This window comes from Gossypium arboreum, chromosome 11, assembly GCF_025698485.1.
Source record: "Gossypium arboreum isolate Shixiya-1 chromosome 11, ASM2569848v2, whole genome shotgun sequence".
Lineage (NCBI taxonomy): Eukaryota > Viridiplantae > Streptophyta > Magnoliopsida > Malvales > Malvaceae > Gossypium > Gossypium arboreum.
In genome coordinates, this window is record NC_069080.1 from 91,197,047 (window position 1) to 91,269,135 (window position 72,089).

The 72,089-nt window shown below is 35.5% G+C and overlaps 1 protein-coding gene and 1 pseudogene across 1 annotated transcript; one reads left to right on the forward strand and one right to left on the reverse strand.

The window, feature by feature from the left end:
* The first annotated feature begins 30,129 nt into the window (after positions 1-30,129).
* LOC108473066 (probable disease resistance protein At4g27220) lies at positions 30,130-32,201 on the forward strand (annotated as a pseudogene).
* A 10,178-nt stretch (positions 32,202-42,379) lies between these two features.
* LOC108471684 (uncharacterized) lies at positions 42,380-43,908 on the reverse strand. The gene is made up of 4 exons (XM_017773264.1): positions 43,447-43,908; positions 43,230-43,322; positions 42,944-43,143; positions 42,380-42,887 (listed from the first exon to the last, which is right to left on the reverse strand). Exons 1-4 carry the CDS (start codon positions 43,906-43,908, stop codon positions 42,380-42,382), a joined length of 1,263 nt encoding a protein of 420 aa, XP_017628753.1.
* Positions 43,909-72,089: the final 28,181 nt, after the last annotated feature.

The following is a 72,089-nucleotide window of genomic DNA, read 5'->3' on the forward strand; positions in this document are numbered from 1 at the left end:
AAGTCTTACTGGATGCTAAGGTTTCACATATATATGAATGAGTAGAACCAGGGTCAATCAAAGCAATCACATTTGTATTGAAAAGAGTGAAAGTACCGTAATGACATCCGGAGAGGCAGATCCTCGCGTGCGCGTATGGCATAAGTCCTCGCAGAGCACGAGCCTCGGATCGATGGTAGCATCTCTAGATCCTCTCGACCGCCATGACATTGCCCATATATCTAGGTGGCCTACCTCGAGCAAATGTAGCACCGGGTTTCCACTCGACTCACATTCTGCTCAAGCATCCTCGGGCAATCCTTCATAAAGTGGTCGGCCATTCCACACTTATAACAGAGCGATCACGAAACCAACAGCTCCCGAATGCCATTTGCCACAATGTGGACACTCCGCCTCTCTCGGCGATCATTTCCACCACTGGCGATCGAAGTGACTCGTGTGGTCACAGGGGGTCGATCGCGTCCTCGTCTAGAAAAGCCCGAAACGCCTCTAGACCGGCTCACATCATCTCGAAATCTCTTCGATGCTTGTTGAAGAGACTTTCCCGAGGACCTCTTTCGGAATTCTCCGGTTCCCACATCAACTTTTTGTTTCTCCTTTCTAAGCTCTTCGGCTTTACAAGCTCGCTCAACAAGTACTACGAACTCTCGTATCTCGAGAATGCCAACGAACATCCTTATATCATCATTCAGCCCATCCTCGAAGCGTTTACACATAATAGCTTCGGACGAAATGCATTCTCGCGCGTACCGGCTAAGCCTCACAAACTTTCGTTCGTAGTCGATAATTCGACATAGAACCCTACTTAAGATCAAGAAATTCCCTTCGCTTTTGGTCGATGAATCTCTGACTAATATACTTTTTTCGGAACTCGGTTTGAAAGAATTCCCAAGTCACTTGCTCTCTAGGCACCACAGAAGTCAGAGTACTCCACCAATAGTAGGCGGACTCACGTAGCAAGGAGATGGTACACTTTAAGCACTCATCGGTGTACAGGATAGCTCATCGAGCACCCGGATAGTGTTATCCAACCAAAATTCAGCTCGCTTCGGCATCATCATCATCCGTAGCCTTAAATTCAGTGGCCCCATGTTTTCGAATCCTATCGATTGGGGCTTACTTGACCTTATTTGGTCGGTCACCGAGGTATTGTGGGTGCGGGGTTGCATTTGTCGGGAATGGAGGTTGTGGAACAGCCGTGTTAGTTCGAATGTATTGATTAAACCATTCGCTCATCACACTATAAAAGGCTTGCCTAGCCTCATCATTCGGATTGCTGGCCATAGGTTGAGAGTCCGCCGGCGCTGTCCTTTGCGCGAGCAGCGCCACACTCTCCACACCATCAGCTATCGCTCGGTTGGGATCGGGATCCATTGCTAATAACAAACACAAAGTCAAATTGTCAGAAATCACCACACTATCGATTCATCATTTAATGGCATGTATAGCTAGACCCCAAACACATCACGGTAGTCCTAGAATCGACTAAACCGTGGCTCTGATACCAATAAAATTGTAACACCCCGAACCCGAGACCATCGCCGGTGTCGGACACAAGGGGTTAACAAGCCAAGTTCACATGTTTTGCCCACCAATTTGGCATTTCCAGTCAGGCTGGAAGACAGCGTCACCGTCGCCTTAAAAATCATATCTCGAGTTTCAAAACTCGGAAACTGGTTTCGTAAATTTTCCCTGAATTTAGACTCATATATCCATCCATGGATTTATTTCTAGAATTTTTGGTTGGGCCAATTGGTACAGTTTATTACTTAAAGTCACCCATGTTACAGGGATCGACTGCTCTGACCTTCTCGCGGTATAACTTGAATATCTCTCTGTACAGGGCTTTAATGCTGGTTCCGTTTGTTTATAATGAAACTAGACTCAAAATGGAATCTGTACATATAAGGTATGTCTCCTAATTCTTTCTGGATAATTTATAGTGAATTTTTAAAGTTGCGACAGGGGACCCAGAAACCGTTCTGGCCCTGTTTCACAATAGCTTCAATATCTCTTAACATGTAACTCCTATGATCATTTCGCTTCTTCCATATGAAAATAGACTCATCAAGGTTCATTTAAATAGCTTATTCACTATTTAATACCATTCCTACAATTTTTTGTGATTTTTCACATTCACGTCACTGCAGCTGGCAGCATCTGTTTTAAGGTAGGTCTTATCTATTTTTGTAGTCTCCATTAACCAACTAGTCTTGCCATACATAGGTTCACATATGATCATTTTAACCATACCAATGGCTGATCATGTGACCAACACTCCCATTTCCGATCCATAATCACATCATGACACCATATATATACATTCAAACCATAAATAGTCTAAGTTCATGCTTCCTTTTACGAGCCATTTTCGCATGGCCATATACATATACATCGCCACATTTTTAAACCAACAAGGGGTAGTCCTATACATGCCATTTCAAAGTTCAACCAAAATTTATACCAAAATAGAGGCGTGGATAGTGTGGATGACTTCGACTTTATTGATCCCGAATCCGTTTGCTATCGGCGAAATCTATAAAACAGAGAGCCAAAGCAACGGGTAAGCATTTTATGCTTAGTAAGTCTCAAGGATTATAATCAGCTTTAATTAAAGCAATACATTCACATAACCAAATGCATCATTTCATTAATGCACATTCACATAATCGTACTTACTTCACCATCCCAACACTTATGTTCATACACAAATAACGGCTTCATTAAGGCCGATAACTCGCTCCATCATAGGAGCGGATATTCATACGCTCTTACTCCTAGCGCATAAAGCACACACCGCACTTACCTTGTCATTGGGAAATTTCACAAGTGCATTAGCTGAAATTTTCCAGCAAGCTTATAATTTTCAAATCACATACCTTCGGAGTTTAACCGGACGTCGCTACTCGTTCAATCGCCTTCGGGACATAGCCCGGTTATGGTAACCCGCACCAAGGCCTCACGGACTTAACCCGGATATCACGATTTGCACAAATGCCTTCGTCTTAGCCCGGATTTAACAACTTGCATGAATGCCTTCGGTCTTAGCCCGGATATAGCTACTAGCACAATTGCCTTGGTCTTAACCGGATATAATTTTCAGCATAATTGTCTTCGGGGCTTAGCCCGGATATCATTCAATTTCTCATGCACACATACATCAATAATCATTGGACATACATATTTCATTTTCGTTACTAAGGCTCAAACACAATTATAATCATTAGCATATTCGCCTTGGGACTTAGCCCGGTGGAATTCAAATACTCATACACACATAATCAATAATCATACACATCCATATTTCATCTCACATAATTCAAGTAAGGTCACTTCTTGAGGACTTACCTCGGTTGTTGTCGAACGACTTTTACGGCTATTCGATCACTTTTTCCTTCCCCTTGTCCAATTGTGGACCTCTTAGCTCTTGAGCTAATTCAAACAAATTCAATTTATTAAAACCTCATTGTGCTAGCTTATGGCCAAATATGACAAGGAATTTAAATGGTCATATGGCCACTCTTTAGCTTGAATACACAATGGTCATGCACATTTTATACTGCATCAAGCAATTCAATACAATTTATTTGAGCATCAAGGAAATGCTAAGGCCTTCAATAGGCTACCCAAGGCCAATATTCATGTACATGTTGAGGCCAATTATGCACTTAATACCTCACAAAAACAGCATGCATTTTACTAGTTAATGCTTTGCATATTGTGGCTCAAAACTTATAATATAGCATCAAGCACTTATATGTGTGCTAGGCGAATTGTGCTTGCAATTTCACAATTATTCTTCAACATCTTCTTCTTTAAACAAACTTATTCATCACTTCCTTCATAACCAAAACATCATGTGCAAACATATATATACATATATGAGCATGGCGAATTTCAAGGTGTCCATAGCCATCCAAAACACAAATTTTAACTAACATGCAAGAAGCATGAACCATGCTCATGAATGCATCATGGCGAATATGGCAATCATGCTCCTTTTCAACTTCAATCATGATAAAACAACAAGAAAACTCAAAATCTTACTCAAGAGTAGACAATCCATCATTGCATGCATCATCATCAAGCTTCACACTTAGCATGCAATGGCTTTATCACCATAACAACTTTGGCCAAATACCATTTCCATGGCATAGCAAAGATTTGAGCCATGGCTAACATGCACATCAAGTTAGCAACCAAAACATGCATGAAACTCCCAACACAACCTCATACATACCTTAATCTTGATGCAAATTTAGCCAAATCTCCTTCTTGTTCTCTTCCAAACCAAGCATGAAGCAAAACTCCTATCTCCTCCCTTAGTATTTTCGGCCAAAAGGAAAGAACAAGGATGAACAATTTTTTCTTGTTTTTCTTTCACTTGCACGGCAATGGGGGAGGATGAGCTATTTTCTTGATTTTTTGTTTCTCCTCCAACATCATTAATTATTTTATCATTTAATTCATCATGCATTAACAAAACATGTTTCAACATGTTTTCTTTGCCCATAAACCATGTCATGGCCGGCCACTAGCTTCTTTTGGGGAAATTTGACATGCAAATCCTTTATTTTTGCATGCATGAGCAACTAGTCATCACACATTTCCCCATCATACTTTCAAAGTTCACTACTAGGTCCTTTCTAGTGAAATTCACCTTTATAACACTAAATCAATCATCAAAAAATGTCATACATGGATACACACATATTATAGGCATCGAAATAAATTTTAAATTATTTTTATGCCTCGGTTTTGTGGTCCCGAGACCACCTTCCGACTAGGGTCAATTTTGGGCTGTCACATTGACCGTATTTATGTACCTAATGAATAGGGTATTTCGACCGTATCTGGACAAGTTTTTTGTCGTGTTCATTGACGACATTTTGATTTACTCCAAGGATGAGACAGAGCATACGAAGCAACTGAGAACTGTGTTGCAGACTTTACGGGAAAAATAATTGTATGCTAAGTTTAACAAGAGTGAATTTTGTCTCCAAGAAGTTGGGTTCGTGGGTCATATTGTTTCGGGTGATGGCATCCAAGTTGATTCAAGTAAGATCTCTGCCATCGTTGAACGGAAACCACTAAAAATGTAGCTGAGGTTAGAAGCTTTTTGGGCTTAACCAGTTACTACTGAAGATTTTTGAAAGGATTCTCCATGATAGCGACTCTAATGAGGAGGTTACTACAGAAACACATGAAGTTTGAATGGACAGAAAAGTGTCAGCAGAGTTTCGAGAAGTTGAAGACATTGCTGACTGAAGCTCCAATTTTAATATTGCTTGAGCCGGGAAAAGAGTTTGTGGTCTACAGCGATGCATCCTTAAATGGACTGGGTTGTGTACTTATGCAAGATGGCAAGGTGATAGCCTATGCTTCACGGCAGTTGAAGCCACACTAGAAAAATTATCCGACGCATGACTTAGAGCTTGCCGCAATCGTTTTTGCTAAAAATCTGGAGGCATTACTTATATGGTGAGACTTTCCGTACATTCACAGACCATAAGAGTTTGAAGTATTTGATGAATAAAAAATAATTGAATCTGAGATAGCAGAGATGGTTAGAACTAATTAAAGATTACGAGTTGATCATCGATTATCACTCAGGAAAGGCGAATGTGGTCGCTGACGCGTTAAGCAGAAAATCTTTGTTTGCACTAAGGGCCATGGACACTCGATTGGCATTGTTTAATAATGGTTCGGTTTTGGCAGAGCTAAGGGCTAGGTCAACATTTCTTCAGGAAATTTATGATGCTCAGACTAATGATGACCTGCAAGGTAAAAGAGCTCAATGTGAGTCCGGTAATTAATCAGATTTTCAGATTAGTCTTGATGGATGCTTGATGTTCAGAGACAGAATTTTCCTACCGAGGGACGATGAAATCATTCGAAAAATCTTACAAGAGGCACATGATAGCCGTTTGTATATTCATCCGGGAAGTACCAAGATGTATAATGATTTGAAAAAAATGTACTGGTGGGACGACATGAAAAGAGACATATCCGAATTTGTATCGAAATGCTTGATATGTCAGCAAGTCAAAGCTTAACATCAAGTACCTTCTGGTTTACTACAGCCTGTGATGGTCCCCGAATGGAAATGGGACAGAATCACTATGGACTTCGTGACAGGATTACCATTGACCCTGAAAAATAAAGATGCTATATGGGTTGTGGTTGATAAGTTGACAAAGTCGACTCATTTTATTCCGATAAGGACAGATTATTCGCTTGACAAGTTGGCCGATTTATATATATCTGAAATTGTGAGATTACACGAGGTACCGTTATCAATTATTTCAGACAGAGACCCAAGATTCACTTCGATATTCTAAAAGAAGTTACAAGAAGCCTTGGGTACTAGGTTGAGTTTTAGTATAACTTTTCACCCACAAACTGATGGTCAGTCTGAACGAATGATTCAGATTCTTGAGGATATGTTGCGATGTTGCATCTTTGAATTTTAGGGCAGCTGGGAAAAATACCTGCCATTGGTAGAGTTCGCCTACAACAACAGTTCTCAAATGAGTTTGAAGATGGTGCCTTATGAGGCCTTGCATGGTAGAAAATTTCGAACTCCATTGTATTGGAAAAAAAACAAGGAGAGTCAAATTCACGGAGTTGATCTAATCAAGGAAACTGAAGAAAAGATTAAAGTGATACGCGATTGCTTAAAAGCGGCATCGGATAGAAAAAAGTCATATGCTAACCTGAAAAGAAAAGAGATTGAGTTCCAAGTTAGGGATAAAGTATTCTTGAAAGTATCTTCATGGAAAAAAGTATTGAGATTTGGGCAGAAAGACAAACTGAGTCTGCGATTTATCGGACCATACGAGATCACTGAAAGAGTTAGATCATTAGCCTATCGCTCGGCATTGCCACTAGAACTGGAAAAGATACATGATGTATTCCATGTATCTATATTAAGGTGATATCGATCGGACCCCTCTCATGTGATTTCACCGACGGAGATCGAAATTAGATCGGACATGACCTATGGTGAAAAACTGGTAAAGATTCTAGCTCGTGAAGTTAAACAGTTGAGAAATAAAGATGTGACTTTGGTAAAAGTCTTATGGAAACGGCATGGTATGGAAGAGGCTACACGGGAGCCAGAAGAAACCATGAGAAACTAATATACGAACCTGTTTACTGGTAAGACTTTTGAGGACGAAAGTCCCTAAAGGGGAGGAGAAATGTAACATCCCAAAATAGGGCCTAGTCGCAACAGTAGTTTCGGGACCACAAATTCGATGTTAAAATATTTATTTTATGATTATTATGAGGTCTAGAATATGATTATATGCGTGTGTTAAAGTTTCATGAAGAAATTCTATGAGTAAGGTGTCCAATTGGAAATTAAAGACTAAATTGAATAAAGTGCAAAACTTGGATTCTAGAAGCAATTTGTATGAAATTGCTTTAGACTATTAATTAGAAGTCCTTAAAGAGAAATTTTCCTAATTTCTAAGTTTTTGGACAAAAATGGGCATATATGCATAAAATTTGAAAGAAAGGGCTTAAGGGTATTTTGGTCATTTGGCTAATTAATGGAATAAAATGGGAAAATAAGCCAAAACTCAGCTCATCTTCTTCACCTTGCTGCTGAAAGTTAAAATCCACCATAGCTAGGGTTTCTTCACTTTTCAAGTTCAATAGTAAGTGCTCCCAAGCCCCGTTTTTAATGTTCTTCGTATTTTTGAAATATCGGTAACTTACTTTCTCCATTTCTACCTATATTTTGAGTTAGGTTTTATGTATGTAAAATGAACCATGTGTGACAAGTTTATTCTTTGATGATTTATGGAGGAATATGAAAGTTGGATGTATGTTAAACATCTCCTTTTAGGTGATTTTCATGAAAAACCCCTAAAAGGATCTTTTTGCAAAAGGTGTAAAATATGTGGTAGAAATGTGAAATGATGGAAAAATGTGGGCTTCCATAAGAGGAAAGAACATTCGGCTAGGCTTGGTTAATGTATAAAATTCATGCATTTCATCATACGAGCCTAGGGACTAAATCGTAAATAATGTGAAAGGTTAGGGGAAAAACCATCATTTTGTTCGGGGGTGAAATTTAGACTCGAAAAGAATAATGTGAGGTATTAATGATTCATTTTTATTGTTATAGACCCTGAAGAACAAATTCCAGAGGTCGATCGAGGAAAACGAAAGGTTTCAGAATAACCGAGACGCAAAACCGAAACGGATACCAGGTAAGTTCAAATAGCTTTAAGTAAACTATTAATATGCCTAGTTACATGTGTTATGAATGTATGATAATTGGTTATAATGATGGCATGAAAATCCATGAAGTATGTTAATAATAATGAAATGATAATAAATGTCCCGGTTGAAGTCAAAAAGGGAAATTCGATGGATAAACCATGGCTTACATGACTTGAGATCCTGCATGTGTTGCAGAAAAAGATTTAGCCTGGACGGGTAATCTTTTGATCTCAAATATAGGAAGGATCTAGCCCAGACGGGTATTCCTTGAGTGATCGAGCCTCCCGAAGAATATGTGTGAATTGTGGATTTTACCCGGACAGGTAATCTGACTAGGGTCTGAATTTAGCCTGGACTGGTAATTCAGATCCGAGCTCATTACAGGTGTTTGTCGCCGCAAGGGATTTAGCTTGGGCTGGTAATCCCAACATCACCCTATAAGTTTATATTGCAGGGGATTTAGCCTGGACTGGTAATCCCGCTATATGATGTGAGGTTCGCGAGAGTGCATACTTGAGATGACCGCTCTTATGACTTGACGGTAAATGGATAATTCATCGAGAATTCTGAGAAACTCAATGGGATTAACATGAGATATAAAAATGAAAATGTTAAATGATGAGCTCATCTAAGACAAATTACATGGTGCATTGTTATGAGACTAACTTATTGATTGAGTGCATGTGATAGGGAAACTATTTCATGTTTGTTAGTTTTATTGCCTAATATGGATGTATGCTAACTAATCGGTAAGTTTACTTTCCAGTTATTCAGGCTTACTAAGATGTAAATGCTTATCCCTCTCTTTTTCCTATCTTACAGAGCTCGTGGACTAACGATGATTGGGAGACGGTTGGAGTCGATACACTATTATCTTGTCTAGCTTTGGTATATAGATACTCTTATTTTATTCAATGGCATGTATAGGGCTTTTTTTATTTTGTTATATGTGTCATTTGATTAGCCAATATGAAGGCTTATAAAGGTATACATATTCACTTATATATGTCCATGGAAATTGGCTCAGGCTGGTGTAGGTTATGGCCTACCAAATTGTGCATGTTATGTTCCAATGTTCTTGTGATGATTAAATACGGTGTATTGCAATTAGTTATATGTAGCATGACCAAATCATATGGGATGGTTAGGCCACAATTTTGGCAATGAGTTAAGGTAACGAGCCAATCTTAATTGAGTCACAAATCATGGAAATCCTTAAGATAAAGGGGACAACCTAGCATGTATAAAAACCGAAAAGATGAGGTTGACATGCAATGAGGTATATTAAAGTCATTTAAGAGTATAATTAGACCATGTTAAGTGTTATTGTGAACTATAAGTGTATATGGTTATTAGAGGGTGACCTAAGGCTTGGAAAATAGCCTAACAAGGTCCACACGGGTGTGTGTCTAGGCTGTGTGTGGCACACGAACCGCCCCATAGGCTTGTGAAATGGTCGTGTGTCCTCTGCACCTAAAAATATTAAGTTAGAATGCATAGTAGTAAACACACAGGTAGAGACACGGTTGTGTGTCTCAACCGTGTGGAGGGCACGGCCTAGCACACGGGCGTGTGTCTTAGCCATGTGCCCCTAATGCATGCTGACGTCATAAACAGAATGCTCGAGTTTTTGGACACAGCCGACCACACGGGCTTGTCTAGGCCGTGTGAAGGACACGGGCCAGGGACACAAGCGTGTGCTTGGCCGTGTAAAAACCCCTATAGGTTCGAAATAGAAAATAAATTCAATTAATTCCACACAGGTAGGGGACACGGGCGTGTCCCAAAGCACACGGATGTGTGCATTGCCTCTACGCTGGCGTGTGAGGCTTAACTTAGAAAATTTTTCAAGAACTTTCTCAAGTCCTTGGTTTAGTCTCGGAGCTTTCTCAATGTATGTTTTGGGCCTCGTAGGCCTATAATAGAGACATTAAGATGTTTTTGATTGGGTTCAAATTGGAACAAAATTTTATAACCCGTATTTCCCGAAAATGTTTGAGTACATGTCTGGTAACGCCTCGTACTTGATCCCAGTCTCAAGTACGGGTATGGGGTGCTATAGCTAAAGTCCAAACTACCCTTTACACACAATAATATTTGCAACTCCAAATTCAAACTCAAATTATTACAAACCTTTCTCTCAAATACCTCATTTTACCATCAATGAAACAATCAAAAGAATATCTAAAAGAATGTTACTAAATAACTGCAAGAAAACACAAAAAAGTTATAATACTAGAAAGAACATATGTTTTCTTCCTACTTATTGGTTAATTTGTCCCCATTTAGTTATCTGTATTTTAGTATTTCAGTTTAGTAAATTGAATTTTATAACCCAGTGGATCTTAGCCTATTTATCCTTAATTTTGTCATGTTTTGGCACTGATGTCACTGCATAAGTATTTCCAGATTGAGTTCAGAATTATCGCTACACCTGGCAGCTGTTCGGATAAGAACAAAAATGTGTGAGCTATCCAATCTGGTACAACTAACTTGTACATACAGAGGCAACATGATTCTGATGAAAGGAAACCTGTGCTATTTGGATAATTATTAATATTCACATGAAAAAGAGAAAAATTTTGGGGACTATTATCTTCTTCAATCTATCTTTTAAAGCTTTCGATTATGGGGCCTTAAGCTTCCTACAGGTGAACTGACGTGAAAGGGATGCAAACTAGCTCTTGACGAGGAGCCTTGAGTGCGACATAAGACGGAGTTGAGAGATCAAGTTGAGATTTTCTAGGAATAGTACTCTCCACTTGTTTCTTTTGTATTGCTTTTCTAAATGACGGTGATTACTTTCTATTTCATGTTTGTACGGAAGTATACATGATTTTTGGGTTAGATTTTATTTTATTCAATCTTCCTTCTTTGGGTTTGAATGTTTTTAACATGGAAGTGTTATTGTGATCATTGACACTGAAAAGTGTAGCTACAGTTCAAGCTAACAAGCATGATAACGGAAGTTGCTTGAGAATTAGAGGAATTTAATCCACTTGTTCTTAATAGTGTTCCATTGCCATCATCAGAAGGTGTGGTTAGTGTGCATGTTTAAGTCTTAGATTAAATATAGAAGTTAAACTTGGTAAGCTATTCATTGCAATTTAATGCATCAACAATCACCTTTTCTTTTATATCTTGTGAGCACTTAGTATTCTGTTGAATATTCACGTTGGGGATCCCTGTTTATCATTACCATATTTTATCTTATTGTTTTCAAGTATTGCTTTAACAACAACTCTCATAGTTTCTCTCGCTTCTATCTATTTATTGCACTGACATTGATAGACAAAAGACAACCATTCTCGTGGGATCGATATCCGAAAAACTCGTATCTGTCTACTATACTTGCATCGACAGTGTACGCTTGCACATTATTGCTGTTATGTTAAACAACTGATCACAAAGCTGTCAAAAAAAACACTAAAAAACTGCACTACAACATGCGACACTAATAGCCTATTTGTAGGTTTCTTTAAGTGATCTACTAGTAGTGCTTTTATAAGCTTGAAACACTCATTTAAAAATTGGTTTTATCCTATTAATTATATTGAGTATTTATCACAATGCCTTTATAAAAAAGTTACCCAATAACTTGAAATCAGCTGAAAGATAAAAATAAGTATCTACCAAAGTTTAAACTCCTCTCTTTTCTATTCGAGGCTAACCAAATGGATAATCATATTATGATTTACTAGGAATTTCTTTTATCATTAAATATGCCAACACCAAAAACTTTAATTGCACCAAATAGCTTGTTCTAATTGTTTCACATTTTTGGACAATAAAATATAATCTTATATAACATTAAATGATTAGATGGGATCATGGCTTATGTAGTAGGAAGGGTCTATCTAATAATTTCATCCTACAATTAATTAAAAAATAAATCTTAAAGATTTGTATGATATATTCTTCATAATAAATATATGAAGTCTTAACATATTAATTTTATAAAATTATTAAAAATTTAATATAGAATTTACTAAAAAAATTGTCCACATTTTTACAAAAGAGTAAATACTTTTAACAAAAGAGTAAATGGGCTAAATTTAAAGAATATGTTTTTTTAATTAGGCCTTTAGGTCGTTTTAAACTTTAATTAGGGAAATAGGCCATTTTAGGAGAGACAAAGTGAAAGTGTGTCCAGTTAGGCATGCTTTCTGCATAGATGGCAGGAAAGAAAGCACGCCTAGCTGGACGTGCTTTCTATCAACGGTAAAATGCAATGGCTTTTTGACCGTTGCAGAAACAAACGGTAAAAAAAATAAAAATCCCAACGGTAATATTATTTTTTAACCTATAAATACCCTCCAAATTTCATTTTTTTTCATTAACATCCTTCTCTCAACTCTTTCAAGCTTTTTATTCAATATTTATTTATATTTTAATTTTAAAATATTATATTTTAATTATGACAGCCCTAAAATGACCCTAGTTGGAAAGCGGTTTCGGGACCGCTAAACCGAGTCACCAAATTATTTGAATATGATATTTATTGTCTAAAATATGTGAATATGAATGTGTGAAAGTTTTAAGCTTCGATTTAGTCGATTGCATGTGAATTTAGTAATAGGACTTATGTGCGACACTTTTGAAATGCGATAGGTTAATCTATAAGGACCTATTAATGCATGTTGTATAAAAGAAGGGTTTGCATGTCAAATTAGCCAAAAATCTAGATGGTGGCCGGCCATGCTATGGGGTAAAACATATTATAGACATTTTATGCTAATATGTGTGGGAAGAATAATAAAATATGAGGGGAGTGGGAGGAGAAGCCAAAGTTGTCTCCCCCCCCCTCCATTGCCGTGAATGGAAGAAAGATAACAAAAGAAAAAAATTACATGCTCATCTTTCTTCTTGATTGCCGAATGTGGGAAAGGGAATATTGAATAGGAAAAACCAAGGTAGTCGGCCATGGCTATCCTAGTTTAAGGTATGCATTGTGATTTTCTTTTTAATTGACTATGAGATTAGATTGATAAGTGCATAGCTTATTTAACCCATGGTTTAATTTCATGCATCAATAGACAAATGTCCATTCGGCAAGTGCTAAATTGGTGTCATTTTGATAAGTTTTTTTGAAAGATGTTAATTAATTGTTAAGTGGCTTAAATGATGTTTGAATGAGTAGAGTTCATGGTTGAAAAGTATAAATTGAAAGTTGCCGTATGAGTGTATATACATTTTAGAAAGAAAGATGTTGTTGTTTAGTTGAATTTTCATTTGATAAATGTTCATTAGGTCAAATGGGAGAAGAATGAAATGAATTTAAATGTTGTGGTTTATTATTTTAGTTTCTAAATGAAGAAAAATCGGCTAACAAGGGAGTACTAAGGCCGAATATGATTTTGAATATTAGTGGTGTAGTTGCCAAATTTGAACTATGAAGTTATTGAGTAATATGTGTGTTTTAAGTGATAGAATTGAGTGAATGCTTGGAATGTGATATGTATGAATTATGTGTTATATTAAGGTTTGCTAAGCTAGCTATTAAGATGAAGTGAAAATGTTAGTAATTGATTGCTAGTGTATATATGTGTACTAGCCGAGCTTTGAATTTAAATAATGGTTGGAGCACCATGTGTTGTAATGAGATTATTTGAGTGAAACCATAGATATTTATATGATGAGTTCGATTGTGGATATACATGCTTAAATAAGATGCACACATGAATGAATAGATAGCTTGGCGTTGCATGTCTTCGGTCATAAAGGTGCACATGAGGAAATGTTAGATTAATTGTATTAAATTGCTCAATATGATTAAAAATGCGTATGACCATTTTGTGTTTGAGCTAAAGGTGACCATATGACCTATCAAACTCCTTGTCATATTCGGCCATAAGCTAGCATAATGAGACTTTAATAAGTTAAATTTGTTTGAATTAGCTCAAGAGCTTAGAGGACCAAAGTTGGATAAGGGAAGGGAAAAAGTGATCGAATAGCCGCCGAAATCGTTCGACCACATCCGAGGTAAGTTTTAAGTGATTAAATGTTGAGTAAATTCAATTATAATAGGACATAATAAGTTGATTTAATAAGATATGATGTGGCCATGATATGTCTTAAACTCAAATGGTAAGTTCCTAAGTGTTTGGACTTGGAAATTTAAGAGCAAATTGTAATAATTTGCTCAGGACAGCAGTAGTAACTTGATTTTAGAAAATCACTATAAATGTTTGGTGTGGAATTATAGGCTGAATAAAATATGTAATCAAAGCTTAATTAGTCTAGTTTCTTATAAAAGAGACCGTGTAAGCAAAGAAATTTCCTATAAAGAGATATTTAAAGTTGTGTCAGAATGACTCCAAAATCCCCTGTTCTGTTTTAAGAAAATCACTATAATTTGTACAAAAATGGTTACAAGATAAAATTTATATTCTTAGACTCCTTAATGAGTCTAGTTTCAAATGAAATCAAATAGAACATACTTTGAATTTTGTACAATGAGAATTTTGATTCGTAGTGAAGACTGGTCAGATTAGTCAAACAGTGAAACAGGGGAAACTTTAAGAAAAATATGGTATTGATTGGCCAAACCTAAAATTCTGAAAAATTTATGGATGGAAGATATACGAGTCTATATTCAGGGAAAATTAACGGAAAGTGATTTGGAGTCTTGTAGCTCCGGTTATAAATAATTTAGTGACTATTGCGCAGGAAACAGCTCGTAATGAATATGTGATTTTGTTGTAAACATGGATAAAACTTGTTTTAGTTGCTCATAAGCTATTGATTAAACCCATACTTGAATTCTAAATCGTGATATTGTAAAATGATATATGAGTGTTAGATGGATCTTTGATATTAAAATTTGTGAAATTGTAAGTTTATGAGTATTCGAATATGAAATGATAGTATGGCGTGAAATTGAATTATTCATTGGAAAATGATTGATGTAGATTCGGCCAAGACCAAGTCTGTACATGATAGTATATGTGGTATGTGAAGTATATTTGAATAATTGTGATATGAATACATGAAAATTTATATTTTGATTTAGGATTTTATGCGATGAATGTGAATGTGTATATATGAGATAAGGTAGAATGGTAGATGTGATGAATGTGAAAGTGTATATATGTGATAAGGCCTAATGGCCGATGTGATGAATGTGAAAGTGTATATATGTGATAAGGCCGAATGGCCAATGTGATGAATGTGAAAGTGTATATATATGTGATAAGGCCTAATGGCCGATGTGATGAATGTGAAAGTGTATATATATGTGATAAGGCCTAATGGCCGATGTGATGAATGTGAAAGTGTATATATGTGATAAGGCCTAATGGCCGATGTGATGAATGTGAAAGTGTATATATGTGATAAGGCCTAATGGCCGATGTGATGAATGTGAAAGTGTATATATGTGATAAGGCCTAATGGCCGATGTGATGAATGTGAAAGTGTATATATGTGATAAGGCCGAATGGCCGATGTGATGAATGTGAAAGTGTATATATGTGATAAGGCCTAATGGCCGATGTGATGAATGTGAAAGTGTATATATGTGATAAGGCCGAATGGCCAATGTGATGAATGTGAAAGTGTATATATGTGATAGGGCCGAGTGGCCAACGTGATGGATGTGAAAGTGTATAAATGTGATAAGTCCCGAAGGGCATTTGTGTCAGTATTATATCCGGGTTAAAACCCCGCAGGCTTTATGCGAGAATATTATCACTGATTAATGTCCGTAGGCTTCGTGCTCGTACTATATCCGAGCTCTAAAGACTCGATGACTACGTGTGGAGATTTTGTCCGGGTAAGCCCCGAACTAAAGGTTTTGCTGAAGATTCAAGTAAAGCGTAAGATTATACGACTTCACAATAACAATTGGTAATAAATACGTTCAATGCGTTAAGTTGGTCAGGAATGTATTTTGAGATTATATTTAAGTTTGATTTAGACTAAATCACAAGGTCGTTATGTGATGCACATGTGAGTAAAGCAATAAGACTGTTCTATGATTATTGTGCATTTGGTCAATGTGGAAAGTCAGGTAAAAATATGTAATGTACCTATGATCATAAGAGGTCACTATTAAGTGAGAATTTATCTGCCTATTATATATGATGAGATGTGCATATTCGGTAAAGGGATGGTATGCCTGAAGGAAGAGTGAAATAAAAATACGAACAACTATGTTATAATTTGATTGTTATCTGTTGACACTGCTTAAAACTTACTAAGCATCGTAATGCTTACTCCGTTTGCTTTGTTTTCTCTGTTTTATAGATCTCATTGCGAAGCTACAGGCTCGGGGTTCGTCAGCAACTAGTCACACTATCACTATCCACTGCTTGTTACTGTTATGTTTAGAATTATTTTATGGCATGTATAGAATAGACTAATAGCGGAAGAATATTTTTGGTTAATGTATATAAGCCATGCGAAAATGGCATCTTTTGAATGTTTACTTAGTGAAGTTTAAATTTTACCTCTGGCTGTGCTTAGTACTCATTTAAATGAACGATCTTTATTTCAAGAAAAAGTTCAAAATTTTACTGTTCTGACATGAGTTACAAGTCCAGTAATGCCCCTTACCTATTCTGGCGACGGTTACGGGATAGGGGTGTCACATTAATTATATCGTATTTTATTCGTTTGGATCAATTTCTCCATAATGGACGCCTCTCTAATCCGCTTCAGCGACAACCATATTTCCACCGCTCAATTAGCAATGGTAAGAAGAAATTTAAAAATTTAAAATTATTTTAATTATTTTTTAATAAATCTAAATATTTTTTAGTTATAAATAGGTGGACGATTGTGTGCTGGAGGCATTCATACAAAATACAAGGGAGCCTTCAATCTCTGAAATTTGTATGTACCTACAAGAGGCTGGATTCTTACATGCGTCTCGCATGCAATGGGGCTGCAAACTTGACCCCACACTAATTAGCGTGTTGGTGGAAAGATGGAGGCCTAGAACACACACTTTCCACTTTCCATGCGGTGAGTGTACAATCACACTTGAAGACGTAGCGTTATAGCTCAGTTTGCCAGTGGACGGGTTAGTCATCACGGGATCAGTAGTGGTTTGGGGGAAAGTGGACCTCTACACGACAATGTTAGGGAATGTCCCCAATAGGTTCGAAGGTGGTTGTATATCGACTAACTAGATTGAGAGTAATTTCCATAAGCTTCCTAGCGATGCAACGGAGGAGGTTATATAACAATACACCTAAGCATTCGTCATGAGGTTAATCGGGGGCATTTTAATGCCCGATAAATTTAGAAATTTGGTGCACGCAAGGTGGCTTCTACATCTAGTGGACTTCAGTGAATGCTTAAAACTAACTTAGGGATCTGTTGTGTAGTCCACATTATACTGGAGCTTTACCGAGCAATGCAACCGAAAAAGATGTCGATCGGTGGTTGCCTGTTGCTGTTGCAATCATGGGTTTGTTGGTGATGAGTTTAACATCATTTATCTATAAATATGTAGTTTGTGCAATAAATGTTTTTATTTATTATATGTTTTGACTAATATATCACTTGTACAGGTGGAAGCATGGGCCGAGTTACGTGGAACTGCCTAACAAGTTGGAAGACGTAGGTTGCTGTTAGATCAACACTTGAAAATTGAGGTTAATTACCTATCCTTTTCGAACCTATATTATTACGCAATGATTCATTAAATAATCTGTACATAATGATATTTACAATTTTGCTTTTCAGTTTGAATGGATGTTGTATGCCGACCCCGAGATCATATTGTAACACCCATAACTTGATCCGGTTGTCAAACCCAAGTTACGGAATGCTACAATCATAACTGGAATAGAACATATTCAATTCACTTTAATTAACTCAATAAACATGAAATACTTCATAAATGCATAATTATTACTCAAATTTAACCAAAAAAAAAAATCCAACATAATCCATTCAATTTATGATTAACAACTATGTCATTTCTCAGATCATATGCGAGCTTATGTGTGCTCCCACACCATCCAGAATTTAACTAGGACTAATTTGCAACATTCTCAAATTTTTAATTCAATTATAAATCACAATAGTTCAGAGCTCAATTTGATCATCATAAGTCAATAGTCAATCATTAATCATAACAATCATACAAAAATGGCCTTAAATCGAGCCCATGAGACCTTAAAAATAGTTTATAAACAATCAGGGACTAATTTGAAACAAAACAGAAAAATGTCGAAAAAACTGAAAATAGGGGTCACACGGTCGTGTGGTTAGGCCGTGTGCCCGATCTTGTGTGACTCATAATAAGGTTACACAGTCGTGCCTCTAAGCTATGTAATAGACTGATGCCGTGTGGAAAACTTGCACCTAAAAATCAATAAGACACACGGCCGTGTGAGGAGGCTATGTTTGGCACACGGCCATATGACAAATTGTGTCTCAGGCCGTGTGCAACCAAAATGACTCCAAAAAAAATTAATTTCAAACATCATTTCTTAGGTATCAAACCCAACCATTTCCAACCATTTTCACCTATTCAAAACACATTCAAACAATCAAAAACATACCAAAACATTTAACCTAAGTGCCTAAGCAATGTACCCTTATTGGTACCACAATTCAAACATTTAAAATCCAAATCACATACATCTTTTCCCAAAACACCAAACATGTATTATCAAACATTTCATAACCTTAAACTACAATCAAAACCAAACTTACAATGGCATGAATCTTACCACTTATATACATATGGTCAAAACATACCAAAAGTGCCAAATAAACACACCCACAAAATCACATTACAAAGCATGAAACAACATGTCTAATAACAACTAAATTCAAACTCCTAGTACATGCCATTTATAACTCAACTTCAAAATAATCAAAACCTCTATTGATTTAGGAATAGATAATATGTATGCTTTGACTTGAACTTCCAATCGATCAAGATTTTTGATGATCTACAAAGAAAGAAACAATGGACATAAGCAAATAAATGCTTAGTAAACTTGTATATAAAAAACTTATTGAATTTTAACCATTTGTACATTTCATGCATAATTTCATTAACAAGCTTATGAATTCATTCATTTCCTATACACATAACAAATCTCACAAGTTAGTGAGTTCACATATATACATTAAACTTGAGCATACTATGTCAAAACAATCAAATGGCATATTTACCAATCAATTCGTCCAACTCATATTCAAATGGTAAATCACATTCCATTTTATTATACCCTATCCAATTTCTCCTTTCAATTATTGATTTTATGTAGCTAATACATCTATTCTTTTCATTTTACATATATAAAAACTTAAAACATATCATATCGTATCATATAATTCTCATATATAACAATTTCAATTCAATCACCTCTGTCAACCTATAATATGTGACACATTCCATTCAAAACTTGATACCATATAGCCATTTCATAATTATTCCTTACATAAATCAATTTTCATATAGCCATTTCAAGCATCGACCTTATAACAACATGATTCAACAATTTCTAAATCAATAAACATTTAAACATAAAGATATTCAGAATTCGTAATTTGTTTACTTCAATGAAACAATTCTATATCAAATACCATTTATTCTTCCGATGGATCTTTGTAAAGGTATTCACAATACATAAGTCCAGAAATAGATAACGCTCGTAAGAGCTAATCAGATACGAAATAAATGTGTCAAGTTACCTGTCCAGGCTAAACCAGTGACAACACAAAAAATTAGCCTAGTCAGGGCTACGTATATATGTAAGGTTACCAGTCCAGGCTAAACATTTAAAATGACAATGGATTACCAGTCCAAGTTAAACCTTTAAAACGAAAATGGATTACCAGTTCAGGCTAAATCTGAGTCACATGTATACCTGAATCTACAACACATGCTGGAGCTTAGTCCAGAATAGTAATTCAGAAAGAAATCTCATGTATAAAACTTTTACTCGATCCATCGAAATTATTTCAGAAATTCAATATCTTTCACATAAACCAATTTCATTTCATCAGTGTTAAATATATATATATATATATACATCATTGACAACATCTACTAATGAATTATAACCAAAGATAATGTTACGAACTTACTAAACAAAAACGGTTGCAAAAACAAGGCCAACGACTAATTGATAATTTAGCTTTTCCATGATCGAAGTCCAATTATTTCGTTCTTGATCAATTAATATTTTTCATTCAATTAATCCACTTAAGCTTATAATCTATATATATATATATATATATATATATATATATCATTAACAACATCTACTAATGAATTATAACCAAAGATAACGTTACGAACTTACTAAACAAAAACGGTTGCAAAAACAAGGCCAACGACTAATCTGATAATTTAGCTTTTCCATGATCGAAGTCCAATTATTTCGTTCCTTGATCAATTAATATTTTTCATTTAATTAATCCACTTAAGCTTATAATCCCTTTTAATAAAAATTTACAAAATTACCCTTAAACTTTACATTTTTTTGCAATTTAGTCCCTAAACCCAAAATTTACAAATTAACCATATTTAATCAAAGCTCATGCTAGTTGAATTCTATATAGTCTCTCTTATAACAGCCCAATTTTAGCTAAATCAAACAATGGTTTTGAAACCATAAATTTGATGTCAGAAAATTATTTTAATATTATTTTTGGTGTTTATAGCATGTGACTATATATGTGTGAAAGTTTCGTGAAATAATTTTAGCGTTTGAATGCTTAATTTGATAAAAGGGCTAAATCATGTAAAATGCAAAAGTGGCATTCTATAAGTTAAGAGTGCCTATTTGCTATGGTTTATTAAATCAAAAGTCCTTATAATGAAATTAGACCATTGATAGTGGAATTTTACATAAATGGGCTTAATAACATGAAATTTGATGGCTTTTAATTAAGGTTAATTTGGTAATTAAATAAATTAATGAATAATAAATAAAACAAAAGATGAAAACATGTTCATCTTTGTTTTATTTGAACTGAAAATAGAGAAAGAAGAAAGCCATTTAGGGCTTGTGATAGTCGGCCAATTCCTAGCTTGAGTAAGGTATGTTCTTTGTTCGGTTTTTGATGATTTCTACATTTTTGTGATCGTTGCTTCGTGTTCTAGCTAGCCCATACTTTAATTTTTGAAAGTATTGACGATTTTGTGAAATGCCATTAATGAATGCTTGAGCTTTTGAATGTTTGATGATGAAAAATGAATATTTGTTGATAGTTATACAAGTTTTGTTAAGTGATTTTGAGTAAAAATGCAAAATAGGGATTTAATTGTGAAAAGTGTAAATTGAGGGGTTGAAATGTGGAATAAATGAAACTTTTGGGCTGTTAGGGATTCAAGTATAAATCGGCTAAGCATGGGTTAAATTAAATTGTGTGAATTTTGTGTATTTATGAAATAGGGGCTAAGTTGTAAAAATGTGAAACTTTAGGGACTAAAATGTAAAAATTCCAAAATATGTGTTTTTGGACTAAATTAAATGATTTGATGAATAAATGAGTAAATTTTGAATGTATATAGATCAAGAATGAAAGAAATCGAATTTAGATTGGGGAAAATCAAAGGTTATCGAATAGTTATCCAGTCCCTCTATTTCGACTACGAGGTAAGTTCATATGCAAATTAATGTCTTTAAATTGATTTATAAATGTTTATTTGTCATTGAATTGCTATGAATATTGAACGAGCAAATATGAGTAAGAATCGACGAAGTTATGATATTCGAAATTCCGTACGAACTTTAAGAATAATATAGGATACAATGTCATGACATTAGGATTACCAAGATGTGATTACATGTAAGACCATGTCTAGGACATTTGCATTGTATTGTAATTATGTGTAAGACCATGTCTGGGACATTGGCATCATTATATGATTTTGTGTAAGACCATGTCTAGGATATTGGCATTGATATGTGATAACATGCAAGACCATAACTAGGATATGGCATTGTACGAGCTATATGTGATTTTCAAGTATCCTTAACAATTTCGAATGGTTTAATCGGCAAAGTCAAGTCGAGAAAGAATGTGTGAACGAGTTAAGTGACTCAGGTACGTACAAGATTCATACGAGTATTGAAAAGGGAAGTATTTGATGAATTCACATGTGATATTGAATATGTATACATTGGGAAAGGTTTGTGAACTTATATGTGCTTATTCATAGTTTTCTTATTTGATGGAAATGGTGTTGAATCATGCGGTAATTTTATTTGTATATGTCTTACTAAGCTTTTAAAGCTTACTTTGTGTGTTCTTTCCCTGTTTTATAGATTATCGAAGCTAGCTTAGACATCGGGGATCATTAGGAACCGTCATCACACTATTGACTACTTGTTGGTATTTTTGGATGCTTTGTAAATATGGTATATGACATGTATAGGCTAGTGATATGATGATATGTTTTGAGTTATAATATAGCCATGAGATTTGGCTTATATATGATGTAAATGTTGGTGTGTATTTGGCCATTTGAATTGGCTAGATTTATGAATTTGGTAAGTGATTTGTGATGTAAATAATGTCTTATGTTTTGGCAAGTTTAGTATGGATTCATGTGTTTGCTAGATGGTTAACTGATTTGGCTAATTATCAATGATGTGTCATGGTTGAGAAATGACATGTTTTGAATTGGTTTTAGGATGATGAATTGATATGTTTTGAGATATGAAGTTGTTAATAAGATGGTGAGAAAATGTATATAGAAGTTGAGGTTATGGCATATTGTTTTGGCATGATTTTGGTTATGGATTTGAGTAGTGAAATGGATGGAGTTTAAATGTCATGAAATGTGTATAAAATAGCATGCTTTGGTTGCCTTTGAATGTATTGAAATGGTATAAAATGATGTGGTATAGGTATGCTTGAGGAGGATGAGAAATGTGGCTTAAACCAAGCCTAATTTCACCCCACACGGTTGAGCACACTGGCATGTGTCTCGACCGTGTGCCTGCTGCAACTTAGTTAAAACAAGTCAGTGAGTTACACGGTTTAGATACATGGGCGTGTCTACTGGCCGTGTGTGACACACGGGCTGGCACATGGGCATGTCTTCAACTGTGTGGTGCAAGTCAGTATACCTTTCAGTTTTCCCACGGCCCTGGCACACGGGCGTGTCTTTGACTGTGTGGTGCAAGTTAATATGTATGCTCTGTTTTCACATGGCCTTTGACACGGGTGTGTCTGGTGGCCGTGTGAGGCATACGACCTGTTCATACGGGCGTGTGAACCCTGTAGGCATGAAAATTTTATAAGTTCCCGAAGTTTTTAAATGTTATCGGTTTAGCCCCGGACCTCTTTTAAGCATGTTTTAAAGTCTCGTAGGGCCTTATAAGGAACAATGTGAATGTGTTGAATGGATTTTGATTATGAAGGCATAAATGTATGTATTGTGTATGTGAATGATGTGTATTTTTCAGTAATACCTCGTAACCCTATTCCGACGACGGATACAGGTTAGGGGTGTTACACCTCTTTAGCCCATATTTATCACAATTTCACAATTCCAAAAAGTTTTACTATTTTAATAATTTAATCCTTTAACAATAAAATTACTAAAAATAATTTTACAAAATAGTCTTATTTAACAACTAAGCTTAATAATCTACCATTAAACCTCAAAAACACTTCAAAGTCTTTAACGGCACAATCGAAAATGTTTAACGGTTTTGAAAACGAAGGTACAGATTAGCTGGACCTAGTTGCATCGTTCTCAAAAACATAAAATTTACGAGAAACGGGTGAAAAATGGCTTACCATGCATGAATATACTCAAGGTCGAAGCTCTCAATCTTGCAAACATGGTGTTCGGTTGCAAAACCTGAAAAATAAAGAAGATGACAATTGTTTAACTACTTTTTTTTCCATTTGTTTATTCTTTTACATAATTACCAAAATCCCATTAATCATTCATATTTTAACTAAAAACACATATACCTACCATCCAATATCTTGAATATGGTTAAATTATCATATAAGGCCATTCAATTATGTTTTTATACTCAATTTTCCCTTTTAAACTAATAGCATTTGACTTTTACTATTTAGTCCTTTTACTTAATTAATTATCTAAACGTCAAAATTTCTAGACCAAATTTCAATGCACTTATATAATCACTCCATAAATATTTAATAAAATATTTATTGGCTGAATTTATAGAAATAATGTGCTGAAACCTCATTTTTCAAAACCACTTAACTTTAGAAATGAACCACTTGAACTTAACTATCCATTCAAATAACAAAAAATATCAAATTAAATTTATTATCACACTATATTTGACTCGTAAATATTAAATAATAATATTTACAGACTCATTTGTCGGATTTGTGGCTCCAAAACCACCATTTTCAACACCATTGAAAAACAAGCTGTTACACATACCTTGCATCTCGCCAGAAGTGTTGGCCAATCAGGAGATGTGGGACGTGAATGTGCCATTGATAGAGTACGTAACAGTGGAAATGCACAACTTGGATTGAGTTCTACGGCAGTTCGGGTATAGGCAACGAATTCCACTATCATCGTGAGACATAAAGGAACTACACAAGGTGAACATGTGGGGGAAGAACAACGAGGACTGGGCGAAAAAGTACAAGGAGAACATCCAGGCTTGGGATGTAGGATAAAATCTTTACCTGTCGGTGAACCATTTTTCTCGGCAGATACGGCAGCAGCTGATAATTATTTGACATGGTTCAGAGCTATCAGCAAGCCGTATTTGCTACCATCTGAGGCGAAAAGTAGGCAAATTTGGTCGAAGAGGTAATGTCAACTGCCACAGAGTGTAGGAGGGGATGCGGTCACATGACGAGTTCGTCATCGGCTCTGGTAGAAGTTGTGCCACATGTGGCTACGCAATATCCAAGTCAATTTGCTCCAGTTACTTCCGTTCAATTCACTAACCCTATTTTTTTCACAAGCACCACCGTACTAAGGACCACCGCCACACGTGATTGATTCTTCTATTCCTACGGGTACATATTTCAAGGCACCAATGTCCTCCGCGTATTACACCCCCATGTCATTGTCGATGTCGAACCCCATGTCAGGACAAATGCTAATGTATGCATCGCCACCAATGGCAATACTAATGCAGATGCTCATGCAACAATCGATGCCGATGTCGATGTTTGGTACTTTTTTGACACACCTGAGATTTAGTGTACCTTATGGTTACACGCCTATATTAACCCAAACACCGCGTGCATCATTGCTTTTCCGAGGTGTCTCATTGTCACAACCACCAAACACGAGAGTGGCGGATACACTTTGGCAAGTAAGAACGACACAACAATCAACCACAGAGGAAGATGATGACTCTATCGAACCCTAAAAAAGATTGCCCAGGGGGTAGTATTAGGTACATATTTAGGAGACGATGATGAGAAAGTCTACAGGCCCGCACCTCCAGATACACCTCTGGAGGCACCTCCAGTTGAACCTCTGGTTGTATGTTCGGTTCCATATAGAAATCCTCCATGTAACCATCGTCTACTGCCTTACAGCACACATTCTCCCCGATGTCATGTAAATATAAATATGTCATAAACAAAAAATTGAGGTTATTCATTCAAATAATACCTTTGTCTTTATTATTATCTATCATGAGTTATGCGTAAGTTAATAATAAATAACAAACTGAGCTAAAGGGAATACACGAAGCACACTAATGAATATGAAACTTGGTAAAAAGTAATGTTATCGACATTGAGGCCCTATCATATCCCCGTACAGAGAATATGTTGTCTTCGTATGCTACAATACCCGCATAATTTCTATTGACTGTCTTTCTCCCAAATATTAATATTGTTCCTTATCCAGGTGGAATTCGGGTGACTTTTCGAGATACGACGCAGGTCCTTTACTTGGCATCAACTCAAATGGCGGCTGGACACCGACAACCATATACTCTCATTTGGGACAGATGAGAGTTCAAGACTCAACACACTATGAATGCATTCTAGTCAGTAGACGTCATTGATGCAAGGCGCGTAATCAATCCATACGTTCCCACATGCAGCAATTGCATGTGCGCATGAGAACTGAAATGCTTGGAATCTCTCATAATCGCAGGTCCCTTCTGTTAAGTTCACGCAATAGGATGGACCTTAAATTTCCTAGTTGGGCCTAACGTGCTCCGTGACTCAAAAATCGAGGTCCTAACATGCTTTATAAAAGTGCAGCTAACTAGGCATACTTTTCTGCCATGTTAGTAGGAAAGCTCCCCCAGCTGGGTAAGTTTTCTCTAACAAATTTCCTATTCCCCAGGGAGAAAAGCTTGACGCTTTGAATAATTCAGATGCTTTAAACACATTTAGAATATGTTCATCACTCCTGCAATGCGCTTTCAAGGTTTTTCTTTATAAATAGACCCTTCCCTACTGCTATAAAAGGGCTCACACATACCAAGCTTTATTATCCCTCAGTCATATAATTTCTCCCCAATCCTCACAATTCCTCCACTATAAACCATTTCTCGATCTTAAAAATTTTGATCGCTAAAAATATTTGGTTTAATTTTGAGGTATCTTGAGTCATTGGTAATGCAATATTGCTCCGAGCTACACACATTTCATATATCATACTGAGATGAGATTATTACCTCTGAAGCCTATCCTAGAGAAGTCAGTTATGGGGTGATTTTGCTTTCTACGGTCTAGGGTGGAAGTCGACGTGGAGGTCTCAATCGACAAACGTTATGTGGTAATGGATTGGGGTATAGCGGAGGAGCCAATTGACGGTTGTTACGAGGTCATGAGCTCAATTTTTTTGAATTTTCAAAAATGATCCCCTATAAATACCATATAGAAGTTTGAGGGCATATTCATACAGAAAAACTCTAGGGCTTCTCGCTATAATCAGTGTAATTTTTTTCTCTATTTCCAAGCAACTGGTACCTTTAACCTTCATTCTTATTCTAATGTCGGAACAATCATGGACGCAAGAGGACTCTCAGGCGAGAAGTGACTGTTGCGGTGAAGTAAAGGTGATGGTCCTTTCGGGGCGACAACAGCTGTCGTTATTAAACAACCCATTAATAACTATAATCGCTATCACGTCTACCTGAGTTTGACCTCTACTGTACCGGAACATCCGCTCTCCACCTGAGAGCCCTTTTATGTCCACCTCGATGTCAACCTTCGGACAGGTGACAACCTTTGGACAAGAATGAAAGGTTCAATATACTAGCTACTTGGAAATAGAGAAAAAAATTATGTTGTTTACAATAGAATTCCCCAAAGTTTTTTGTATGATTATGACCTCAATCTTATATATGGAATTTATAAGGCATCATTTGTGGGTATCCAAAATGCTTGACCTTCTGACCGCGTAACGATCATCACTGGGGCCCCAATTATACTCGAGCCCACCGCCTACTAGGACTTCCACCCAAACTTCTACCCTTGATTGTATTAAGCATTATTACCCTGAAACCAGATTTCCCCATAATAGTTCCTTAGGTGATGGTCTTATCCCCGACATATGAAATATATGTGTACTAAGGCATGTTATCACAACCCCGACCCTTTAAAACTACCTATGAACTTCTACTGTTTCAGTCAAAAACCCTGAATACTTTTAAAATACCATAAACCCTAAAAAATAAAAAACTCTAACCCTGAAGAGAACTTTCTCTCTCCTAAAAATGACCTATTTCCTTAATTAAAGTTTAAAACGACCTAAAGGCCTAATGAAAAAAATTAGCATATTCTTCAAATTTAGTCGAGTAAATGTTATTTTGAAAATATTTTTGTTGTTTTTATATTTTATATAAAATCTTAGAAAATACTTATGATACTTTTTCAAATTTACCATCTTAACTAAAAACATATTTAATATTTATATTAATTTTTGGATAAATTATCTAGTTGGTCACCTAAAAAGAAATCCTTGGAATTTGGTCCACAACTTTTAAGGCACTTTTATTTTAGTCACTCAAGCGTTAAATCTCTAATGGTGATTAACTATACGGGCCACATCATTTTTAAATTTTCATTTTGATCAACCAACTTTTTAAGCCATTTTCATTTTGGTCACCCTAATTTTTTTTTAAGTATTGATTAGGGTTAAAAAAAATCAAGGATTAAAGAGAAAAGACGGTAGAAGCTAAAATAATATACAAAATTGTCAATTTATACTTGTTTATCCCATTATCAAAGATTCTATATTTTAAAAATTTTAAATTTTAAATTTTAAATTTTAAATTTCAAAGCACCAAAATAAATTGAATAAATTGTTGAAAAATTTATCCATTGATAATCCCAACCAATTTGTTACAATAATATTAAAATTAATTAATTTAATCTCCTTTCAAATTTTAAAATGAACGAAATCAACTCAAATAATTCATATTTAATAACAATCTCTGAAACTTAGATTTGTATTTGTTACAATAATTTGAATCTTAATATTTAAAATTTATATTTCAAAACCCAAATTTAGAATTTTCAAAATGAAATAAACAATTAAAATTTGATAATTTTGTGTTATATTATAATTTCTACCTCTTTTTCACTTTAATCTTTGATTCCTTTATCCCAATCAACACTTTAAAAATGTATTTTTATAATATGTGATTGTAGTATAATCTAGAATTTATTGAAGTTTTTTTTCTAAAAAAAGGCAAATTCATTAATTTATTCAATAAATGGAACCATTCAATTCAGGGGAAAAAATAACAAACACGATTGTAGACGGCGAAGGACAAGCTCCATCAACACAACAAAGGCTTTAGCTTTAGCATCAATAGAACATTATGATATGTTGACAATTGACTTTATCACAACTCAAACACGCTATATCTAGAGTGATTGTGAGCACTTAATACGATAAGAAAATTAGTCCTAGATGATCCAAAGCAGTAAGCAAAAATCAACAAAAGAATCAAGCATTCATTAAACTAGAGAGAACGACAACAAAATCATCCCTAAAATCACTTGTAAAACTAAAGTTATATGCATAAGCAAGACTAAAAAACACGCTACAAGAGTGGACAAAAACTTCTAAAATTGAAAACTTATTAAACAATAAAAAACAAACAAAAAAAAACATATAAAACTTAAGAAACATGGGTCCAAATCGACTAGTGAAATCATTTATTATTCTTAAATACTCTCAAAACATAAACATATCAAGAAGCTAATGAAGAGCTACCCACTTTCTAAGAAAAATTACTAGTGGCTGGTAGAGTTTTAGCGAACAGACGTCGTCATCTATCCATCACAATTTGTAATGACAATAAAGATACCTATAAAATATATCTTCAAACTAAAAAGAAAGAAAACATGTATAGTGAAAGAAAAGAAAAGAGAAAGAAGAAAGAAAATGTTAGTGAGGGGGAGAAAAAGGTGGGAGATAACCGGTCTGAAGGCTAACACTATTGTTGGGCAAAACAAAATATAAAAAGCAAACTGGTTAGAAAAAAAATTTTAAAGGTTTTTTAGGCTTTAATTCATTGAAGTATTTAAATATTTAAGAATATACTTAATAAAAAATTTAAAATAATGAAATATAAAAAGAGGGGCAAGCAATGGATTATTAGAGATAAAAACATAAGATAATGTCGAAAAATAAAATAGAATTAAAGCGCCAACCAAACTTGAAAAGTCTGCAAATACCTCAAATATTGTCCTTTATTATCAACAAACAAACTTTGAAAATTGCTTCAAATATTTATAAAGTCTCCTCCAAGTTCCGATCATAGCAACGTTCAGTCCGTTTCCAGTGCTTTACTCTCTGCCTTGTATGACTTTGTTCATCTTCTGCTTCACAGTTTCATACAGAGCTTGCAATCTGTCAAAACCAAGTCTCGTCATTCTTGTTTCCTTTTTACTTGAATTTCCTCCCCTCCTCTGTCATTCTATCACTTACGCTCTACTTTAGTACTTTTGAACCCTCTCTTTTCAATGGAGGTTACTATGGGCAGCGCTAGCAACCTTGTTACCGGTGTTATCGGATACTTGTTGCAAAAAATCAAACGTAATTTCAGCTATGTTTGCCACCATAGAACAATGGTCTTGGATTTCGAGAAGAAAGTTGAGATGATGAAAGACAAAAGAGACAGAGTGCTGCTAGACGTTGATGCTGCTCAAAAGAACTGCGAGACTATATACCCCGACGTCAACCATTGGCTGATGAAAGTCGATGACATGATCATTTCAGAGTTGAACAAAGTGAAGGGTCTTGAAGACGAAGCAAAGAAAAAGTGTTTTATCAGCTTGTGTCCTAATGTCAAGGCTTGCTATCAGCTTAGCAAGAAAGCAGAAGAAGATGCCGGTGCCGTTGATGAACTCCTCCAGCAAGGTGGCTTTGACAAAATATCATATCTGGATATCCCGCCGCCCGTAGTGCATGTACCTCCTAAAGATTTTGAGGACTTTGATTCTAGAAAGCTGGTGTTTAACAAAATCATGGAGGCGGTGAAAGATCCTAATCTCAACATTGTAGGGGTCTACGGAATGCCTGGTGTTGGCAAGACCACGCTTGTGAAAGAAGTTATTCGACAAGTTGAAGAAGATAAATTATTCGACTCTGTGGTTATGGCTGTTGTGACTCATACTCCTGACATAAAAAATATTCAAGACCAACTTGCTGATACGTTGGGATTGACGTTTAAGGAGCCGAGTATGAGTGGAAGAGTAAGTCGGTTGTGCCAAAGGTTGAAGAAAGAGAAAAAGATTCTTGTTGTTTTAGATGATATTTGGACAAGATTAGACCTGATGGAAGTGGGAATTCCTTTAGGAGATGAGGATCAGGTATGCACCATACTGCTGACGTCCAGAAACAGTAATGTTCTGAAAAAGGATATGGATGCTAAAAAGAGTTTTTCAATTGGAGTTTTAGAACACAAAGAAGCTTGGGATTTCTTCAAGAAGATTGCAGGGGACGGTGTTGAAAGTCATGGCTTGCCTTCCATAGCAATTGAGGTAGCAAAAAGATGTGGTGGCCTACCTATTGCCATTAGAACACTTGCAACGTCTTTGAAAAATGAACCTCCATTTGCATGGGAGGATGCTTTGCAACAACTAAACAGGCCACCGTCGAGCAACTTCAAAGGAGTACCCGCAGCTGTATGTTCAAGTATAGAGTGGAGTTACGATCGTTTACCAAGCGAGGAACATAAACAGACTTTTTTGCTTTGCGGTCTAATGGGTCATAATGTTCTCTTTGATGACTTGCTTGTGTATGCAAAGGGATTGGGTTTATTCCATGGTATCAACACAGTTGAAAAAACACGGATCAGATTATTGACAGTGGTGAGTCATCTGAAAGCCTCTTGTTTGTTAGTTGATAGTTATAGCAATCAACGCTTTGATATGCAAGATCTTATTTGTGATGTGGCCATCTCAATTGCTTCTAAAGGCAACCACGTGTTTGCTTTAAGAGCTCAGGATGTTTTGGAGGATTGGCCAGATGGAGACATAATGAAAAGGTGGGACATGATCAGTTTGCAGAATGCTAATATTAGCATGCTTCCTGATCTTTTGAGATGTCCGAACCTTGTTTGTTTCGAAATGCTTAGCGAGGATCCTTCGATGAAAATACCAGCAAACTTTTTTAAGGAAATGAAAAATCTTAAAGTCCTATATTTGTCTGGCATGAATTTATCGCCCTTGCCTTCATCAATTTCCTTGCTAGCAAACCTTGGAACATTATGCTTGATTGATTGTGTGTTGAGAGACATTGCCCTTCTTGGGAGCTCAAGAATCTGGAGATTCTTAGCCTTCAGATGATTGAAATGCTACCGGAGGAAATAGGAAAACTAAAGTGGTTAGGTTTAATTGATTGTTCCCAACTCAATAGAATTCCACCTGGTGTCTTCTGCAAATTGTCTCGATTAGAAGAACTGTATATGGGTAACAGTTTTAATGAATGGGAAGCAGAGGGACACTCTAGTCTTGCTGAATTGAAAGCTTTGTCACGTTTAACTGCTTTAGAAATTTATATCCCTAATGCCAAGATTATTCATTCCCAAAGACTTCTCCTTTGAGAAGTTGCAAAAATACATTATTTTCATCGGAGAAGCATCGAACTGGGATTGGAATTGGGGTCGGGTTCGTGAATACTCCAGAACCCTAAAGCTGAGCCTACACACAGGCATTAGCTTTCTTAACAACGGAGTCAAAGTTTTATTGAAGAAAGCTGAAAATTTATATATAGATGAAGTGAAAGGTGTGGAGATTTTGCTACAAGAATCAGAATTTGGGGATTATTTTCAACAGTTGAAGAATCTGCATATCCAGAATGGTGCAATGATGAAATATATCTTTAAATATAATGATGATATTCACCAAATTGAATTCCAACTAGAGTCTTTGACGCTCCAGGGCCTACCAAACCTCATTAGCTTTTGCTCTCAAAATAAAGGTTCTCCACAGGGAGCAACCCTTTTCAACCAAAAGGTATGTCTTACTCTCTTCTTGTCCATCTGGCTTTAAAACTTTGAGCTATGCTCACAACTATAAGTTCTGATTTGAAACAAATTTTAAGAAATATATTTATTATATTATTTTCTCTCACAAAAAGTTAACAGAATCTGAGATTTTGATATAATTGGAAGATAATGGACTCAGCCGGAAAAGGAAAGATGAATACTGCATTAAGGACTATTACGTTATGCTTTGCCATTTTACAGAATATTCATAAATTTAGCCCTAATTCTTTTATTACTTTGCCTATTAGTCCTAAAATTTTAGTTAAACCTAACACTAAATTTGTCACCTTGTATGGCACTTTATGAAAATTCAAATAATAAAATATTAAAAATTCAACAAATTAAAAATATTCATAAAAATTTTAGAAAATATTCGAGTCAACGGTGAAGTAAGTACACGTATACTTTTACTTTTAGGCGGACTATCACATCAATGTTATTCAAATGTTAATAGTTCATTTATTTTTTTTTGTTCAAGATACAATAGTCTAACTAAAATTTGAAGATTAAGAAATAAAGTGATAATAATAATAATAAATGTTAAAGTTAAAGTTAAATTTATTTTTACGTCTTTGTCTATATTGAATGGCAATTGATACTCACACATGTACAAAGAATTATATATATCTATATATATATTAATTATATAGTAAGTGACAATCATATATAGAAAAAAATATATTCGGCTACCCTTTCACATCATTTGAAAAAACATTCGAAGTTAATAAGAATAGATTTGGTAACTAAACAAGTACATGTGTGCAGCCACTTTTTCCTGAGTTGAAGGAGTTGGTGCTATCCTCAATTAGCATCGAAAGAATATGGCTTCCCCAAGAGTTTTGTTCACCCAAAATTTGACAACATTGATTATTGAGGGTTGTGCCAACCTAAAACATGTTTTATCCGACGTCATGGTTAAATATTTACAACAGCTCGAATGCTTGGAAATAAGTAAATGCAAGTGCATACAAGAGATAATATCGAAAGAGAAGATGACCAAAGAAGCATTTGAAAACAAAGCTTTAATCTGCTTCCCTCGATTGAACTCCCTCAAATTGAAGGATCTTCAGGATCTTATTGGATTTTGCCACGAAGATTATAATGTTGAGTTCCCGGCACTGAAGAGTCTTGAGATAGAAAACTGTCCAGAATTGAAGGAATTTATCCATAAATCTATGAGCAATGATATCTCAACTGATGGAGTTTTGTTCAATAAAAAGGTACTCATTTCAACGCAATGCATTTTTTTTCTTTTTCCTTCTCTTGATGTGATATCATTCTTTATGCCTTTATCATATCATTACATCTATGTATATATATGGAAGAATATTTGATTTACTGTCGGTACATAAATTTCATATACTATCAGTGAATAATAATATGACATTATTATTAAATAAAATAGAAAATAACGATGAACTTGTAAATAAATATTGATAATTTTAGTTAAACATAATTAAACAATATAATTATATATCCATGATTTTTTTTCAATTATTGAGTTTTTTCAATAGAATGAACTTGGGCTAAAGAATTAAACAACATATTGGTTCTTCTATTATTTGACTAAAATTTGTAATGAAAATATAAATTTTAATTGAATATTACCTCTTAATTTTTGATTTTTTGAAACCTATTTTACATGATTTGAAGACAAAATTTAAGCAAATATCATTCCTTCAAATATTTAACTTTAAAAAATTAAAAAAGAAATAAATTAAATTATAAAATATTAAAGAAAAAACTTAATTTTTTTTATTTTAAATAAAAATCTCACTTCATTTATTAACTTTCTTTTATTATTAAAATCTTTTGTAAATCCATAAGAAAGTTGTAAAAGATGAAATTACATCTATCCATGTCATTTTAAAATATTTTTCTATTTTGATGTTCATGTATTCTAAATATGTGATAAAATTTTTAGTATCATATAATTTTTTTAATTGAATGCAAAAAATAAAAATAAAATAAAAATAAAACCGTTTTCTGTTTTTTTTTTTTTTTTCAATTTGAAGTCAGTACAAAGAAAATATCTACATTCTTCAAATAGATATTGAAAAAATGTTCAAAATATTTATAAATATGATATTACTATTTTAATATTATTATTCAAAATAATAAAATGAAATACCAAAATAATATATTAAAATTGAAAAATAAATTATATTTACTAAAATTTAATAATAGTAATTTTAAAATAATATTATTTATATTAAGATAGCTATTTTTGAAGGAGACATTAATATAATACTTATTAAAATATTAATATTTCAAGTAATGGTAGTTTAATAATATTCAAAGCAATATATTAATATTAAAAACAATACAATTTAAGATATTAAATTAGTGTTAGTGCTACATTAATCAGAAAAATATTTTAAAACTCTTAAATATTATAATAAAATAAATATTATTTGTATTAATAATTGATATATATTTTATATTATAAAACCTATTACTAAATATTTATAAAATGTAATCTATATATTTATTGATAAAAGTATTAACTTAAATTATTTTTATAAATTATTAATAATAGTATTTAAAATTTAAAGTAATTAAAAAGCTAACATATAATATATCTAAAATGTAACAAAGTACAATATTGTCACAAGTGACATCAAGAATTTATTTGCCGTGCCGTTAATTATTTTAAAAATAATTAAATTAAATGGATAATATTTTGTTTAAAATATACAATTAATTAAATAAATTATTTAGATTATATGAATAATAAATTCATATATATTCTTCTCTAATTAACAATGATTCCAATTGATTTATTAAGGTAATTTACATATGTCTTTATTTAAACATTAATGTGTAATATAATTTTATTTCACTCCATAAATTTAATGTAATTAGTTCCATTTATCATTATGTAGGTTACTTTTTCAATTTCCACAAAATCATAGTATCTCGTTTGAGAAATGTGAAGAGGATATGATATAATCAACTTAGTTCGGGTTCTTTTTCTAATCTAAAAGAGTTAATAGTAAAGCATTGTGACTTGTTGTTTTTTACCCAAAAATTTTTAGAATTTGGAGAAATTAACAATAACCGATTGTGCTTCACTAGAAGAAGTGTTCTACTTTCAAGGATTAGATATTGAAAAAACATATATGGTGTGCAATCAATTAAGAAATGTGACTCTTGGTCGCCTTCCAATGTTGAAGCATATTTGGAACATTGATCTCAATGAAAATATTTCATTCAAAAATTTACGGCATGTACATGTTTAGCAATGTTGGAGTTTGAAAACTCTGTTTCCATTCTCGATAACTAAAGATCTTCAACAACTTGACAGCCTAAAAGTTGAAAGTTGTGGGATAGAAGAGATTGTTTCAGAAAATGTGAAAAGATGTAACCAGCAAGTAATTTGGTTTGAATTTAATCGGTTATCCATCCTTATGCTTTGGAATCTACCAAACCTTCTACATTTCTATCCAAGAATGCACAACACGACGATGCTTGTGTTAAGAAGGTTGAGGACATGCAGATGTGGGAAGCTTAAGATATTTGGTTATGGAGAGTCCCAATTCCAAAGACCACTTTTGTTCATTGAAATGATATGAACCCTTCACCTTTTCTTTAAAGATAGTTTATATGTTTAGTTTGAATCATCTACTACCTCTTAACTAAATGCTTTTAGTTTTCATTTATAAAATAAAGAAAATCAAAGTATTCACTAACTTCATTTTTTTTCTTATTCACTAAATTATTCGAAAGTTTTCATTTAAGTTATTGAACTATTTAAAAGTTTTTATTTAAATCATTGGGCTATTAAGTTTTTTTTTTAAAAATTCTGCCAGCAAGCTCTAAGGGATGATTAGATGATCGGTATGGTGAATTAATACCCATCAAGTAGAAGAACATACCTTAGATCCAAGTCGATTTGACAATCAATATTGGAGATCGAAGAAAAAAGCTATTTGAATATTGATTTGGAAATTCGTAATATCCAAAGTTTGTTTCATAAAAATAAAATTGAATTATAGAAGAGAAAAGGGAAAAGAGCTTTTGATTGGTGCAGGCAGTACAAACAGAGATAACCATATAACATTGATTTTAATAGTCTAATGACTTAAATGAAATATTTTAAATAGTTCAATGACCAAAACAAAAACTTACTCATAGTTTATTGATTAACAGTGTAGTTTACTTGTAATTTTATTTGGACACCCCAACTACAAGTTAGGAAGACAGATATTGGTCTTTAAAAATAAAAGGGTTATTTTACCACTGATACTTTCTATGCTTCATTTTTATTATAAAGTCTTTGTCCTATAAGATTATTTTAGTAATGATCCTTCATTTCTTTTTATTTATAATCCTAACCCACAGAAAGTTTTATTTAATTTTTGGTTTAGAGCCACTATAAATTTTATTAACTCAATGATAACCAGTCTAATACATTCGTTACACAAAACCGAAAGTAAAATAAAATTTTATCAAAACATCAGGTCGATCGTCACCAAGCCTTTAAGATAGCAAACCTAATAACTCCGTTTTCTAGGTTTAATAGTTTAATCATCACTAATCATCTTGTAGTATTTCTTTTACAGTTTATTTTTTTTTTTGGCTCTCTTACACAATTCTTATTTAGTTTATACAAGTGGTTATTAATTTTTCCATATGTATCTAATAATTAATGTGTATCTAGTACATGAGAAGAGATTGTATTGAACCGTGATTTCACATTATCTTGATCCCTTTTTTAACAGGAGAATGAGAAATTAGATTTTTCCTCTTAAAAATTAGAATGAAAATTTAAAGTTTTGTACCATCCTTTCTCTCTAGTACAAAAATGCATTTTAAGTAAGTATATTCATGCATCACATTATCCAACAGGAAAGTTCAGAATTAATTAATGCATGTTTTAAAATTTAATGGTTTTTCTTTTTCATGTTTGTGTTAGACATTGCAATTCAAACACCAAACAATATATATTCGTTTTTTGCTTGTTGACTTCTCAGATCATCCCTCAACTGGAAGATGTTTCACTGACAACTGATGATGTTGCAATGATCGGTGAAGGCCAATTTGCATATGACTTATTTTCCCATATAAAAGTTCTTCGAGACACTGAATACCTCAATGAATCAACAGATCTTTTCCATTTCCTCCCGAGATTTCCCAACTTAGAAAAGCTTCACATGGTTTCTTGCAATTTCAAAAAGTTGTCTCCTTACAAAGGCGATGTCAGTGAGGAGAGAGACGAGGTAATGATGCTCCCAAGAATTAACATGTTAAAATTGCAAAGGGTCGATGAGATGACACATGTATGGGAGCAAGGCTCTCCCCTCCACCACATTTGTGCTAATCTCGAAACTCTTAAATTTTATCAGTGTGACTGCTTAATCAATTTATCATGTGATTCCTCGTATTTTCGAAATCTCACTACTTTGGGTGTTTGGGATTGCAAAGAGATGGTGGAGCTTATTACATATTCGAAAGCTCAAAGTTTGGAGCGGCTTATTATATTGAAAATAAGAGAATGTGAAAGGATGAGAGAAGTAATTGTAAGCGATGGAGATGAATCAACATATCATGAAATTATTTTCAGGAAGCTGAAATGTTTGGAGCTTTATTGTTTACAAAACCTCAAAAGCTTCTATTCCAAGAATTACACTTTGAAGTTCCCATCATTGGATGAAGTAATAGTGAGTAACTGTCCCACAATGGAGAATTTTTGCGGTGGAGCTTTAAGCACGCCAAAGCTACAAATGGTTCAACCAACAAGGTTAGATGATTTGGGACGTTGGGCTGGTGACCTTAATGCCTCCATTGAACAGTTAAAACATACAAGGTACAAAGTACTCAAAACTAACAGAAGGCGGCCTGCTTACAAAATCATCATTGTCCCTTTAATCCGTTCTCTTAATGCAGGTTGGTAAAAATGTGATTCGGAGGATCTTCGGAATCTTAAAGCTACTCCAAGATAAAGAATTTCATTTCCAAGGCATGCCACAATACCATAGATTACAAAGAGAATCTAGGCAGGAGACATATCATGCGGATTTCGAGCTGTTCCAGGTGTGAAGAGGGGAAGGAAACTATCTAACACATCCTCTTTTTCTGCCCACCAGCTCAAGCAACGTGGAGAGCCTCGACGTTCAACTACACCCTTCCTCTACAGGTTTCGAATCCTTCAAGCAACCACTTCAGGACTCAGGAGTGAATACGATAATGAGTTTGATTGTTTGGACGTGTTGGGGTATTTGGAAGGCACACAATGAGTGGATCTTTGAAGGCCGTGATGGGGACCCTGTGAACATATGGAACAATGTGCTCAAAAGATATCACAACTTCATGTTCTCTCCAACAGAACTAGCCATTAAACTAATCTGATAACGCCTCATCTACTACCTCTGTTCTTCATTGGAAAGGTATGACTCTTCTTCACCCTTTATTTAAAGAAAGTTCATGTGTTTTACTTGATTCATCTATTACTACCTTTCAACCAAATGCATTTAACGGAACATCCTATTTAAAGATAGTTCATGTGTTTTACAATTGATCCTTGTATGTTTTCCATTTTTATTATAAAGTCCTTGTCTTTTCTAGCTTTTTCAGCTATGTCGATGGCCTCTTTTAGCACATTGATAATGATAAAATGAATTTAATAATCAATACATCAAATTTGTTAAAGAAGTGGACATTTGCCCATGCCAACATCTCTTTTCCTCATTATATGAAATACATCAATGTGTCATTGTTTATGCTTGTCGGGTTCTCAGATCATCCGTGAAACCAGAAGAAGTTTGTTGAGTTTTTCACACAAGAAGAAAAACAGATCTATTTTACCCGGGTAAAATATGAACAACTTGTTGAGACTGAAACAACAAAGTAATAAACCCGGGTAAAGTAAGTGTTAAGTTTCAATCAAGTGATCAATGAAACAAAACAAAGAGATTTTGTGTTTGAAAGCTCAAAGACATAAGCAAAATCGGATAAACAAAATGAGAGAACAAGTTGGCTATGCTTGTTACTTCACAAGTAAAAAAAAACATAATACTTAAGTAGATGGGTTACATAGAAAAAAAATAAAGCTTGCTTGTGCAAGTAGCTAAGCTGTAAAATCAGCATAATAACATCCTAAAATGACTACTAAATCAGCTAAGAGCATGATTAATCTTAGCTGAACATTACATAAAAGGATAACAAACAAACTAATAAGGTCAACTATTACAAAAATGGTTCTTCAACCGAATTACACCATGGATATTTCAATGCTTCAGCTGGACTGCTTGGTCACTTGTATGCTCATGCATGATTGCATGGTAGCATGCATGTTGCTGCTGTAGTTGCCACCTTTGAACACCCCTCCTTGGCTACAAAGTAGCAAACTCCAATCTCTTTCCTTAAACATTTGAACCTTCTAGCAGCTAATGGCTTGGTCAGAACATTAGCAAGCTGATCCCTCGAACAACAATGTATCAAGCATATTTCCTTAGCAAGTTCAGCTTCTCTCACAAAGTGATACCTGATCTTGAAATGTTTTGTTTTGCCATGGAACACATGGTTTTTGGCAATGGCAACAGCAGACTGGTTGTCAACCTTAATTTCAGTTGCTTCCATCTGTCTGGCATTTAAGTCATCCAATAACTTTCTAAGCCAAATGGCTTGGTTAACAGCAGTAGCAGCTACAATATACTCAGCCTCTACAGTGGATTGAGCTACTGTTTGTTGCTTCTTTGAACTCCAACTGAAAACACTTGAACCTAGACTGAAGAAGTAGCCTGATGTGCTCTTCACGTCATCAACTGAACCAGCCCAGTCACTATCTGAAAAACCAACAAGTTTCAGCTCCTTTGATCTTCCAAACTTCACACCAAAATTCAAAGTCCCTTTGACATATCTTAGGACCCTCTTTGCTGCTTTAAAATGTGCAACATTACAGCAGTGCATGAACCTTGAGAGTAAGCCAACAGCATATAGGATGTCTGGCCTTGTTGCTGTTAAGTAGAGTAAGCAACCAACCAGACTTCTGTACCCCCTTTCATCAACTCGACCGTGCTCACTTGTGCTTGACAACTTCTCTCCTAGTGCAACTGGTGTGCTAGCAGGTTTGCACTTTGACATGCAGAATTTGCTTAAAACTTTTAGTGCAAAGGTTTGTTGGCTTATAAAAATACCTTGTTCTCCCTAATTTACCTTCATACCAAGGAAATATGTCATCAAACCAAGATCAGGCATCTCAAAAATGTCTTGCATTTGCTTCGTAAAATCTTCAATCAGTTCATCTTTACTGCCAGTGACTGCAGGTCATCAACATACAATGACACAATCAGCAGGGTCTCCTTTTCATCCTTCTTAACATAAAGAGTGGGCTCACTTATGCTTTTTGTGAACCTGAGCCTTGATAAGTAGGCATCAATTCTATCATACCAGGCTCCTGGAGCCTGTTTCAGGCCATACAGAGCCTTTTTGAGCTTGAAGACCTTGTGTTCTTTACCTAGGACCTCAAATCCTTTAGGTTGCTCAATGAAGATTTCTTCCTTGAGGAGTCCATTTAGAAATGCTAATTTCATATCTAATTGGTGCACTTTCCACTGTTTCTGAGCTGCCAAGGCAAATAGCAGCCTTATAGTGTCCAACCTTGCAACAGGTGCAAAAGTTTCAAAGAAATCAACCCCTTGCTGCTGACTGTACCCCTTCACAACCAACCTGGCCTTGTGTTTGTTCAGTGACCCATCTGCATTTGTCTTGGTCCTGAACACCCATTTAACACCAATGACTTTTCTATTTTCTGGCCTATTGACCAGCTCCCAAGTGTCATTCTTTTGAATCATGTTTAGTTCAGCCTCCATAGCCTCTTGCCAGCATTTCTCTTTTGCAGCTTCAGCATAGCAGGATGGCTCAACTATGGTCATGGCACACCTTTCATAGATGTCTGCCAGTGTTCTAGTGCCACGAATAGGTGCTTCATCATAATCATCTTCAGCTTCAGCTTCAATTTCAGTAGGCTGCATATTAGGACTATTCTGATCTTTTTCAAGTAGGCTTGCATCTGTTCCATCCCATTTCCAATGCCCTTCTTCATTAAACTTTACATCTCTACTGGCAATGATCTTCTTGGTCAATGGATTAAAGATCCTATAACCTTTCTTCACACTGCTGTAGCCTATAAACACCCCTGGTATGGACCTTTTCTCAAGCTTAGTCCTTTTCTCTGCAGGTACTAGTGCATAGCACAAACAACCAAATAACCTTAAGTGTGACACTGTTGGTTTTTGTCCAAACCAAGCTTCAAAGGGTGTTTTTCCTTTCACTGCATTAGTTGGAAGTCTGTTCAGCAAGTAAATTGAAGTGTTTACTACCTCAGCCAAAAAATTGTTAGGCATTTTAGCCTTAAACAAAAGGCACCTGGCCATATCAAGAACTGTCTTGTTCTTCCTCTCACAAACACCATTTTGCTGTAGTGTCTAGATGATTGTTAGTTGATGTTGAATTCCAGCATCATCACATATCTTTTGGAACCTTTGAGACACATACTCGGTCCCATTATCTGACCTTAAGCATTTCAGCTTACAGTTGGCTTGGTTTTCAGCCAAAGCCTTGAATTTGCAAAAAAAGTTAGCAACATCTGACTTTTTCTTCAAAAAAGTTACCCAACAGAACCTAGTGCAATCATCAATAAAGAGTGCAAAGTACCTGTTCCCATTTAAGGTAGTGGTCTTCATGGGTCCACAGATGTTTGTGTGAACCAACTGGAGCCTCTCTTGAGCTCTCTATGCTTTGTTGGCAGGAAAGGGCAGTCTGGTCTGCTTGCTAAGCTGACAGACTTCACACACATCATTCTTTGGCTCAATGCAGGACATGTCTTCAACCAGGCTCATTTTGTGCAGTAGGCCAAGTGACTTGTAGTTCACATGGCCAAGCCTTCTATGCCACAAAATTGACTCATCAGCCTGAGCCACATGTGTCTTTGGCTCTAGCTGATTTACATCCAAAGTGAAACTTCGATCACTCATGGCTACTATTGCTAACACTTGGTCGACAGCATCTTTGATCACACACACCTTGCCTTCAAAAATGAGAGAATACCCCTTCTCCAGTAGCTGACCAACACTCAACAAATTTTGGTCAATGTTAGGTACATAAGGAACCTCAGAAATAGTTTTGTTACCTGACTTTGTGCCAATCACTGCCTTTCCTTTTCCTTTGGCCTCTAGGAGCTCACCATTCCCTATTCTGACTTTGGTCACAAAGGTCGTGTCTAGCTCCTTGAACATGCTTCTGTTTGAAGCCATGTGATGAGTACACCCACTATCAATCAGCCACATCTTACTAACCTTGCTCGAGCTTGCAAAACAAGAAGCTGTGAAGACATGCCCTTCCTATGCTTCAACATCTTCAGCTGTCTGAGCTTGATTCTGATGGTGTAGCTGTGGTTTTGGTTTGTTTTTACACACCTTTTCAATGTGTCCAAGCTGTTTGCACCCTCTACATGAATGTCAGGCTTGTACCAGTAGTATTTTTCAAGGTGATTGGTCTTCTTACAATGAGCACAAGGTGGAAACTTTCTTTTGGTGGCTTCTTTCTTGCCTTTATCCTTCTTTTCTATCTAAGGCTTCTTGCCTTTAAAGCTGGAGCTCGAGTTTGGGCCTTCTCTGCCTCTGGCCTGAAAAGCTTCCTCTGAATACTCCTCCATTCTGTTTGCTCTTCTTTGCTCTTGTGCATAGAGAGCATTTATCAAATCTGTCAATGGAATAGTTGATAGGTCCCTCGAGTCCTCCAGAGAAAAGATCTTTGATTCATACTTCTATGGCAGGGTTGTTATGACTTTTTCAACTACCCTTTGGTCACTGAAATCATCCCCAAGCAATCTTATGTTGTTGGCAGTGGCTATTATCCTGTCAGCATACTGCTTGACAGTCTCTGACTCCTTCATCCTCAGTTTCTCGAAGTCCCTTCTCAAGTTTATTAGTTGCTGTTGCCTAGTCTTCTCAGATCCTTGAAACTCCTTCTTGAGTTTTTCCCATGCCTGCTTTGGACTATCACAGGCCATTATCCTTGTGAAGATCACATCTGAAACTCCACTTTGAAGGCATGACATGGCCTTGTACTTCTTTGCACAGTCTTCATTATACTGCCTGATCTGAGCAATGGTCGGGTTTGCTCTTAGGGGAGGTGGCTCAATGTCATTTTGGACCACATTCCACAGGTCATGTGCCTGCAGGTATGTCCTCATTTTCACAGCCCAGATGTTGTAATTTTCACCAGCAAAAATAGGTGGTGGTGGAGGTGAGAAGCTCATACTTGCAGCAACTAAAAAATAGACCAATAACAACAGCTCCTGCTTCTTTCTTTCAAACACGAGTCAGCCACAAATTGTGCACAACCAAGGCCCTCAAAGACAACAGGCTCTTGATACCATTTGTTGAGTTTTTCACACAGGAAGAAAAACAGATCTATTTTACCTGGGTAAAATATGAACAACTTGTTGAGACTGAAACAACAAAGTAATAAACCCGGGTAAAGTAAGTGTTAAGTTTCAATCAAATGATCAATGAAACAAAACAAAGAGATTTTGTGTTTGAAAGCTCAAAGATAGAAGCAAAATTAGATAAACAAAATGAAAGAACAAGTTGGCTATGCTTGTTACTTCACAAGTAAAAAAAAAACATAATACTTAAGTAGATGGGTTACATAGAAAGAAAACAAAGCTTGCTTGTGCAAGTAGCTAAGCTGTAAAATCAGCATAATGACATCCTAAAATGACTACTAAATCAGCTAAGAGCATGGTTAATCTTAGTTGAACATTACATAAAAGGATAACAAAAAAACTAATAAAGTCAACTATTACAAAAATGGTTCTTCAACCGAATTACACCATGGACATTTCAATACCTCAGCTGGACTGCTTGGTCACTTGTATGCTTATGCATAATTGCATTGTAGCATGCATGTTGCTGCTGTAGTTGCCACCTTTGAACAAAGTTGCATATACAAGTGATGGCTTCTTGCAATTTCAAAGAGTTGTCTGCTTCCAAGATGGAGATGTTAGTGGGGTTCATGTCCCATAAATAAATTGCAATTCAAAATGAAAATTTCATGTGTGCAAATCTTGAATACTGACTTTTGTGGTTGTAGATTCTTGGGGATTATAATTTCCGCATACTTTGGTTTTTCATGTTCTTTTCTCTGTATAGGTTTTGTAAATGCTAAAAGGAGCTTTTTTCTGTCTTACTAACTTGTTTTATGATCCATAATAGTGATTCATGGGCCATTTACTTCCCTTTGTTAAATTTGAATATTAATTAACATCTTTTAATATTAAAATGCCACATATTCAATTTTAGACTGAAATTGGAATTTAAATTTTAAATCAAACAAGTAGGAGACTAAGTCCTGAATAGTTTAAAAGAGAGGGAGTAAATTTCAAAACTTTGAAGAGTTAGGGACTGGTGGTATAATTAAACCTACTTGAAAGAATTCTATCAAATAAGCTATCTATTGGAAAGTGAATGTATGTGGTCAGCAAGCTAATTGTTTGTAAATGATTCCAAGTTCACAACATTGTTCAAAATAGATAAGACTTTCTTCTTTCTATAACATGCTTGCATTCTGTTGCTCAATATATGTTTACATTCTCTACTTCATGTTTGAAAGATGATTAAAACTGCTTTGCATGTTTCATCATTGATGTGAACATGGTGGAATTGGCTCATCATCTCTAATTCCAATCTTGGATTGAGCCTTTTCATGGTATTAAGGGGATGAGAGTTACCACAAAATAAGGGCTTTCATATTACTCTAAGCCAACAGTATAGGGAACTGGCAATTTCACGAGGCCTGACTCGTTTTGGATTGCTTTTTCTATGGTTCTGAATGTGTTTGGTCTTGCTTGCAACATTTGCTGTAGTCTTGTGAAGTTGCAAATCCTTCTTTCTATCAATAAATTAATTTATTCAGCATTTTATTCTTATAATATATATAAGAATTTATTATTCTAATTTTTCGTTATTTTAATAAATTCGGATCCCCTTTCTTTTTGCTCATTTTTTAATTTTATGTTCTCTCTTTTAGTCCTTTGTTAATTATCTTTTTTTGTTGGTTTTATCCATGCCCCATCCATTTCTAAAATAGAAATAACATTTCTCAAAAAATAAAAAATCAAATCAAATTTAATAATATTGGGTAAAAATGGCGAAAATATCTCTCTAGTCCCTCCCAATTTCAAAATTAAACAAATTGGTCCCTTTCAAAAAAATTAGAGCAATTTAATCCATGTCAATTTCGAAACTGAACAACGAAGGACAATTAATCAAGATATTAATGTTTTCCATCAATTGTACATGATTTTGATTGGGTTAATAACAAATTTAGCTATCAAATTTTATACATTCTATCAATTTAGTCTTAATTTAACAAATTTATCTTGCAACATTTGTGTAAATGCTGTAAATATTGAGGTTGAATTTGTTGAAGTTTTCTTTAGAATTAAGGCCAAAATGATAAAATATATAAATATTGAAGGCTAAATTTGTTATTATATCAATCAAAGTTATGTACAATTGACAGAAGACATTAACACATTGATCAATTGTTCTTAGTTGCTCACTTTTGAAATTAACAATGATTAAATTGCTCCAATTTCTTTTGAGAAGAACTAATTTACTCAATTTTAAAATTAAGAGAGACTGAAGAAGTCCTTTTAAAAAACAAAAAAACAAATTTTAGGTTGCATTTACCCTATAAATTAATCAATTATACTAAGATTTTCCATAGGAATATGTCAAATGAGTAAAAATTTTACATGATGAAGTTAACTTTTAAATACTTCAAAAGTCTCAACTATTTTATAATTTTTCTAAAAAATCCAATAAAAGGTTTACAAGACAACTAAAATATGAATTTTATTTGAATTAAAATATTAATTCACTTTATGAAATAATGCTTTAAAAAATTTCCTCTTGATTGCTCCAAAAATATAAGGCAATCCAGTTATTAGTGGGAGCCATGTCTAGTACAATGATTTCTCAACATTTAGCTAATTTTTTTATCAATTTTATTAAATTAGACAATTGATCACTTAATTTTCATATATTTTTATTTTGTTTATCTATTGTTAATTCGATGTTATTGTACGAAGGTAAGGTAAGTGCAATGCAAACTAGATTGGCAAAATGTAACAGAGGAAAAAGAAATGACGAATGATACAATCTCTGAACATGAACTAGGGTTTTTGGCTAGTACAAAGGAGGTTGTCTATATGAATGCATGGGAGTAGTGTATGCGTCAAAATAAGTCCTATTTTGTTAAAGTCTATGTAAGTTCGATACTCGCCAATATACGAGCTACATGAAGTCTATTTGTGTGGTGTATTCACCAATGGGCAAACTATATGTTCCACTGAGTTGGAAAGAGTCCATCGATCTGTGTGATGTATAGATATCCTAATGTTCACTTTGGAACTCACTAAGTTCTATGAACTTACTTCATTTATATTCCCTTTTCAAGACCACTGAAGAAATAAAGGAATCTTAAAGGACTACCCCAGAGTATACATATTATGTGAGGCTTATAGTGATTTTGTATTACGCATGATAAGAGGGTGCCGTCAAGGCTTGAAATTTGAAGAAAAATATTTTGTAACAAAAAAATGTATCTGTTAAAATGTGTTCTTTCCTTTGAGGCTTCAAACAAGCACTAAAAGTGGGTCGGGACTAAATCGAGTACTTAAAAAATTTATAGAAAAACATGGAAAATTTTCAAAGTGTAGGGGACACACGCCCGTATGGCTAGGCTGTGTATCTCACACGACCAAGAGACAGGCCCATGTCACAGGCCGTGTGGGCATTCGAAATAGGATCACAAGGTCGTGTCTCAGCCCGTGTCCGACCCTATTAACTCATTGACTTGGGTCACACGGCCAGACCACAAGCCTGTGTGCCAGGTCGTGTACCTTTCGAAATGGCCTCACACACTCGTGTGCCAGGCCATGTGAATATTTGAGGGTATACTAACTTGTGCCACATGGCCAAGCCACACACCTGTGTGCTAAGCCGTGTAAAGGTATTGACTTGATTTCTAAGTAAGTATCAAGAGATACACGGCCGTGTCAACTGACCGTGTGTCACACACGGCTGAGACACACACCCGTGTCTTTGCCAGTGTGGACAAAAATGGACCATTTTCCAAGCCTTATTTCTCACTCAAAGTGGTACTGACCTAAACATACCAAATAACATATGATCATATCATCAATAGGCATTCAAACCAATCTTAACCAAGTCCAAATTATGCATACCAATACCAACAACCATAATACTTATAAACATCACAATTGGCCATTCAAAAATATACCAATATCACTTTCAAAAATTCACCTAAATGGTCAAATGCATAAATTCACTTTTGTGCCTAACACATAACCTATATGCCATTTCTAATTTCAACTCTTTAAAATTCTACTCACACAAAATCTAGGCATTTTCAAGACATTCTATACATCATGAAGCTAACCACACACGCTTATATATATATACATGTCAATCCATAGCAATTCAAACCACATTAAATAGCCAATTACATAAACAAAACATATAGGCTTCCACTAGTCAAATGACCTATACATGCCATATAACCAAAATACATTAAGTCTAAAAGTACCAAAATAAAAGATTGATAGTGTGATGCAATCTCTGACAACTTCCAAAACGAGTGAGCTTCCGAATAACTATAAAACACGAAAAATAAACAAAGTAAGCAATTAAGCTTAGTAAGTTCGTATAATTGCAAATATAACTTACCAATTCAATTTAGTGTCATTAGCTTAACATAAAACCACCAACAAAGTTAATTATGAAATCACAAATCTCATAGATACAATTTCTACATGATTCACGAACCTACCTGTACTACTTCATATCGAACTCATATACTCTCGTAATACCACTGTGCCTGTTGAACCATTTGGAATAATATAGGATACTCGGGAATTTCGCACACAAAGTGCCAAAACATGATCGAAACCTTCTCTATCTCATATCTCATATAGATGCTCACTCTCGAGCTACCACTAGGTCTACTCACACAAGCTAACAGTTAAGATGTAGCTACACGGTGCTGCTCAAACAAGTTGACGACTAACCGTAACACATTCCAAAAAAGTCAACCATCGGTAAAACGTACAGGACCAGCACCCAAAATACGGTAACCCCTAATGACATGTCATTTGTATCCATCTATTCCTAAGATTCAACCGGGATCCAAATAATTGATGATATCTCGTAGAGAATTTTCATAGTATTGTATCATCGCAATTGTATTAATTAAGCATGTAAACACATATAATTTAAAGTTTATTAATATACGAACTTACCTCGAATTAATACGGAGAAAATCGACCGATCAATCTGCTACTGTATTTTTCCCCCGATCTAATTCCAAACGTGGCTTTTCTTGATCTATATAATCAAATTTAACCATTTTAATATTTATTCTATTCAATTCAATCCAATTCCATATTATGGAAAAATTACCATTTTGCCCCTAAACATTTTACTACTTTACAATTTAGTCCCTAGCTCGTAAAAATGAAAATTCATGCAATTTAACCCCCATCAATGCTAGCCAAATTCTATATAGACCCATAGCAGCCCATACATTTCATTATTTCACACATTTACCACATAATTTTTACATTTCTCAATTTAATCCCTATTTGACATTTTCAACCAAAACCACTTTACAAAACTTGTTTATCTAAAACAAAAACCATTTATTTGATACCATCAAACATTAAAACACATACACATTCATCAATGGGAAAACCCTCCCTAGGCTAGCTAGATTAAGCTACAACGACTCTAAAAACATAGAAATCATTGAAAATGAGTCAAAAATGCATTTACATGCAAGGGGGCTATTGCTAAACCTTCAAAAGCACAACAATGGAGGTTTTTGCTTCTTATTTTCTGTTGAAGATGCACTTAAGAAGATGACAATTTTTGTTTTCATTATTTTACTAAGTTTATTTATTAAATTACTAATTTATCCTTAGTAATTAACCTTTCAAAACATCTATTTAGTGTCCATAAATGTCCACTCGCTATAAAAATGGTCTAATAACCACATAAGGACCTCCACTTTAAGTTTCAATAGCTAATAGACACCTCTAGCTATTAGAACATAACTTTTGTACTTTACGCAATTTAGTCTTTTTTATCAAATTACACACGCAAACAGTAAAATTTCTTAATGAAATTTTCATATGACTCTATTAACATGCTGTAGACATTAAAATAATAAAATTAATATTTTTATTTCAGTTTTGTGGTCCTGAAACTATTGTTCCAATTTTACTGAAAATGGGTTGTTACAACTCTCCCCCTTAGGAATTTTCATCCCTGAAAATCTTACCAAAAAATATGTTAGGGTACTATTTTATCATAGCTTCTTCAGGTTCCCATGTAGCTTCTTCGATACCATGACGTTGCCAAAGTACCTTCACTAAAGCTATTCTTTTGTTTCTTAACTCTTTAATCTTTTGGGCCAAAATTCTGATCAGTTCTTCGCTATATGACATGTCGAGCTGAATTTCAACTTCTGCCGAAGAAATTATATGTGAGGGATCTGATCTCTACCGTCGTAACACGATACATGAAGCACATTATAAATTTTTTCCAACTCTGACGATAATTTAAGTCTATGCCAAAAGCCCTATTCTTTTGATAATCTCGTACAGCCTAATAAATCGTAGACTCAATTTCCCTTTGCGACCAAATCAAAGAATCTTCTTCCACGATGATGCTTTCAGAAAGACTCTGTAACTGATTTGAAATTCAATATCTTTATGTTTTAAATCCGCATACGATTTTTGTCTATCTGATGCTGCTTTCAAACTATCGTGAATCTCCTTCACTTTCTCTTTAGTCTCTCTAATCAAATCAACCCCGTGAATCTTTTTCTCACTAAGCTCAATCCAATACAACGAAGTTCGACATTTATGACCATATAAAGCTTCATACGGTGCCATCTTTATACTCGATTAAAAACTATTGTTATACGTGAATTCAACCAACGGTAAATATTTTTCCCAATTACCTTCAAACTCTAAGACACAGCAACGAAGCTTATCCTCGAGAATCTAAATTACTCTCTCAGACTGACCATCAGTTTGGGGATGAAATGTCGTGCTAAAATACAACTGTGTACCCAAAGCTTCTAGCAACTTCTTCCAAAATCGTGATGTAAACCGCGGATCTCTATTCGAAATAATGGAGACTGACACTCCATGCAATCTAAAAATCTCTGAAATGTACAGTTTAGTTAATCTGTCAAGTAAAAAGTTTGTATGTACTGGAATAAAGTGTGCAGACTTCGTTAAACGATAAAAAAGAACCTAGATTGCATCTTTCTTTTTCAGAGATAAGGGTAATCCAGATACGAAATCCATCGCACCTCTATCCCACTTCCACTTAGGTATCATTATTGGCTGTAATAGTCCCAAGGCACTTGAAGTTTGGCTTTAACCTGTCGAAAAATCAAGCTTCTTGACACAAATTCTGAAATGTCACGTTTCGTACCTGACCACCAATACATCTGTTTCAGATCACTATACATCTTAGTACTCCCCGGATGAATAAATAAGCAACCACTGTGTGCTTCGTGTAAAATTTTCTGTACAAGCTCAGTATTCTTTGGTACACACACTCTACCTCTAAACAACAAACAATCATCAAATCTAACCTGAAATTCTGAATCAGTAGTTGACTAGCACTATATTCTTCAAGCTTGCAATTCATTATCATATTTCTGAGCCTCCCAAATTTGTTGTAAAAACATCAGTCTAACTTTTAATTCAGCTAAAATAGAACCATCATTAGACAAAGTAAATCGTGTATTCATCACTCTCAAAGCGAACAAATATTTTTTACTCAAAGCATCTGCAACTACATTTGCTTTCCCCGGGTGATAATCGATTATTAACTCATAGTCTTTCAACAATTTGAGCCATCCTCATTGTCATAAATTCAAATATTTTTGAGACATCAATACTTCAAACTTCTATGATCAGTAAAAATATGGCATTTTTTACCGAACAAATAGTGTCGCCAAATCTTCAATGCAAACACGATCGCAGCCAACTCCAAGTCAGGTGTTGGATAATTCTTCTTGTGCGTCTTTAACTGTCTGGAAGCATACGCTATCACTTTACCTTCTTGCATTAAAACACATCCCAAACCGTTCAATGACGCATCACTAAAAATTACAAACTCTTTACCTGACTCAGGCTAAACCAAAACTGGTGCTTCAATTAACAGTGCTTTCAACTGATTAAAACTCTGTTGATATTTGTTAGACCACTCAAATTTCACATCTTTTTGTAACAATCGAGTCATCGGTTTAGCAATCATCAAGAACCCTTTTACAAAATGCTGATAATAGCCAGGTAATCCCAAAAAACTTCTAACCTCGAATATGTTTCTTGGTGGCTTCAAGTCAACAACCGCTGAAATTTTGCTCAGATCAACTCTGATGCCTTCCATTGAAACAATGTGTGCCAAAAATCCAACTTCTTGAAGCCAAAAATGGCATTTGCTGAATTTAGCAAATAATTGTTTATCTCTCAAAGTTTGTAACACAATCCTCAAATTCTCGGCATGTTCAAATTCATCTCAATAGTATATCAGAATATCATCAATGACTACTGTAGTGGGCCAAATTTGCCCGGCCCGCACAAAGACAAAAACAAAATGAAAATAAATAAATAAATAAAAGAACAAACCAATAGTCCATTATCTGTCCAATTACAACCCAAAATCAAATATCCTAAAACCAAATTAACCCCAATGACCCAAGACCCAAAATATAGGCCCGATAGGCCCAGAAAATTACAACTTTAGAACCTTAGGGTTCTCTCCCTTGCGCCGCAACCAGACAACGCCTCTAATAGCCACGCCACGCCCCCGTACCCGAGTACCAGTACGTAGCCCTCGTACGCCATGCTCGCACCTCCGTACGATGCCAGCGGATTCCGTACCTGCAAACAAATACGAAAACACCAGCACATCAAAGAAAAAAAAGAGACAAAACTTGTATTTTATTTTTCATTTTTTCTCTCTGTTTTCGACTATAAAGGCCATGTAATAGCTGTTGTATTTTTTTTACACAACAAAAACACAAAAACGTACAAAAACAGACACCATTTTTGCAGATTGAATAAAAAGAAAAAGCCAAAAAGGTGATTTAGGGTGCCTCATATTCCCTTTCTTTCGAATTTGTTTTATATTTCTTAACCTTGCATGTGATTTTTGAGTATAATAACATCAAGACGGAGACTTACCTTCGTGTGTGACCCACCGGAATCTATCATCTTCGTCGACATCGAAGTTTGATAAGACTCCGTGGCCGAAATTGGCAGACCATGGCGCTGGAATCGAAACAAGGAAGCAAAGGGACACCATCGGAGCGTCATTCATCATTTGTGAGGATGAAATAGTGGCTGAGCGGTGCAAGAATATTAGGGTTCCCCTTTTTTATTGTTTCGACCGAATGTTTGGCTTTGGGGCCCTTTTAAGCAACCAAAAACGGTACTGTTTGGGCCTGTTTCAATGACTCCAAAATGGTGCCGTATGGACAAGGCCCCACTGACTCAATTCCTAGCCCCGATGACCCGCGCGTTTTGGCGGTGAGGGTTGATTTGCAATATCTGTCCTTCCCAGTTCACCCCGTTTTCAAATCAGTTTATATTCGCATTTCTTTTTCTTTTAAATTTCCCCCATAATTTTCGCGCGTTTGCATTTTGATCCGCGCTTGTGCGCAGCGTTTTAGGGCCTTGATTAATTCCAGTTTGAGCCCCTATGCATTTGTGCGCTTTGCACTTTAGTATTCTTTTTGATTATTTTATTTATAAGTTAGCCCATTCATTTTTAGTTGTATTTTAATTAGATCCCTTTTTATTTTAATAGTTCATTCCGTTTATAATTTGTCCCTTTTTTAATTCTATTTTAATTGAGTTCTTTATTTATTCATCTTATGGTTCATTATCATTTTTTTAATACATATCCAACACTTTGTCCTTATTTTTATTTTTATAAATTATTTTAATAATTTTATTTCGCTTTTAAAACCACTATTGTAATGATTTTTTTTATATATACGCTATTATACACACATATATATACTTTATAGTAAAATTATTTTATTCTATGCATATTATTAATCTTATATTATTTTACACATATAGTTTATTTTAAATTTATTCTCGTCTTTTATTATATAATCTTACATAACATATCTTTTAAATTATTATTATATATATTTTTATCGACACTTATGTTTAATCTATATATATATTATAAAATTTATGTATTTTATACACGTAGTTTTCTTCATATATATATAAGTATGTCTTCAAAACTATTATATAATTTATTATAAAACTAACTTAATCCCGTATGCATTTCTATGTTTTTACAAACGATTATTTTTAAGTCATTTACGTATATATGATTTGTAAATCTATTACGTTTCTAAGATTATATTTTACTATACATTTTACAATCTTTTCATATTTTGTACATACTTAATTTTTTTATATAAATTATCAATTCTAAACCAATATTCTTTAATATTTGGTATATTACTCGATTAAAATATTCATTTCACTTCATATATTTTAATAATCAAGTATATATCTCTAGTTTTTAATCCGTACATTCATGTATTATACATTACGTATTTATTATTATTTCAAACCCTAACATATGTTATTTGATTGTTGGTCTATCATTTTTAGTCTATTATTTTTATGATGTGTTGATCTTGTATCGTTTGGTATCTCATGTGTTAATTATTTTCACAATATTTCTTTTATATTTGCTACATCGTGCTTGCTCGTTTTTATATGTTATCATATCAATTATTCTCCATCCATGCTTAAATATTGAGTTATAAATGTTAGATTAATCATAGTTAATTGCTTTGTCAGTTGATTGAGCAAATTATATTATCTTCTTCCATCATAGTATTTTATGCATGCATATATCATCCCATGCTCTCTTTGGTTTACCAAATGTTGTTTCATAAGGCCCAACCGTTTTCAACTAATTATTCTATCTTGTTTCGAGTCGAATTAATGCGCTTTAAACTAGCTTTATGATTATTCATTTAAAAATTCTTTAAAACGAAGGCGATGTTCGATATTTGGCAACTCACGAAATCGTGCCCTAACGTCCTGGGTTGCAATTTCTCGTTTGCTCAAGATAATCGAAAGTCTCTTTAGAATTTCGTTCATGATTTTTTAAAAAAAAAACCTTTAAAATGAAGGCGATATTCGATGTTTGGCAATTTGAGAATCATGCCCTATCGTGCTGGGTTGCGCTTTTTCATTTGTTTAAAACAATCGAAGATTCCTTCGGAATTTTACTCACGTTTTCTAAAAACCCTTTAAAATGAAAGAAATGTTCGGTGTTTGGTGATTCGGGGAATAGTGCCCTATCGTGCTGGGTTGCAATCCCCCGTTTGTTCAAAATAATCGAATATCTCTTCGGAATTTCACTAATGTTTTCTAAGGTGAGGCAATGTTCAATGTTTGGAAATTCGAGGAGTCATGCCCTACTGTGCTGGGTTTCGGTTTTTCGTTGGACCAAATAGTTAGGCATCCTTTTGTAATTTTCGAATTATAAATTTTCGGAAGTTGAAACAAGAAGATTTTTGGCAACCAACTCGGGTTACTCAAATCTTATAAAAAAGAACCACATTTCAAAAACATCTTTAAATCTTAGACATAAGGACAGTATTTAATCGATTCGATACCAATTTTGGGCGTAGTGAGGGTGCTAATCCTTCCACATGCGTAACCGACTCCCAAACCCGTTTTCTCAAAAGTTCGTAAACCAAAATCGTTGTTTTAGTAAACCAAAAATGTTTAATTAAAATAACCAAATTCTTAGGTGATCCGATCACACCAAAACGAAAGATCGGTGGTGACTCCATGTTTTATTTTCAAGAGTCGATTCCCCCCCTTTTTTTTCATTTATTAAATTTAAAATTTTGAAAAAAGGGATGGTTTCGACAAATACAACAACGAATATGTCTAAATACGGTCTGGAAATTCTATTCATCAAATCCATGAATACTACAGGAGTGTTAGTTAACCCAAATGGCATAACAAGAAATTCATAGTGTCCGTACCTAGTCCTAAATGCAGTTTTCAGCACATCCAAATCTTTAACCCTCAATTGATAATAACCAAATCGCAAATCAATTTTAGAAAATACAGTGGCACCTTTTAGCTGATCAAACAAATCATCAATTCTAAGCAATGGATACTTATTGTTGATCGTAACTTTATTGAGTTGTCAATAATCGATACATAATCTCATCAATCCATCTTTCTTCTTGATGAACAGAACTGGTGCACCCCAAGGTGAGAAACTCGATCGTGCAAAACCTCTATCCGTTAACTTTTGCAACTGAGCTTTCAACTCTTTCAACTCTGTCAAAGCCATTCTGTACGGAGCTATCGATATCAGTGATGTTCCCAGTACTAACTCAATAGCAAATTCAACTGCTCTAATTGGTGACAACCCAAGTAACTCTTCTGGAAACACATCTAGATATTCACAAACCACTGGTACTGATTCAATCTTTGATTCAGACATTTTTGTATCCATTACATAAGCAAGGTAAGCATCGCTACCTTTTTTCACATATTTCTGAGCTAGCATAGCCGATATCACAATAGGCAACCCACTTGAATCATTAGATTCAATACGAATAATTTCACTATTCTGACATTTCAACTCAATAGTCTTTCATCTACAGTTTACAACAACATCATGAAGAGTCAACCAATTCATACTCAAGATCACATCAAATTCATCAAACGGTAAAAGCATCAAATTGGCTGGAAAATAATAACCTCGAGTCATCAAGGGACAATTCTTATAAACTTTATCAACTAGAACATACTGGCTTAAGGGGTTCGATACTTTAATCACAAATTTAGTAGACTCAACAAGTAAACTCTTACTAGACACTAAATTAGTATAGACATATGAATGGGTCAATCAAGGATCAATCAAAGAAATTACATCAGTGTCATAAAGAGAAAAAGTACCAGTAATAACATCTGGTGCCGGTGCATCCTCACGAGCATGAATAGCATAAGCTCTGGTTGGCGCTCGGTCTTCGAATCTCATAGCAGAATCCTTTGTTACACCTTTGCTACTATTCACATTTCCAGAATTTCGAAGTGGTCTCCCCTTGGCAATTTTTTTACTTGGCCTTGTACTTGGAAATTTGTTTTTCTCGGATAACTCAGGAAATCACGAATAAAATACTCTTGCTAGCCACATCTGAAACAAGCTTTATTATTCATCTAACAATTTCCAAAATGTCGTATTTCACATTTTTGGCACTTAGGTTTGTTAACTTTGACGCTACCAACGCTCGATACTAAAGTAACTTGTGCTTTTGGACTCGTGTGTTGCTTTCCATGATCTCTGTTGGAATAGCCACTGAAGCAGTCGAACGATTATAAGAATCCTTTAATTTCTTTGAAGATGAATTATATGACTTACCCATTGACCTCTTTTTCTAATCTCTAGCCTCAGAATCGGCTCTTCTCTTTTCTTTGTTAAGCTCTTTAGCTTTGCAAGCTCTATCGACCAAAACAACAAATTCTTTTAGTTCTAGAATTTCGACTAAAAGCTTGATATCCTCATTCAACCTGTCTTCAAACCGCTTACACATAATTTCTTTAATGGAGACGCATTCTCGAGCATACTTACTAAGTCTCACGAATTCTCTTTCATACTCAGTTTCAGTCATACGACCCTGTTTCAACTCTAGAAATTCTTTATGCTTTTGATCAAGAAACTGTTGACTTATATACTTTTTCCTAAGCTCGGTCTGAAAGAATTCCCACGTGACTCATTTTCTTGGTACAACAGATATCAATGTATTCCACCACTGATAAGCTGAATCTCTCAGAAGAGACACAGCACATTTAACACACTCAGATGGACAAGACAACTCATCAAAAACTCGAATCGTAATTTCAAGCCAAAACTCATATCTCTCAAGATCATCATCAATTGTAGCTCTAAACTCTTCGGCCCCATACTTTCGAGTTTTATCAACAGGTGGTTTGGTTAAACATATAGGTTCCAGGACTTGAGAAGTTATAAGAACCGATTAAGGAATGGTTAGGGCTGGAGATTGTTGAGTAGCCAGATTTGTTCGGAAAAACTTAGAAAACCACTCATTCATCATTTGGAAGAAGCCTTCCTTGGCTTCTCCTCCTCGAACTTCAAATAGGGGTCTCGTACTAGAAGGCATTGCTCCGTGAATGGAGGTTGGCGCATTACTTTCTACATCATCGGAGCCTACTTGATTGGAATCCATTACCATATGAAAACATGATTTAAAACTATCAGGAGATATCACATTATTATAGGTTAAATATGGCATGTATAGCTAGACTCACACCTACTACGTTAGTCCTAGAATTGACTAAACCGTAACTCCGATACCAATAAATGTAACATCTCTAACCCGTATCCGTCATCGGAATAAGGTTAAGGAGTATTATTGAAATTATCTCTTAAACAATCATACATTTCATATTCATTTCTCATGTCCAAACAAAAGTCATTCAAATTCAGTCATATAGTCCCTAATGTAAGCACTCGGGCCTTAAAAAAACATTAAAAGTGGTTCGGGAATAAATCGAGTACTTAAGAAATTTATAGAAAAACATGGAAAATTTTAGAAGTGTAGGGGACACATGCCCGTGTGGCTAGGCCGTGTGTCTCATAGGGCAAAGAGACATGCCCGTGCCACAGGCTGTGTGGACATTCGAAATGGGATCACAAGGCCGTGTCCCAGCCCGTGTCCAATCTCGTGTAACTCACTGACTTGGGTCACACGGCTAGACCACACGCCCCTGTGCTAGGCCGTGTACCCTTTGAAATGGTCTCACACACCCATGTGTCAGGCCGTGTGCTAGGCCGTGTGAATATTTGAGGCTATACTGACTTGTTCCATACGCCCATGTGAAGGTACTGACTTGATTTCTAAGGAAGTATCAGGGGACACACAGCCGTGTCACATGATCGTGTGTCACACATGGTTGAGACACACCCCCGTGTCTCTGCCCATGTAGACAAAAATAAGTCATTTTCCAAGCCTTATTTCTGACCCAAAGTGGTACCAACCTAAACATACCAAATAACATATGACTATATCATCAACAGACATTAAAACCAATCTCAACCAAGTCCAAATCATGCAATACCAATACCAACAACCATAATACTCATAAACATCACAATTGGCCATTAAAAAATATGCCAATATCACTTTCAAAAATTCACCTAAACAGTCAAGTGCATAAATTCACTTTTGTGCCTAATACATAACCTATATGCCATTTCTAATTTCAACTATATGTAATTCTACTTACACAATCAAAATCTAGGCATTTTCAAGACATTCTATACATCATGAAGCTAACCACACACACATATATGTACATGTCAATCCATAGCAATTCAAACCACATTATATGATCAATTACATAAACAAAACATATTGGCTTCCACTAGCCAAATGACCTATACATGCCATATAAATAAAATACATTAAGTCCAAAAGTACCAAAATAAGAGTTCGATAGTGCGATACAATCTCTGACAACTTCCAAAACGAGCGAGCTTCCGAATCACTATAAAATACGGAAAAATAAACAAAGTAAGCAATTAAGCTTAGTAAGTTCATATAACTTCAAATATAACTTACTAATCAACCACAATTAAGCAAGTAATTTAAATAATAATGCAATTCAATTTAGTGCCATTAGCTTAACATATAACCACCAACAGAGTTAATTATGAAATCACAAATCTCATAGATTCAATTTCCACATGATTCGCGTACCTACCTGTAATGGTTCATATCGAACTCATCTACTCTCATAATACTACTGTGCCTATTGAACCATTTGGAATAATATCGGATACTCGGGAATCTCACACACAAAGTGCCAAAACATGATCGAAAACATCTCTATCTCATATCTCATATAGATGCTCACTCTTGAGCTATCACTAGGTCTGTTCACACAAGCTGACGGTCAAGATGTAGCTACATGGTGTTGCTCACACAAGCTGATGAGTAACCGTAACACATTCTAGAAAACTCAGCCACCAGTAAAACATACAAGACCAGCACCCAAAATGTAACACCTTTAATCATACCTGTCGCCGAAATAGGGTTTCAGAGCATTACCAGGACATTCAGAACATTTTTCAGTTAATTCATGAAAGTTACTATTCATTAATCTAGATTATTCATAACATCCCTTAGTTGGATCCTCAAGGTCCAATAAGAGCATTAGAGTCGAGTCGGAACTTAATCAGGACCTCTAGGAATTTTTCGCGAAATTACAAAATTTTTTCCAAGGTGTAGGGCTCCACGCCCGTGTGGTCCAAAGGACATGCCTATGCTGGAGGCCGTGTTTCACCTCGTGTAACTCTCTGACTTACACACTCAGCCATGCCACATGCCCATGTAACGCCCCGTACCCAAGACCGTCGCCGGAGTCGAACACGAGGTGTTAATAGACTTAATTCATTACTTAAACAGCTTAAACAATTTATTTTTAAAATTTTCAGTCAAGCTAACAATCTGCGTCATAGTCACTTAAAAATTCATATCTCGAGTTACAAAACTCAAAATCAAATTCCGTAAATTTTTCCTGAAACTAGACTCATATATATATTTAATAATTTTTTTATAGAATTTTTGGTTGATTAAATTAGTACAGTTTATTAGTTAAAGTCTCCCCTATTTCAGAGTTTGACTGCTCTGACCTCTGTGTATTACGAATCAGATATCTCCCTGTACAGAGTTCCAATGACTATGTCGTTTGTTTCTAATAAAACTAGACTCAATAAGGAATCTGTAAATATAAATAATGACTTATAATTATCTTTTAAAAATTTATGGTGAATTTCCAAATTCAGAACAGGGAATCCAAAAATTGCTCTGGCCCTATTTCACAAAAATTTAAACATCTCATAAAATATAACTCATATACCTGTTTTGTTCCATCCATATGAAAATAGACTCATAATTCTTAAATTCCATATTTTATTCATCATCTAATTGTATCTCTACTATTTTTAGTGATTTTTCAAACTCATATCACTGCTGCTGTCTGAATCTATTTTATGGTAAATTTTACCTATTTCATGGTTTCCATGGATTAGCTAGCAATTTAGCATACATAACACCAAATATGATCATGATTAGCCATTCCAACGGCTAATCATTACCAAGCATTTCCATACCACTCAATAACCATATCATAAGACCATATACACAAAATGATTATAATGCTATACATGCCATACTTAAAATATACAAGTCATTATGCCAAGATGGTATACGGATAGTGTGAGCGTGCCTCCGACCGTTTCCGATTTCCGAGCTAGCTTGTCAACACTACAAGGAATGAAAAGGAGGGAGTAAGCATAAATGCTTAGTAAGTTCACATGCAAATAGCAAGTAACATAACTATATAAGCAAACATAAAACATCATTTGCATAATCATCACCGAGACATTCATATCACATTTTCGTTTATCATCTTACCATATTGTTGTTAATCGAGTTTTCAATGCGAGGGTTAAGTACATACCTGTTCAAAGTATTCATTTCACAAAACTTACCAATACGTCCCTTTCATCTCGAGTATTCCTCCGCTTGAGTAGAATTTTACCCATTGAACACATCGGAATATAATTCGGATACATGGAAAGTTTGCACATAAGTGCTACATACGTAGCCAAGCTACCATGTAACCCGCCCATAAGTGAACTCAAACTCAACTCAACGAGCTCGGCCGTTCGCATCCATAAGTGAACTCGGACTCAATTCAACGAGCTCAGATGCCTAGTTACATCTCTCGAACTCGGACTCAACTCAACGAGTTCGGACGTTCGCATCCATAAGTGAACTCGGACTCAACTCAACGAGTTCGGATGCCCAAACATCCTAGTGACATGTCACTTGTATCCTAATCCATTCCTAAGGTTCAACGGGACCTTTTTCCCAATCATGTGTCTCAACCATCTCCTACGGAATGTCGACACCGATACTCGGTAGTATTTCACATTTTCCAAGTATATCACATAATTTGACATATTATCAAACAATTATCACGAGTATAATATTTCATAATAATTATCATATCATTTAAATAACATAAAAACATTTAAAATAATAACTATGTTACCAACATTTACATATGAACTTACCTCGTATGCAATATGGCTACTTTTACCATTTCGTCCACAACTTGGTATTTTCCCAATTTTAGTCCAAATTTCAGTTTTCCTTGCTCTATCATTTAAAATATAGTCTAATTAGGACTCACATTATTCAAATTGACCTAAAAATCATATTTTGGAAAAATTACAGTTTTGCCCTTAAACTTTCACATATTTACACTTTTCCCCAAAGCTCGTAAATTAAACTTCAGCCTATTTTCTTATGTTTTATGACATGATGATCATTTTTCCCTTCTATGGCAACATCAAATTCTCACTCTAACATGTACTTATGACTATTAGGTATTTTTACCGATTAAGCCTTTTTGCTAGTTTTCGCTTAAAACCGAGTAGCACAAGTTGTCTAACATAATTTCAAACCTCATATTCTATCATAAAACACCAAAATACACAAATTTCACCTATGGGTATTTTTCCAAATATAAACCCTAGGTTAAGTTATTGCTGGCATAAGCTAAATCGAGCTACCGGGACTCCAAAAACGTAAAAATCATTAAAAACGAGGCTAGAACGGACTTACAATTGAGCTTGGAAGCTTGAAAAACCCTAGCCATGGTTTATCCTTGCTATATTCGGCCATGGGGTTGAAGATAAGCAAAATTGGCTTTTAATTTTGTATTTTAATTCATTTTGCCCCTAAATGACCAAAATGCCCTTACTACTAAACTTTCCAAAAATTCTATCCATGTCCAATTTTTGTCCATAGACTTAGAAATTGGTAAAATTGCTATTTAAGACCTCCTAATTAATATTTCAAAACAATTTCATACTAGAAACTTCTAGAATGCAAGTTTTGCAAATTATTCGATTTAGTCTCTAATTTCAATTTAAGCACTTTATGCATAAATTTCTTCACAAAATTTTCACACAGTCATGCAATCATATCATTGACCTCAAAATAATCATAAAATAATTATTTCTATCTCGGATTTTTTGGTCACGAAACCACTATTCCGACTAGGCCCAAAATCAGGATATTACAGCCTATGTGCTAGGCTATATGATTAATTAATTTAATTCTAAGTAGGTGCAGATTTCACACGGCCAAGACACAAGCCCATGTTCCAGGTCGTGTGGCACACACAGTTGAGACACAAGTCCGTGTCTCTGCCCGTGTGCCCAATTCTGAGCATTCTGTTTCTCAAAATTTAGGTGCAGGGGACACACGATCTAACCACATGCCGATGTTACGAGTGCTTCTGTCAATCAATTCTTGCAACTGTACTTTCAGCTCTTTCAACTAAGTAGGAGCCATTCTGTAAGGTGCTATGGATATCGGTGTCGTTCCCAGAACAAGATCTATAGAAAATACCACTTCTCTTTCCTGTGGCAAACCAGGTAATTCTTCTAGGAATACATTAGGAAATTCACTTACTACCGGAATTGACTGAATCTTTGACTCAGATACTTTAGTATCCATTACATATGCAAGATAAGCGTCATACCCCTTTCTTACATATTTCTGATATTGCTAAAATCACATTAGATAATCCATCCAATTTATCAGATTCACAATTCTAACATTTTAATACAATATATTTCTGCTTACAGTTTACCACTGCATCATATCGGGTTAACCAATCCATTCCCAAGATCACATCAAATTTATTAAATGGCAATAACATCAAGTCAGCTGAAAAATAATAACCTTTTACCACAAACGGATAGTTTTTACAAACTTTGTCCACCATAACACACTGGCCCAGGGGGTTTGAAACTTTAACCACAACTTCAGTGAATTCAACAGGTAAATTTTTAACAGACACTAGGTTGTGGATAAATATGAATGTGTGGAACCAGGGTCAATCAATGCAGTAATATCAGTATCAAGTAAAGAAAATGTACCAGTAATGACGTCTGACGCAGAGGCATCTTCTCTAGCACGAGTAACATATGTTCTTGTAGGTACTCGTGCTTCAGATCTAGCTACCGTATCCTTGGTAGTACCTTGACTACCACTAACATTACCGGGATGACGGGGTGGTCTGCCTCTCGCAACAGGATTTCTCAGCTTTGGAGCTGGTTCTATCTCTTTTTCAATTCTTTCGGGATAATCCCTGAGAAAATGGTCAAGTGAACCATATCCGAAACAAGCTCCACTTCTAGTCTGACATTCCCCATGATGAAACTTGTTACAATGTTTACATTTCTGTTTGGGATTACCAAGACTACCCACACTGGTCACAGATGGAGTTGAAAACCTCGGGTTAGATCATTGAGAGCCTTGCTCTCTTTCAGAGTATCTCGTAGAAGTGGTCACACGATCATAATACTTCTTTAACTTCTTAGAAGAAAATGATTATGACTTACTCATAGCTATTTTCCCAGAAATCCTAGCCACTCTTTCAGCTTGTTTCTTTTCTTTACTCAGTTCCCTAGCTTTGTGTGCTCAACCGGCTAATGCTGCAAATTCCCTTATCTCGAGAATCCTAGTAAACAACTTGATATCTTTATTCAGGCCCTCTTGAAAATGTTTACACATTTCAGCCTCGGTTAAAACCTATTCCCATGGCATACTTACTCAGTCGAAAAAATTCCCGTTAATATTCAGATACAGTCATGCTTCCCTGCTTGAGTTCCAAAAATTCTTTCTTTTTCTAATCCATGTACCTCTGACAAACATATTTCTTCCTGAATTTAGTCTGGAAGAATTCCCATGCAATATTCTCTCTCGGTACAATTGATGTTATGGTATTCCACTAATGATAAGCTGTATCTTTCAATAGAGACACTGCACATTTCACGTACTCAGCAGGTGTGCAGGACAGTTAGTCAAAAACTCAAATAGTGTTTTCAAGCCAGAAATCGGCCCTTTCAGGATCATCATCTACAGTAGCCCTAAATTATTCTACCCTATGTTTGTGGATTTTATCTATTGGAGGCTTACCAATCCTAGTAGGTTGAGGAGCAAGTGGAGGAGGTCGTTGTATAGTGGGCTTTGTTCTCAAGTATTGGGTAAATCATTCATTTATCATTTGAAAGAAGGCTTGTTTTACCTCCTCACTTCGGCCCTCAAACACGGGCCTTTCACTACCAGACGCTGAGGCAACCCTTTGCACTAAAGCTAAGGCATTGCTCTCAACTTCCTCGGATTCAGTTCTAGCTCGGTTTGATGACATTACTATATGAAAAACACATTTAAAAATGATCAGGAGTCATCACACTATCACAATTTATATAATGGCATGTATAGCTAAATTCGTGTTTACTACGTCAAATCTGAGAATTGATTGAATCGTAGCTCTGGTACCACTAAATGTAACACCCCTAACCATACCCATCATTGAAACAAGATTTTGGAGCATTGCCAGAACATTCAAAATATTTTTCAATTAATTCATGCAAGTTACTATTCATTAACCGAGATTATTCATAACGTCTCTTAATTGAACCCTCGAGGTCTAATACGAGCATTAGAGTCCAGTCAGGACTTAATCGGGACCTCAATGAATTTTTCACGAAATTACAAAATTTTTTTCCAAGGTGTAAGGCTCACATGCCTATATGACCTTGGGACATGCCCGTGCTAGAGGCAGTGTTCGACCCCATGTAACTCTCTGACTTGCACACACGGTCATGCCACACGCCCGTGTGACAGCCTAAAATTGACCCTAGTCGGGAAGTGGTTTCGGAAGCGCTAAACCGAGTCACCGAAATGGTTGAACGTAATATTTATTGTCTAGAATATGTATTTATGAATGTGTGAAAATTTCAAGCTTCGATTTAGTCGATTGCATGTGAATTCAGTTATTAGGACTTGTGTGACACTTTTGAAATGTGATAGGCTAATCTATAAGGACCTAATATAGCATGTAATCAAAAGGGGGGACTTGCATGTCAAATTTCCCCCCCTAATAGCTAGTGGCTGGCCATGACAAGGGATTATGGGTAAAAACATGTCATAAAACATGTTGGGACAATGGTGTATGTAAGAAAAAAATAAAATAATGAGCATGGGAATTTAATAATGAAAGGGAATAAAAAAAAAAGAGAATGGTGAGTGTCCCCCCCCTTTGCCGTGAGTTGAAGAAAAGAGAAGAAAAAAATTTGTTGTTCATCCTTTTTTTTTCATTTCTTTGAGCTGAAATTCTAAGGAAGAAGGAAGGGGTTCTTGCTTCAAGCTTGGTTTGGAAGAGGATTAGGAGGAGGTTTGGCCATACTTGTGTCTAGATTAAGGTATGTTTGAGGTTGTGCCATGAGATTCATGCATGTTCTTAGTTGCTAGCTTGAGTTCTAATTAGTCCATGGTTCAAAACTTTGCTATATCATGGGGATGATATTCGGCCAAGGTATATTTTGTGTTAATGTCATTGCATGCTAAATATGAAGCTTGTTAATGATACATGTGATGGTGGATTGATGACTCTTGGATTTTCTTTTTAGCATTTTTGAGTAAGACATTAAGTTTTGGAATTGATGGAATGGAGAGTATGCTTAAGTTGTGTTATGAACAACTATGTGTTAAATCGAGGTTTGCTAAGCTAGCTATTAAGGTGAAGTGCAATGTTAGTGATTGATTAATAGTGTATATACATGTATGCATATTCGGCCATCACATTAAGAGCATAGGTGATGATGAGTCTATGCTTTGTACATTCGGCCATATATATATATATGCATGTGTGATTGGATTATTGATAGTAGGGCTATAGCATATGGTTATGAGCCGAATAGCTAAGAGCATGAGGTAGCAAGATAAAAATTTTTACCATGCCGTTCCGTATGTCATAAAATCATTAAATTGTGAATATCAATATGTATAGCAAAGCGGTTGAATGAGTTAATTTATTTGTTTAAGCTCAAGATCGTAAAGGAGAGGCGTCCAACAAGGGGAAATCGAAGGTCATCGAGTAGCCGACTTGGAATTATTTTACACCACACAAGGTAGGTCACTAAGCATATATTTTGTATTAATTTAAATAGACATAATGTCTATGTAATTATGCCGAAAGGAATGATAAATTTATATACATGTATGTATGCGGTGATGAAAGTATTGAATGAAAAGAAAAGAGGTGAGATGTATTGAGTTTTTGATTTCGGCACTAAGTGTGCGGGTATAAACATTTGTGATCATGAGAATGGCACTAAGTGTGCAGGTTTAAAATTTGTACAGCACTAAGTGTGCGAGTTTGATCATATAGCACTAAGTGTGTGAGTTGATTATATAGCACTAAGTGTGCGGACTCACTATATGCTTTTGAATCACTATTGACACTGAGTGTGCGACATTATTGAGTCGATCACGGACAGCGGATCGGGTAAGTACCTTGAGTTCATGGCTAATAGGCGCTATGTTTATATTTGGAGTTGAGCTTGGTAAGTTTCGAACCTATGTGACAATTTAAATTGAAGTCACGTACATAAGAATTATCGTGGAATAAGTGAAAAGTCATGTAGATATATGATTGTAACGAAAACAAAATGGTGTATAAAAATGCTTCAAATATCCTATTGATTAGTATATGGAATGTGAATGTGTAACTTGGTATGAGATTGAATCGAAAGGTCTAAGGAACTATGGTATAGTTCGGTTTGAATGGAGTAATTAGCCTCGTTCCATTTTGTTTCCTCTTGCGATAATGTTATTAATGGTTGGTAGTGCATTGCTTATGACTTACTCAGTTATATACTCATTCAGTGTTTGCTTGTCACCTATTTTAGGTTTCTTGGACTCGACTTTTTGCGTATTCAAGACCGTCATCGAAGTCATCACACCGGCTAACAACTTTTGGTATTTTCTTCGTAGTTGGTCTAGGAGTACATTTCGGCATGTATAGGCTGTTATGCTTTGTTGAAATTTGGTATGTAAACTTTTAGCCATGCGAAAATGGCGTAAATGTTCGGTTGGAATTGGTTTTGTGATGTTTGGACACAAATCATGGTTATAATTTGGGACATGCATGATGAATTATTAGTTAAATCCAAGGAAAAGTCATGAAATAGGCATAGTTTGTTTTAGTAATAGATGCTGACAGCAGCAGTGGTGTGGATGTGATAAATCACTAAAAATAGTAGGAGAGGAATTAAATAGTGAATAAATTATGTAAATGAGCCTTGATGAATCTACTTTCATATGGAAGAAACGAAACGGTCATATGAGTTGTATATTGAGAGATATTTAAGTATTCGTGAAACAGGGCCAGAATGGTTCCTGGATTCCCTATTCCGACTTTGGAAATTCATTATAAATTAAAAAGAGATAATTAGGAGTCATACCATATATGTATAGATTCCTCTTTGAGTCTAGTTTTTATAGAAATAAACGGCATCAGTATTGAAGCCCTGCACAGGGAGATATTCAAGTTGTAACGCACAAAGGTCAGTGTAGTCGACCCCTGTAACATGGGAGAATTTAACTAATAAACTGTACTAATTGGCTTGACCAAAAATTCTAGAAAAAATCTGTAGATGGATATATGAGTCTAGTTTCAGGGAAAAATTACGAAACTGATTTTCGAGTTTTGAAACTCCAGATATGATTTTTAAAGGCGACGATGGACGCATAACCAACTTTTGTCGGAAATTTTTTATGGATTTGTGAAAACAATTAAGTTAAGTCTGTGTGCACCTTGTATTCGACTCGATAGCGGACTTGGGTGCAGTGTTACAATTTTATTGGTATCGAGCTATGGTTTAGTCGGTTCTAGGACTACCATAGCACGTATGAGTCTAGCTATACATGCCTTAATGTTAATGTTTAAATGTGTGATGACTTCGACGGTTAAAATTTTTGTTTTGATTAGTAAATGGATCCGGTGTAGAGAACCTTGGCGGATGACGTTGAAAGTGTAGCGGCTGCTCTGCAAGGGACGCCACTGTTGAACCTCACCATCTGCGAATAATCAAGGTGAGGGGCTAAACAAGCCTTCTTTACCATGATGAATGAATGGGTCGCGCAATATGCCCGAACCAATCCGGTTGTCCAAGAATTCCCAAATTTGAATAATCCACCCAAGAGCCCGTAATGCCATCGATTCTCGATCCCGTGAAATTTGAGTAAGCCACCGTAGACTTGATTAGGAAGCGGGGCTGAGGAGTTCAAGGCCATAGTTCTTGATGATGCCGAAAGGGCCGAGTTACGCTTGATAACACCATTCGGTGTTTGATGAACTATCATGCACACTCGATGAATGTCTAAAGTGTGCTATATCCTTGTTCGAGACTCGACTTACTATTGGTAGAGGACTTTGATTTCCATAGTCCCAACGAACGAGTTACTTGGGATTTCTTTCAAATAGAATTTGAAAGAAATATATTAGTCAACAGTTCATCGATCAAAAGCGTAAGGAATTCTTGGAACTCAAGCAAGGCCATATGACAAGATGTCTCAATCTGAACATGAGTTTGTAAGACTCGGTCGGTATGCCCGAGTGTGTGGCTGATGAGGTTGCTATGTGCAAGAGATTTGAAGAAGGATTGAATGAAGATTTAAAGCTACTAGTGGGTATTTTGGAGATAAAAGAATTAAATAACGCTAGTTGAACGAGCACGCAAGGCGGAGGAACTTGGAAAGGAGAAGAAGAAGGCTGAATTTGAAGCTAGAGACTATCGCAAAAGATCGACGGGTAAAGCTCCATTCTCGGTACGTAAAGAAGTTCGGGGAGGACACTAATAAATCGAGGACGATCATGGAATTTCCATTAGAGCACGACCATCGACGGACTCGAGCTACTTGGTAGCTAGTGTGGGCAATAACCGTCAAGAGAAACCTGAATGCCCCCAATGTGGGAGAAGACACATAGGTGAATGTTGGGGTAAGTCTACCAACAGGGCCTGTTACGGATGCGGTTCCAAGGACCACTTCATTAGAGATTGCACGGAGCTTGATGAGAAGAATAGGATGCAAGGTGCAATACCTAGTGGAATGACAGCTAGAGGTAGACCACCGAGAATTTCAGGAGGTAGGGGTGGTAGTCAGAGAGGGGCCTCTGATACGGTTGTTCGGTCCGAGACCCGTACTCCTGCTAGAGCATACGCCATTCGCGCACGAGAGGAGGCATCCTCCCCTGATGTTATCACTGGTACTTTCACTTTCTTTGATACTAGTGTGATTGCGTTGATTGACCCTAGCTCTACTCATTCATATGTATGTGAAACCTTAGCATCCAGTAAGACTCTACCTGTTGAGTCTCTTCAATTAAATTCAGTGTCAAATCCCTTGGGTCAATATGCGCTTGTTGACAAAGTGTGTAATAGATGCCCTCTAATGATCCGAGAATCCTTTTTTCGGTCGATTTGATGCTTTTACCATTTGATGAATTTGATGTTATTCTTGGTATGGACTGGTTGACCGTATATGACGCAGTGGTGAGTTGCAAAAGAAAAACCATTGATTTAAGGTGCGCAAATAACGAGATAATCCGAGTTGAGTCTACGGACTTAAAGGGTTGCCACCGTAATATCATCAATGTTGACTCGAAATATGTAAGAAAGGGTGCGAAGCATACCTTGCGTATGTATGATGACAAAGAGTTAGAAAAGAAACCCGAATCTGTCTTGGTGGTTTGTGAATACCGGATGTTTTTCCCAAGAATTACGGGTTTACCACTGTTCGGAAGTAGAGTTTGGTATTGAGCTTGTACAGGACTACGCCAATTTCGATAGCTCCGTATCGTATGGCACCAACCAAGTGAAGGAGTTGAAAGCTCGATTGCAAGAGTTGACGGATAGAGGTTTCACTCAACCAAGTTTTTCACCTTGGGGTGCACCTGTTGTTTGTGAAAAGAAGGACGGAACCATGAGGTTGTGCATCGACTATCGTCGACTTAATAAAGTGACAATAAAGAACAAATATCCGTATCACAGTATCGATGATTTGTTCGATCAACTGAAGGAGCCTCGGTGTTCTCAAAAATAAATTTGAGATCGGGCTATTATCGATTCTTGAATTCGAGATCCGGACATATCCAAAGCGCCTTGAGCGAGATATGGTCACTCGAGTTCTTAGTGATGCCGTTTGGGCTCACTAATGCCCTACGGTATTTATGGATTTGATGAATCGGATCTTGGACCATATTTGGATCGGTTCGTAGTTGTGTTCATTGACGACATCTTGGTCTATTCAAGAGATGAGACCGAACATGTGGAGCACACGAGATTAGTGTTGCAAATTTTACGGGATAGCGGTTATATGCTAAGTTCAAGAAGTGTGAGTTACGGTTAAGAGAGGTTAGCTTCTTGGGTCATGTGGTATCTACATCGGGTATTCGAGTCGACCGAGCAAAATTTTAGCCATACTTAATAGGAAGCCTCAGAAATATTCTTGAGGTTCGAGCTTTTTGGGACTTGCTTACTTACTACCGACGGTTTGTGAAAGGTTTCTCGATGATAGCCACACCCATGACGAAGCTACTTCAAAAGATGTTAAGTTCGAATGGACGGAAAAATGTCGAAAGTTTTGATCAACTGAAAACTTATTTGACTAAGCTCAATTTTAGTGCGCCGAATCGGGCAAAGAGTTTGTCATCTATAGTGACGCCTCCTACTTGGGTTGGGTTGCGTATTGATGCAAGAAGGTCGAGTTGTGGCCTATGCGTCACAATTAAAGCCACATGAGAAAAATTATCTGACCCATGATCTCGAACTAGCTGCCATCGTATTCGCTTTGAAAATATGGTGACACTACCTATTTGGGGAGAAGTGCCATGTGTATTCGGATCACAAAAGTCTCAAATATTTGATGACTCAAAGAGACTTGAATCTACGACAAAGATGTTGGCTCGAGTTGTTGAAAGATTATGAGCTTGTCATTGACTATCACCCGGGAAAGGCTAATGTGGTTGCGGATGCCTTAAGTCGTAAATCACTGTTTGCCTTGCGAGCGATGAATGTACACTTGTCTGTTCTATCCGACAATGTACTAGTGGCGGAATTAAAGGCCAAACCCTTGTTGATTCGTCAAATTCATGAAGCTCAGAAAGTCGATGATGAATTGGTTGCAAAACGGGCTGAATGTGTTCCGAATGTGGAATCAGAGTTTCAAGTTGATGATGACGATTGTTTGAGGTTCAGAAATCGTTTGTGTGTTCCAAGAAATTCAGAACTCATTTCGATGATTCTGAACGAAGCTCATTGTAGCCGAATGTCAATTCACCCGGGGAGTACGAAGATGTACAACGATTTG

Coding starts and splice junctions, on each gene's coding strand:
- LOC108471684 (XM_017773264.1), bottom strand. CDS start 43,908: ATGAGCTTCTCACCTCCACCACCACCTATTTTTGCTGGTGAAAATTAC. Junction 43,323..43,446: donor ATGATTTCAGTGACCAAAGG/GTAGTTGAAAAA, acceptor TCTATGCACAAG/AGCAAAGAAGAGCAAACAGA. Junction 42,888..42,943: donor GTTTTGCAAGCTCGAGCAAG/GTTAGTAAGATG, acceptor GGCTTCAAACAG/AAGCATGTTCAAGGAGCTAG.